Genomic DNA, 72,089 nt, shown 5'->3' on the forward strand with positions numbered 1-72,089 from the left:
GATATGGAGGTAAAGAGTTAAATAGTTGGTCATTAGGAAGGACTGAGTCTTGTAAGTGCAATTATCTCTCATGTATAAGGAGTATCTCATGCGTGAAGAACTGTTTGGTTTACAGATTAGCGTTAGATGGATCCCAATCAACACATCCTGCTCCGGAGCCTTTCATTGTGAGACAAAAAGACTTCATTCTCCTTAATTATAAGCAATAACAACAATGGTTCATAACCGGGTCAGGCAATTCATCTATGTTAGAGCACTGTACATGGCTGGCTTCAAAGAGATGAATGATATAAGCGCCTCTATTATTATCCAAACAAAAGTGTCAATAAATCCCCCTAAAGCAAGTCCTGGATCCATGTGGCCCTGCCCTGGTGACTTTACCCCAGCAGAATTCCTCTCCACAATGCAGATTTCTATACTCCCACAGATTTTCTATACTCCCATACTGTGGGAGTATAGAAATCTGCATTGTGGAGAGGAATTCTGCTGGGGTAAAGTCACCAGGGCAGGGCCACATGGATCCAAGCATAGGCTACTGCAGGAGGTCAAGAGATGATGGATTCTCATATTATTATAGTAACATTGCCCTGGTCACACCAAAGATTTCTGCATACTGTAAGAAGTCTCAATTTCTTCTGAAATTTCTAGGAGGAATAACAGGACACACAGAGATGTGAGAATAGACACTTCAGATTCATCATTTCATGGGGAATAATAATCAATAATACATTTTATTTATATAGTGCAAACATGTTCCTCAGCACTTTATAAATCTTAGGGTTTGTGTATAGACAAAATGAGATATTACAGAGTAATAAAAGAATTCACACAATAGGACTGAGGGGCCTGCTCACAAGAGCTTACAATCTATGAGGTGGAGGGGGTGACATAAGAGGTGCGATACATTTATCTACTAAACAGATGTGGCAAGTGGGCTGACAGATCCTCTTTAAGGGGCTGTGAAGAACCAGCAATGTCTCCTGCACCAAGAGTCCTATGAAACCATGAACCTGGACTCAATGACAGAGCATCTTTGAACCACATTGCTATGGAAAGAGTGTGTAAACTGTGTTAAAGGGGTTGTCCGGGATAAAAACTAATCCCTACACTAATTTAAACATCCCCCTCCCGCCTACTTTCTAAATAACATAATTTATCCAAAATGTCCCCCAGGGATATTTTCTGGTTATCCGGTAATGATCCATTTCCGGAAACAGAACATCACTACTACTTCCCCCTCCCCATCCACTCCATTATACTTACCTCTCTTCCTTCCAGGCTTCTTCCTGCGGGACAGCCCATCCTTCTTTTCTGACCACCGATGCGCACTATAGTCCCAGCGTTGCTCGGAGCTCTGCAGCTGATAATCTATCTCTACTGCGCAGCACCCACACCTGTGCAGCAGTAGTAGATCATAGCTGCAGAGCTCAGAGCAAAGCGGGGACTATAGCGCACATCGGTAGTCAGAAAAGAAGGATGGGCTGTCCCGCAGGAAGAAGCCTGGGAGGAAGAGAGGTAAGTATATAATGAGGTCAAGGGTTGGCTTGAGTAGGTAGGAAAGAGCTAGTGGGTGGAATAGCTAGAGAGACAGGGAGGGAGAGAGGAAGGGGGGGGGAGTGGGGTGAGAGGGGTTAGTGTGGAAGCTACACAGGAAGTTGCACCTGTAAACAATGAAGAAGATGCCAGGAAATCACAGAGACACACACAAATCACTCAAAACACTGCTAAAGGTATATGGGTGAACTTATTAACCCATTACTAGCACTAGCAGACCTTTTTAAAAAAAAAAAACAAAAAAAAACATTCTAACAGAGAGTGTCATTTCCATGGTACACATATTTCTATTGTAACACCTCATTTTTAAACTGACACCACTTAGTACAAGAAAACTTGAATAAGATTGTAGTCAAGCCAAGTGTGCTAATGCTCCACGTCACAGAAATAAAAAAAACAGAATTTCTTGGTGTGACTTCATAATGGCAGAGGATTTGAGTCTATCTACAGTAGTATGCACAAAATAGTGGTTTTGCAGGGTCAATGAATCAAAAATGAATTAGTAGATTAAAGTACAGTGCCAGTCGGGTGACCACTGTTACTAGGAGCAAATTCCTCTTCTTCACCAATGAGGTATAATTGAGATATTGCATATAATAAATAATAATAATAATAATAATAATAATAATAATAATAATAATAATACTTTTATTGCTATAACATCAACATTTTCTATAGCACTTTACAAATCACATGGTTCATGTACAGACATATAAAAGAATCAATTTAATCAAGAGGTGCCTTGCTGCTAAGAGCTTACAATCTATAAAGAAGAAGGGTGACACAAGAGGTAGGAGTGCCTGGTGGTATATTGGCTCAGCCATTTATTATACAGTAATACATATAAACCTGCATGAGACAGTCACCACCTGGTATCTATGTATTATAAGGCATATCTCCAGTTATCAAATTATATTTCATAAATTAATGGTACAGGTGAAACTAAGAAACTTTGTAAGATATCTTATTGCACACTTATAGAGCTGTTCTCCTCCTTATCTTGACCCAAAGTGTTACCCCTTGTTCACATCTGCATTTGTATTCCGTTCGGGGAAGTCCGCTTGGGACCCCCTCCCCGAGCGGAATACCAAACGCAAGTGCAAGCACTGTGCAGTAAAAGCACATGGACCCCATAGACTATAATGGGGTCCGTGTGCTTGCCACGCGCTGCCCGCACGAATCATGTGGACAGGAAAGTAGATTGTGAAGTTCTTTCCTCTCTGCATGTTCTGTGCGGAGATCTGGCAGCAAGAACACGGACCCAATTATAGTCTATGGGGTCTGTGCGCTTTCACTGCACCAACGTTTGCGTTTGGTATTCCATTGGGGGGGGGGGTCCCCTTGCCGATGGAATATAAACGCAGATGTGAACCAACCCTTAGCTGCGAGTGAATCCATACTCTGTACTAATGCAGAAGTCTACAAAGAGAGGAGGGGGAGGAGGAGGCTATAAATTGATTTTGGGCTAGTTCAGATGGAGTTTTTTGCAGGCAGATTATGACGCTGGATCTTTGAGACCCCTTCTGTAAAGAAAGCCAACAAATCCAACCAAGAGAAGAAAGATAAAGAAAGCGAAAGGTGTCTAACACGTCTGCAACATGCACCAAATCTGGCACACACCGTACAGCTCTGTGAAACTTTTTGATGCTTCTACTTGTCTGGTTTATTTCTAAGTTGGTTAAATGTGAGACAGTAATAGTATATCACCCTTAATGGATCGGAACGCATGGCCGGCTTTCAAAAAGACTGAAAAGAATTACAAAAGAAAAGAGACAAAAAAGAATTTGTCATCAAAACTGAATATCTGAGAAGTGGAATAAAGTTTTATAGGTTGAGGAGTCTGAACTATGGAAGTAACTGAAGAAAGTACTCATGTAAGGCCTGGTTCACATCTGTGTTCGGTATTCCGTTCGGGGAATCCGCTTGGGGACCCCCTGAAAGGAATACTGAACGCATTGACAAGCGGTGAGCTTATGAAAGCACACGGACCCCATAGACTATAATGAGGTTGGTGTGTTTTCTGCGCAGTGTCGGCACGGAACACGCGGAGAGAAAAGTACTTCATGAACTATTTTCCTCTCCACAAGACTCGTGCGGACAATGCGTGGAAAACACACGGACCCCATTAAGGTCTATGGGGTCCGTATGCTTTCATAAGCTCACCATTTGCCAATGCATTCGGTATTCCATTTGTGCGTCCCCAAGCGGACTCCCCAAACGGAATACCAAACGCAGATGTGATCCAGGCTTAACCGAGGGAAGGGAAGACTCTGAGAAATATCAACCATAAGTCAGGCATGGTAGAGGATGGTGTTGGGAGACTATAGTAATTTTCATTGAATTCATCACGACATCCCCTTTAATCTGAGAGCTATCATGGCTAGTGAGCTGATTTTGACTCCAGTACATTTCTCCAAACCCCACTGCTTGCCACTGGTTACCTGCCCTTACTCATACAGTGGGTCCTAAGTGGAGACCCCACTCCCCTTTGGCATTCCTTAAAAACAACTGCACTTTCCTGACTATTGTATAAACTTAATCAAGTTTCTTTTTTTAAGTAAGAGGCAACTTTTTTTTTTTTTTTTTAATTTTTCCAATAAAGTCAAAGAAGAAAAATTGCAGAAAACAACAAACCTAAAATGATATGTGTAATGCCCTAAGTAGAAAGTCATATTCTTGCTTCTACTCACTACCAACATCTGGCTACCTAAGTTTGTTCCCGAGAACAAGCAATGAACAAATGCTGTCAGAATGGGCCCACCACCTCTTTGATGCCCTAAGAATAATCTATGCAGTGTAGAGCCATTATTCTAGTGAGTAGATCTGTGCACTGTGGCGACTCTGCTGATTTATTTTTTTGTCTTCGCAGTCAGTAAAAGCACAGTGTTCAAAAGCAGGATTTTGGTGGCATCTATTGAAAGACTACATGGGACCTTTCAAACCCATACATTATTTTTGAAGCAGTCCAGCTGTGAACAAAAAGTCTAATCCTCAGTGCATGCAGAGAAGGTGCTGAAAAGCTCAATGGGACTTGACAATAGCCTGCCGCACCATGTGAACAGTTTTTTTTTTCAAGTGCTGCCAAAGGTGCTGGGGTGGCGCGGCCAATGATTTAAGGACACATTTTGACAGACAGAGAAAAACGTGTCCTTAAATGACTGGCACTGAGTCTAAATGCAGGAGAGCATGAACCAATTAACAAAGTGAGGGCCGTCCTTTCAGTGTCCATTTTCTATAGCTTGTGGTGTGAAGCACGTAATTATATGCATGCCATTTTTCTTCAGACTGTAAGAACATACAGTGCGGGGTCTACAGGTCCACTGCATTATCTCATCTTCAATGTATTCGCCCATTGACAAAGCTACCATCTGCGTTCAACATCCTACACAGCCCTCGCTGAAGAATTGTTAATAGAGAAATGTATAGAATTGATGTGATCTGGCTGTAAATATTATATACACAATCTAATAAATGAGACTAGTAATTCTACTAATATTAATTTTATATCACACAAAAAAAAGATGAAAGAAGTACTGCAGAAATACAACTTTCCATCTCTGCACACCCACGTGACTGTATATTGCACTTTGCACTACTTTATGTATACTAAGGGCCATTTTAACCATACTTAAACTTGCACCGGTTCCTAAGGCAGCGGGGGCCCCCTTTGGACTGCAGAACAGGCCTGCATTTTCTCTCCCACTGTCTAGGGCAGTGGGTGTGAGTTGTCCCAATTTATCGGCATCCGGAGGACGCCAGGGAGTTGCAGACAGTAATGAAGTAGAGGGCCCTCTGCTCCCTACTTCAGCACCCAGCCGGTGCCTTTGCTCAGGGTGTCCTGTGAGCAGGAGGAGTGATGTAGTGGCGTCACTTACATCGCACCTGTTTCTCCTTGAAGACTTGAACAAGGGAGCCGGGAAAGGTGAGTAATAAGGTTTGTTTTTTTTTCTTTGATTATATACAGTGGGAGATATGAAATTGTGGAAGCAATCGGGGGGGGGGGGGGGGTGGAGGGACATGCATTGAGGGCAACCTGGGGGGGGGGGGCAAACTATGGGGACATGATACTGTGGGCGCAACCTGAGAGGGACATGATACTGTGGAGGACATACGGTGGGGGCAACCTGGAAGGTGGGGGTGGAGACATGATATCCGATGCATACATGACAGTTTGAGGGCAACATGAAGTTGGGGGACACATGACACTGTGGGGGCAACCAGGGGGGTGGGGGATACGAATCTGTGGGGGCAACCTAAGGTGGACATGAGAATGTGGGGGCAACCTGTAAGAGGGAATTATTGGGAAACTAGGGAGCAATTAGCCAATAAGAGCATTATACTATGTGGGGGCCAGCATGGGGGCATTAAAATGTGTAGCTCAGGTATTTCTAGGTGGTAGTGATGGGGAGGGGGGGGGCACTTATGAAACCCTTGCAAAGTGCCTACCAATGTATTACAATGGCCCTGTGCATGCTGTACTTACATCTGCAGTGCCGCCACTTCACTGCTTTTGCTCAGACACCAACCTGAATTTAAGATTTTACCTGTTTTATCTTCCTTTGCTATCAATCCCAGTACAGCTTTACATAGGCAGGGAGAGACATTACCATTTCTGCCTGCTGGGAGGGCAGTATTATTATATATACAGTCAGGGGGTTAAACTGTATGGGGGAGAATAGCTAACTGGCAGCAGGTAAGGACGGAAACCGGCCCTCCATTGTAACATGTTATACATACCTCCCAACCGTCCCGATTTCCGCGGGACAGTCCCGATTTGGGTGACAGGTCCCGCGGTCCCGGTTGGAAGGAGGTATGTCCCGATTTCAACTCAGATCTGCGTCCAGAGGACGCAGATCTGAGTTGAACACATATGCGGCTGAAGCAAGGAGCTGACACAGGTCAGCTCCTCGCTTCCCGCTGCCCGCCTCTCTCCCTGACACACGCGGCTGAAGCTGCTCGTGTGCTCGCTTCGCCGCTGCGTCTCTCTCTCTCGCTGACACATGCGGCTGAAGCGAGGAGCTGACCTGTGTCAGCTCCTCGCTTCGCTGCTGCCGCCGGCTCCTGGCTTGTAGACGCGATGTACAGAGACGCAGCGGCGAAGAGAGACGCAGCGGCGAAGCGAGCACGCGAGCAGCTTCAGCCGCGTGTGTCAGGGAGAGAGGCGGGCAGCGGGAAGCGAGGAGCTGACCTGTGTCAGCTCCTTCCTTCAGCCGCATGTGTCAGCGAGAGAGGCGGGCAGAGAGCGGCGAGGGAGCGGAGGAGAAGGTAAGTTTAATGTGGAGGTGGAACGTGAATTCTGGGGGCAGATGAAGGAGAGGATGGCATGACACTGGGGGCAGAAATGGAGAGGACATGAATCTGGGGGCAGAGATGGGGGACATGAATCTGGGGGCAGAGATGGGGGACATGAATCTGGGGGCAGAGATGGAGGGACAGGAATCTGGGGGCAGATATGGAGGGGCATTAATCTGGGGGCAGAGATGGAGTGGACATGAAACTGGGGGCAGAGATGGAGAGGACATGAATCTGGGGGAAGAGATGGGGGGGACATGAAACTGGGAGCAGATGAAGGGTGTATATGAAACTGGGGGAGAGATAGAGGGGGGACATATAATTTATGGGTGACTGTAGGAGGATTATACTGTGTGCGGGCACATGAAAAATTAACAAGTGGGCGGGGTCAACACAAAAGTGGGAGGGGCTAAATTTGCCACGGCGCGCTATGCGCGCCACACGTTTTGTCCCTCTTTCGGTTCTTCAAAAGTTGGGAGGTATGTGTTATAGAGGTGCACTTGGAGAATATGTCCTGATTGATACACAATATGAATTGATTACACAGCAATCTCAAAGGCCATGATGAACATTTTACTATCCTACTTAGCTATACCACTCTATTTCTGCCCGGATATGTTTTACATAAATAAAGGGGGTTAATAATAAGAGTTTAGAGTAATGTGGAATTTCTTCACATAGTCGTTGGTATAGTAACTGTAATAGAAGGTCTGTCTGTAGGAAGACTGTCTGCTATGGGCCTCTCATACAGGGAGTTCTGGTGCCTGGAGGAGTTACACATAGATTCCCATAGACTGAAACATAGAAAGTGTGTCACCAAAGCCAAATTCACACTGTTATTATACAACTGTCCCAGTGTGACACTGAGATAGTAGCAGCAACTATGAACAACTCAGAGACTGACACAAGGGATTGCTTAATACTACACATCAGAACCTTTCATTTTATTGTTTGTTTGCATTGCGAACTAGGTGTGTTTGGGAGGATAATCTCCTTTTTCCTTCAGATTCTGTCTTTGCATTTCTTCTGGCACCAGGTTTATTTCGTACAAGTCTTATCATTGCTTCTAGTCTTTACACTTGGCCAGAGCGATCTGAGTTGAGTCAGGGCTCGTTCACATCTGCGCCCGGTCTCCATTCTGCAGGTTTCCGTTTCCTGCACAAAACAGGGGCAGGAGACGGAAACCTGCCGGGCTTGAAAAGTCTCCGGCCGTGTGCACCGGTGAGCGTTTTATGCGCTCCACGGCAAAACCGTTTTTTTTTCAAACCGGCGCAGAGTCAGACATGCATGCAGAAGACAGAAACCTGAAAACGGAGTTCAGGCGCTGGTGTGAACCCAGCGTAAGCTGCATAGTATGCCTCTGTCATATCAGTCTTGGTGGCTACAGCGCAGTACCGCCTTCATTGGGCCACTGAATATCTTTGAGGGTACTATTACTCTGTAACATTACTAAAAGCAACCTGAGAGCGACAGATTTTTCATTTGGCCAACATTTCTGTGTTAAATAATCTTTTTACAGTTGGTCTTATATAATATTCTAATTTTCTGAGATAATGACTTTTGGGGTTTCCTTGGCTGTAAGCCATTAGTCATCAACATTAACAGAAAGACACTTGAAAAAGTTCATTCTGAGTTTCACATTTTCAATTGAATTATTAAAAAACAAAACAAAAAAAAAACCTTTGTGATGATATTCTAATTTATTGAGATAAGTACTTCACTTTCTAAGGCTGACAAATCTGATTAAATTTGAAATGTCAACCATTGCCTATATAAAATGCTCAGGTAAAACTAGCACCATGGCGTCCTACTGATACTAGCCGCTGCAGATGTTATATTCTTTAAGCAAAAGGACTTGTTAAATCCCTGTTCAGTTTTGCATTGTACGTCTGGCCTGTGTAAATGTGTTTCTGAAAAGGCAACCAAATGCTCATTGTCAGGTAATTGTGTCTTTTATATGGCATAATAATGCTCGATTGCTGGCAGCACGATGCACAGTGTAAAACCACCTTTAGCCCACCGTTAAAAAGAAGCTGCACAAGTTAGATCTATATGGGAGGTGATTTTTATTGGTGTCTTAGAACTTTACATAGTATGTTTGAAAAAATGATATATGTCCATCAATTGGCATGACATTCTTTGCATTTCCATAATTATCAATGCAATTTTTCTCTAAAAAAAAAAATAGCACTGATAATATGAAATAGGGGTCTACAGAGGAGTCAGGTGGTCACATGGGTTACGTAGCGTAATGATGCATAGCGTCATTACACCACAGGACATACAGTCCTATGAAAAAGTTTGGGCACCCCTATTAATCTTAATCATTTTTTGTTCTAAATATTTTGGTGTTTATAACAGCCATTTCAGTTTGATATATCTAATAACTGATGGACACAGTAATATTTCAGGATTGAAATGAGGTTTATTGTACTAACAGAAAATGCGCAATATGCATTAAACAAAAATTTGACCGGTGCAAAAATATGGGCACCTCAACAGAAAAGTGACATTAATATTTAGTAGATCCTCCTTTTGCAAAGATAACAGCCTCTAGTCGCCTCCTGTAGCTTTTAATCAGTTCCTGGATCCTGGATGAAGGGATTTTGGACCATTCCTCTTTACAAAACAATTCAAGTTCAATTAAGTTTGATGGTGGCCGAGCATGGACAGCCCGCTTCAGATCATCCCACAGATGTTCAATGATATTCAGGTCTGGGGACTGGGATGGCCATTCCAGAACATTGTAATTGTTCCTCTGCATGAATTCCTGAGTCGATTTGGAGCCGTGTTTTGGATCATTGTCTTGCTGAAATATCCATCCCCGGCGTAACTTCAACTTCGTCACTGATTCTTGAACATTATTCTCAAGAATCTGCTGATACTGAGTGGAATCCATGCGACCCTCAACTTTAACAAGATTCCCGATGCCGGCATTGGCCACACAGCCCCAAAGCATGATGGAACCTCCACCAAATTTTACAGTGGGTAGCATGTGTTTTTCTTGTAATGCTGTTTTTTTTGGACGCCATGCATAACGCCTTTTTGTATGACCAAACAACTCAATCTTTGTTTCATCAGTCCACAGGAACTTCTTCCAAAATGAAGCTGGCTTGTCCAAATGTGCTTTTGCATACCTCAGGCAACTCTATTTGTGGCGTACGTGCAGAAACGGCTTCTTTCTCATCACTCTCCCATACAGCTTCTCCTTGTGCAAAGTGCGCTGTATTGCTGACTGATGCACAGTGACACCATCTGCAGCAAGATGATGCTGCAGCTCTTTGGAGGTGGTCTGTGGATTGTCCTTGACTGTTCTCACCATTCTTCTTCTCTGCCTTTCTGATATTTTTCTTGGCCTGCCATTTCTGGGCTTAACAAGAACTGTCCCTGTGGTCTTCCATCTCCTTACTATGTTCCTCACAGTGGAAACTGACAAGTTAAATCTCTGAGACAACTTTTTGTATCCTTCCCCTGAACAACTATGTTGGACAATCTTTGTTTTCAGATCATTTGAGAGTTGTTTTGAGTAGCCCATGATGCCACTCTTCAGAGGAGATTCAAATAGGAGAACAACTTGCAATTGGCCACCTTAAATACCTTTTCTCATGATTGGATACACCTGGCTATGAAATTCAAAGCTCAGTGAGGTTACAAAACCAATTTTGTGCTTCAGTAAGTCAGTAAAAAGTAGTTAGGGGAATTCAAATCAATAAAATGATAAGGGTGCCCATACTTTTGCACCAGTCAAATTTTGGTTTAATGCATATTGCACATTTTCTGTTAGTACAATAAACCTCATTTCAATCCTGAAATATTACTGTGTCCATCAGTTATTAGATATATCAAACTGAAATGGCTGTTGCAAACACCAAAATATTTAGAACTAAAAATGATTAATATTAATAGGGGTGCCCAAACTTTTTCATAGGACTGTATGTGGTCCATGATATCATCTCCGGAGGAGCTTTGGGAACAGTGCCAGAGCCCTGTTCAGAACGAGCGCGTAAAAACCAGATCCCATTGACTTGAATGGGTGCCGGCATACAAGCACTACCTATTGAAATCAATGGGAGGCTTTCTATTGCTTTCAATGTGATACGGGGGGGGGGGGTGAGTCGGTGTGACACATACCCAGGGGATAGTTGGACATACCCCCAGGGGTATGCGTGCCACACTTTGAGAAACATTGCTCTAGATAACCACCTAAGTGCCACCCAGCTCTGACACCCACTGCTTGAGTGCGGGTTTTCTGCTTTGTATGCATTATCACCACTTAAATCCCTCTTCACCTAATTAGCATACAAATAAAACACTGATTTTTATGAAAATGGAGCTGCAATGCAGAATCAGAAAGACATTTCTGGAAAATGTAGAAGCAATTTACTACATACTGTCATTCATTTGATCCCGATTTTCCTGCTGACAGACTCCCTTTAAATAGCAACAGACCCAGAACTGACCCCAGAAGTACACCACTGATAACACAGGACTAGTCGGAGCTGCAGTCATTGACCACAAAGCCTCCGAATATGAATCTTCAACCAGTTTTCAATCCAATGACAAGCTAAAGCTATATGTTCCAATCCAATGGACCTGATTTCACCCATTAAACGTCTATGAGGCACAGTGTCAAACACCTTGGTACAGTCCAGGAGCACTATATCCATAGCCTCCCCCGTCCAGACTTCTGCTCACCTCATCAGGTTAGTCAGACAACTTCTGTCCTTTGTAAGTGACAGACAGCATGGGTTTATTATGTTATATATAGTCACATACTCCTGTATATAGTCACTTAAGAGCCCCTTATACAGTTTCTCCACAATAGATGTTAAACGCACTGATCTGTACTTACCTGGAGAAGACCTAGAGCCCTTTCTAAAAATAGGTCCCACATTAGCCTTGCGCAGTCCTTTGGCACTGTACCAGTCACTAGAGAATCTTTAAACATTAGAGGGGTTGTCCAGGCAAAATTGGACAACCACTTTAACTTTTAAATCAGTCGGGGACAGTGAAAATTTTTTTAAAAATGCATACTCACCTGTCCCCGATGCTCCGGTGTTCTCCTGGCTCCTCCTGGTTCTTCTGCACCGATGGCTTCTCCCGGGTCTCTTCTGGAGTTCCGTTGAGGCCACTGATTGGCTTCAGTGGTCATGTGACTGCTGAAGCCAATCAGTGGCCTCAGGAAGAGACCCATGATCTCACAAGTAGTGACACAGCAGGCCCTTTGCTGATTTGCCTCAGTGGTCATGTGACAACTGCAGCCAATCAGCGGCCTCAAGAAGAGGACTCATAATGGCACAGGTCTGGACTGTTGTGTTTATCTGTTATTCCTCCTGGAAATGTGACCGAAGGAGCAAGTGTTTTGTCTACTCTGATTGTGTAATTCACATGGTTTACATACTCCAGGGATTGTCCAATTTCACTTTGGTCACAATTTTATAAGTGTCTAAAACACATGGACTGCAATAAAAAAATCATAAACGATACAGTATAGGGACAAAAACCCCGGTTCAGCATTTTATTTTATTGAGGATGAAAAACAAAGCTTATACAAGAAGGTTTAGTCTTGAAGTAGCAATGGAAGCCTTAACTTGTAACTTCTAGTGCACAGAAATGCTGGTCATGTGTCAGACATACACGTGAGCGGCTTGTTACAGTAAAGGATGTGTGCAAGTCGTGTGTCTACCACATGATCTTACACATGTCCATCCCCCCACAGTACACAATGGTAGTTCCTATGAAATGACACAGATCTTAACAACTGTCATGAATAAAAACAGGAAGTATATTATAAAAATGTAAAAAAAAAATTTAATCACAAAAAAATATATATATTTTCTTTTTTGCTAAAACCTTAGTATCCCATTGAAACCCAACTCTCTAAGGGAAAAGTCATTTACAACATTCACATACACTTACGTCAGCGGAACACTAAACCTAGAAAAGAATGATGAAAAGAATGATGAAAGTGAAGAATATAGTTGGTCTCACTATTTGTCAGTCTCTATACCGGTAATTTTATGCATGACCCTGCAGAGAACACGGAGTTAACATTAGCGCCGTGCCCTCTACAGCCCGACAGCTAAAACCGCCGGACACTGGAGGAACCGAATGACTATAGGAAGTTCTGGGATACTTATTTGTGCATTTTCTGTGTTTAGTGTTCCTTTAACAAAACTTTAGCTATTAAGCATTGTATCAGCACTTGGGATACAGGACATATTGTACGATATCTTTATCTGGTCTGGATAGTAACTACTTCCCTTTTCACCCACATAAAAGGTTTGCAGTAAAGACAGAATACGACATGTATAAAGGACATGACGCTGCATTTGGCAATTGCAAAGTGCATTTGGTTTTATCTTATAGGTAAACAATACATTAAACAGTATTATTGTACATAAAGTGTGTTGTGTGCAGGATATTGATGTTTGTCCATCCACAGTTAAGGTAAATGCACGCTTTTCCCTGTAGACACTCTATATTTTAGGTTTAGTAGTTCTTAAAGAGGACCTTTCACCACCTCCACCAAGTCCAGTTCTTAGCATCTGTTAATAGGCGCCGCTCTGCAGATTCCCGTACAGTCTTGGTGCCTTCTAGGATAGTTAGGTGGGTGGTGTCAGACAGGATCGCGTAAGAATGGGAGTTTCAGAGCTCCAATCATAGACAGCCAGTGTCAGAGCTCAGAATTACATTCCTTGTCTGCTCCTGCCTGACACTCCCTACTGACAATACAGAGACTAAATAGCATATCAGGCACCAAAACTAACAGCACTTCTTGCTCAGGAACAGTGAGGACTAGATACAAATTACAGGAATCAGTGGAGCAGTGACTATTAAATGATGCAAAGAACTGAACTTGTCGTAGAAAATTTAAAATCTATTTAATCTCCGTCTTCTGATTTCTTCCAGGGACGGCCCTCGTGGCACACCGTGGCCTGTAATGCACAAAAAACAAATATGAGTATGCAAAAATAATCCTGTCACTCACCTGTGTGTAATAATACCAAATATGTGCAATTTATTTAATCTACAACATCACTGTCCGACCGCTGAGACCACTGATCACAATAACAGGGATCCCCTGTATCCCCGAATGAAGCAATGTTCACAAAGCCATGCTGCCACTCCATTCATTTTTATGGGACAGCCGGAAATGGTCAAATTAATCCCTTTACAGTAAGTGGAGATATATATATATATACACACACACATCCTAGCTACATGGTACATTGAATACTGATATGAAGGTGAGGAATTACACAGAGAAAGAAGTGCCACAATACACGCAAACACATAATAATAAGGCTATACATGTGATACAAAATACCGCCAGCCTATCCATATCCCATGTCCTTATTTAGCAGGACTGAGGAATGGTTAGAAAGACTATCTCCAGGACTGGAGGAACTTTCCTGTCCTACATTCATTACAGACGCCAATTGAATTGAATGAGCACAGTGTAATGCTTAATTTCCCCTATGGTGGTGCTGCAGGAAAACAACACTTAGTGCCAGGTTTCCCCACAGCTGTTTACTGGGGATCCCAGCATGAGAACACTTCCATAAAGTAGAAATCAATCATTATATACAGTTTATATCTCAAACAAAAACATAATAAACCCCCCATGCCAAAAAATAAACAGTCTACCAATGATGAGCTTGCCCGACACACCTGAAGAAGAGACTCCCTGTAGTCACGCTGTACTCCCATTGCCTAGTTTCCATACAAGCAGAAAAGGAAAACCTTACACTTTCCCTTTTTAGTAACCTATCTCAGCTTGGAAATGAACAATACCTCTAAACTGCACTGTGTGAACCTGACCTGAAATTATCCCCCATATTGAAGACAGTATTTAGTACCAGCTAGGTCACAAGTTGTCAACCCCTGCACTTCTGTAGCTTGGCCCATCTGTCTGATGAGAGATCTCACATACCCTTTGCACTAGGTCTACTACTGCTTAAATGACGGACGGGTGGACAGACATCTGCAGGCTAATGCCACCGAGTCAGCAGCTTTCAGGCCGTTTATCTAGAAACTCCTGCTAAGTACTTGGATTTGGCCTAATGCAGGTCAGCCAGAGGAAGCACTTTATTAATGAGCCACTTAGACTAAAGTAGCAGAACAGCTTTAAGTAAACTGTAATTAAGCTTGTCTTACAGGCCCGAGTCCAGGAGGTGGCGCCAGAGCTGTTTACTGTAAGATGGGCACCAGAACTAGGACAAATGCCAGTCAGCAAAGCTTTCCACGTAGTAAGCAGAATTAGGCTTATTCTGAAACAGATGGGCTCTACAGAAGCGGCTGCTCTCAATGTTATGGAGTTGTTTATTGTCTGGCTGGTTTCAGTACCAGGGATTACTCTGCAACATCCAGCAGTTTCTGTGTCACATCAGGGTTCAGGCTCAGCCAGTGAAAGCTCTCAGTGCACCCACACACCCATTTTTATTTTAATTAACCCTTTGTGGTTTCAATTTATATTCATATACATCTTAGGGCTCGTTCACATCTGCGCCCGGTCTCCGTTCATACAGGTTATCGTTTCCTGCACAAAACAGAGCAGGAGATGGAAAGCTGCAGGACTCTTTCATACCCATTCATTTGAATGGGTTTGAAAGATGTCCGGCCGTGAGCGGCAGTGAGCGTTTTATGCTCTCCACCGCAAAACTGTTTCTTTTAAACCGGACACAGAGTCGGACATGCAGTACTCTGTGTCCAGTTTAAAAAAAAAAACGGTTTCGCGGCGGAGAGCATAAAACGCTCACCGGCGCTCACGGCCGGACCCGGTCTGACAGCTTTCCGTCTTCTGCATGCAGAAGATGGAAACCACAGAACGGACTGCCGAACGCTAGTGAGAACCCAGCGTTATGCAAAGAAAAATCCTATATCAGATAACACACACCTCATCTTGCTCATGTATGTTACAATATCCTGCTGTGCTTAAGTAGTAGATTTTTTATGTTTTATGGTAACAATTCATTCTATTGAATTTTTTCCCTATTTATCAGTTTGCAAATACTATAGCCAGCACCTGTCCATTTTTAGGCCAGAGCCCCATGTAGTGAATATGTTGTGTTTTACAAGTACCTGAAAAGTGGACAGGATTCGGGTTAATCCCATCCACACATTGCAGAAAAAAAATCTGCAATGCAAAAGCTGCATGTCAATGATATCTACAGAAATGCTAGCTTTTTCTCTATAGTTATGATAGGGGCAGAAAGTTTGCAGAGAAAAAACAATGGGTTTCTGCTCAGTTTTTTCCTTGAAGATATTGCTCCTGGTGATATTCGAACCAAGGACTCCAGGCTGCAAGGGTGCAGTGCTAACTACTGAGCCACCATGTTGTCCCAGAACCAAGACGTTCTATGAGGGACAACGGTAAAATCAATGCAGCAAAATCTTAAAAACCTTCTGCAGTCTATAAGTGTACCCCAACTTGTGAGCAAGCTCATTTTCAAGCAAGTCAATGACCGTAAAAAGTCAATGTCTTGTTTCAACTGGCACCTGTACCTCTACTGAATACCAGAACTGTGAAGTAATAATAATAAACTTTATTTATATAGCGCCAACATATTCCGCAGCGCTGTACAATTTGTAGGGTACAAATACAGACAGAAAGATACATTACAAAAAAAGTAATTTCACACACTGGGACTGAGAGCCCTGCTCGCAAGAGCTTACAATCTATGAGGTAGCGGGGGTGACACAAGAGCTAGAAGGGGCGGCATTGCCAATACAGTGGTCAGACAATTTTGTAATAGAGGTGACTGTCATTATACAAATATAACTGTATGAGCCGTCACTAGTGGTGTCCTGTAACATGTGGATGGAGCTTGGACATATAGAGTTACCCTGAAATGGCATCATATCATGTGGGGTAATGTGGGAGCTGAAACAGAAGAGGGTTAGATTTTGGGGATTCTAATTACTGTACAGAAGGGTTTACATTAAGAATTGTGATAGGCCTGTCTGAAAAGATGTGTCTTTAATTTGCGCTTGAAGATGTAGAAATTAGCAGTTAATCTGATTGTCCAGGGTAGAGCATTCCAGAGAAGTGGTGCAGCTCGGGAGAAGTCTTGTATACGAGCGTGAGAGGTTCTGATAATAGAGGATGTAAGTGTTAGGTCATTGAGTGAACGGAGAGCACGGGTTGGGCGGTAGACAGAGATGAGAGAGGAAATGTATGGAGGTGCGGCATTATGGAGATCCTTGTGGATGAGAGTGATAACTTTATATTTTATTCTATAATGAATAGGCAGCCAATGTAGCGACTGGCACAGACCGGAGGCATCGCCGTAGCGTCTAGACTGATAGATGAGCCTGGCCGCTGCATTCAGAATAGATTGTAGAGGGGAGAGTTTAGTGAGGGGAAGACCGATTAGTAAGGAGTTACAGTAGTCAAGGCGAGAATGAGTCAGAGAGACAATAAGTGTCTTTGGTGTATCTCTAGTAAGGAAAGGGCGTATTCTGGAGATGTTTTTGAGGTGGAGATGACATGAACGTGCAAGTGATTCAATATGGGGAGTCAAACATGCATCAAACATGACCCCGAGGCAGCGGGCATGCTGACTAGGAGTTATAGTAAGGCCTGAGACTACAATGGATATATCAGGGACAGATCTATCAGATGGTGGAAACAGTAGTAGTTCAGTCTTGGAGAGATTTAGTTTCAGATAGAGCGAGGACATGATATTAGAGACAGCAGAGAGACAGTCACTGGTGTTCTGTATGAGTGCAGGGGTGATGTCACGGGAAGATGTGTATAATTGGGTGTCATCAGCATAAAGATGGTACAGAAAGCCAAATCTGGTGATGGTTTGTCCAATGGGGTCTGTGTAGAGAGAGAAGAGCAGGGGGCCTAGGACCGAGCCCTGAGGAACCCCAACAGCAAAGGAAAGAGGGGTCTGAGAGATAAGAGGAGAACCAGGAGAGCGCAGCATAGTGAAGAGGAGTTGATGGTCAACAGTGTCGAAAGCTGCAGAGAGGTCCAGAAGAATAAGAAGAGAGAAGTCACCATTGGATTTAGCCATTAGGAGATTATTGGAGTCTTTTGTGAGAGCCGTTTCAGTAGAGTGCAGAGCGTGGAAACCAGATTGTAAGGGGTCAAGCAGAGAGATAGCAGATTAAACGAGAATAGACCAGGCGTTCCAAGAGTTTAGAGATGAAGGGGAGGTTAGAGACGGGTCGATAGTTAGCAGCATAAGATGGGTCCAGGGAGGGTCTTTTCAATAGCGGGGTTATAACAGCATGCTTGAAGGAGGATGGGAAGAGTCCAGAAGAGAGAGAGGTTAAATATTTTAGTAAGGTAAGTCGTGACAGCAGGCGACAGTGAAGTGAAAGCCTGTGGCATTACTTCCGGTATTACACAGCCGAAACCCAGGACTAGCCCGGTGTCTTTCCATCCATTTTGCCTTGGCTGGACATATGCAGATATACAGTCCTATGAAAAAGTTTGGGCACCCCTATTAATCTTAATCATTTTTAGTTCTAAATATTTTGGTATTTGCAACAGCCATTTCAGTTTGATATATCTAATAACTGATGGACACAGTAATATTTCAGGATTGAAATGAAGTTTATTGTACTAACAGAAAATGTGCAATATGCATTAAACCAAAATTTGACCGGTGCAAAAGTATGGGCACCTCAACAGAAAAGTGACATTAATATTTAGTAGATCCTCCTTTTGCAAAGATAACAGCCTCTAGTCGCTTCCTGTAGCTTTTAATCAGTTCCTGGATCCTGGATAAAGGTATTTTGGACAAACAATTCAAGTTCAGTTAAGTTAGATGGTCGCCGAGCATGGACAGCCCGCTTCAAATCATCCCACAGATGTTCAATGATATTCAGGTCTGGGGACTGGGATGGCCATTCCAGAACATTGTAATTGTTCCTCTGCATGAATGCCTGAGTTGATTTGGAGCAGTGTTTTGGATCATTGTCTTGCTGAAATATCCATCCCCGGCGTAACTTCAACTTCGTCACTGATTCTTGAACATTATTCTCAAGAATCTGCTGATACTGAGTGGAATCCATGTGACCCTCAACTTTAACAAGATTCCCGGTGCCGGCATTGGCCACACAGCCCCAAAGCATGATGGAACCTCCACCAAATTTTACAGTGGGTAGCAAGTGTTTTTCTTGGAATGCTGTTTCTTTTTGGACGCCATGCATAACGCCTTTTTTTATAACCAAACAACTCAATCTTTGTTTCCAAAATGAAGTTGGCTTCTCCAAATGTGCTTTTGCATACCTCAGGCAACTCTATTTGTGGCGTACGTGCAGAAACGGCTTCTTTCTCATCACTGTCCCATACAGCTTCTATTTGTGCAAAGTGCGCTGTATTGCTGACTGATGCACAGTGACACCATCTGCAGCAAGATGATGCTGCAGCTCTTTGGAGGTGGTCTGTGGATTGTGCTTGACTGTTCTCACTATTCTTCTTCTCTGCCTTTCTGATATTTTTCTTGGCCTGCCACTTCTGGGCTTAACAAGAACTGTCCCTCTGGTCTTCCATTTCCTTACTATGTTCCTCACAGTGGAAACTGACTGGTTAAATCTCTGAGACAACGTTTTTTATCCTTCCCCTGAACAACTATGTTGAACAATCTTTGTTTTCAGATCATTTGAGAGCGGGCTGTCCATGTTCGGCGACCATCAAACTTAACTGAACTTGAATTGTTTTGTAGAAAGAAATGGTCCAAAATACCTTCATCCAGGATCCAGGAACTGATTAAAAGCTACAGGAAGCGACTAGAGGCTGTTATCTTTGCAAAAGGAGGATGTACTAAATATTAATGTCACTTTTCTGTTGAGGTTCCCATATTTTTGCACCGGTCAAATTTTGGTTTAATGCATATTGCGCATTTTCTGTTAGTACAATAAACCTCATTTCAATCCTGAAATATTACTGTGTCCATCAGTTATTAGATATATCAAACTGAAATGGCTGTTGCAAACACCAAAATATTTAGAACTAAAAATGATTAAGATTAATAGGGGTGCCCAAACTTTTTCATAGGACTGTATGTATCACAAGATGACCAGCTTTTCAATACTATGTGATTTTGTATAAGCCTGCCACAGAATATTATGCAAGATGTGTCTGTGCATGATCACTTTTTTTGTTGTGAATTCCAAGGGTCTTCCTAACATGTTGTGAAATGGTACAAAATTGGTTTATTAAGAAATTGGATTTCTTAAGCAAATCCATGCTAAGTTGAGAGCAGACACCTTTGTATGTCCTATTATAGGATGTTTAGCCAGATTCACAACCCAAACACTGTGAAAGCAAGTGCCACAATTAAGATATCTTTACAACTTTCACCAGTAGAAGACAAGGCCAATGATATACATAGCTCTTGTGTACTAGCAGGGTGAACCCATTATTGGAAATAGGGTTATTTGTTTAATCTGTATTGTCCCTGCAGCGTGAGCAATCCACTAATACTCATATAAAGCTGCAGGCAATCTGAAATTTCTTACCATTGCCCTTTCAGCAGAATACTGGCTGCTTATGCCAGACTGTACTATGTTATTGTACTCACGTTACAGTCTGCTAACAAAAGCCTCGAATACTAGTAGTAAGTTTTCTGAAGTCCTCTGTATATATTATCATAAAACGGCACCACTTAAAGTCATTCCAATGCCAACACCAGGAAGAATGCACTCCAAAGAGTACTATTGGTCCACATTCAATTTTATTGGGTATTTAAGGAGTTATCCAGGATTAGAAAACATGGCTGTATAGGGCATGACACCCATTAGAAATGACTTCATGCCCATTGGTCACATGGCCATGCTGAAGCTCAGTCCTATTTATTTGAAGGAGACTGAGATGTAACATTGCCATGTGACCAATGTCACTTACTGAAAATAAGGCAGCCATGTTTTCTAGTCCTGCAAAACTCCTTAAATGCATACGTCTGAGTGTACAGGTCGATGCTCCATTCCCATGATTATAGAACAGGTCCTATCCTGCCCTGTGGCATCAGAATAGGGGACGGATGGAACTTGGAGGACACTCAAATGTCATCTCAATGCTTTTTGCTATGAATTTAGTCTGTCCCTTGGCGTGCACATTCAGTTGTGTGCATGTAGCCTGTAGAACTTGATGTGGACCGAGACTAATATCCCTTGTGACACAGCCATGGACTTCTTTCTCTGACAATGTTCAACATTTTTATGAGGAAAAAAAAAAAGCTAGTGTTTCCTACAACGAAGTGCCAAGAAAGTTTGGCAAAGGCCTTGCTGATCTGCGAGAAGTGTGCAGATGTGCTACAATTAGTGTTTAGGGGTCAATATTCTGCAGACGTGTAAGCCCGCTTTATCTGCATTTACCATGTGTCTCCCAGCATTTCTATAGAATATGTTTATTTTACTTACAAGAGAATGTCTTGTTTGTGTCTTGGCACACAATACATAAATTATGTTCATACATTACAAGCTGTGCCTCTTGACACACTGATAAAGCTATCCATCTGGGATGTTGGCAGATCACCCGGGCGGATTTACTTTTATATCAAGTAACCGATAGCAGTCTGCTCAGCAGAGGAACACAGTGGACAGCACTCCTAAACTACACGGGATGTAAGGGTACATTGCTTAGATATTGTCCTCTTGTGTTTATTACATCATTTTTGGGCAATATTTTTCTTATACTCTTCATGGACAAAAATCCAGTACATGGATCGGGGCAACTACCTCCTACTACTAGGCCTGTGGTCTTAGGAAGCTGGGGCTGCATTGAGACTGTGCACAGTAATGATGGAGAAGTCAGTTTCCCAATACAAGAAGTCTGGTAACACCGCTGTATCCCAATGTCTGATAGACCAGAAGATAAGAAATCCTAAGTTGTCACAGAAACTGAGTTAGGTAGATGTAAGTTATTTTTTTCTTTTCAGGGGTACAAAGCAGTCTCTCTAAATGAGGAGCAAGGTCACACAAAAGAGACACTATTTCTGTACGGAGCACTACTATTGAGTACTAGATGGGGGCATTACTGGCGACACAAAATGGGGAATTGTTACTAAGTGGTGGCGTGAAAGGGGGTGTAACTAGTAGGTGCCTAAAATAACAATTCTAGAGCATTTCATTTTAAAACTCTGAATTGTGTTATACATCTGTTTTTTCCTCCTGGAAGTAAAGGAATAAGATAATTCACCATTCTATTCTCCTTGTCTATTAGGTGTTAAACACTGTAAGGCTAAGGGCTCATTCACACGGGCATAGAGCTGGCAGATTATGGCACGGAATCCACCCCCTCACAATCGTGGTCTATGGAGACCGCTAACGTTAGTTTTTCCGTTAGCTTCTTTTTTCTGCTAGCGGCAAAAAAAATGCGACATGACCTTTCTTGAGGCGGATTCCGTCTCAGGAAGTCAATAGAAGTGAATGGAAGGCGGAAACCGCGTCACGTTTGTTTGCGTGGTTTTTGGCGAAAACCGCAACCAAAAACCACGACGCAGTTTTTTAAGGTCCATTCACTGTTCGGGAGGGGAAAAGCGCCTGGCTCAAGGTCCAAAAACTGCTTCCGAATTAGGAAGCATTTTTTTCCGGACCAAATTATGCCACACATTATTCACGTGTGAACTAAGCCTAAGGCCGCAGCAAAAAAGCAAATTTCCTCTTTGGACTTTCTGCATCAATCACACCTGTATTGAAACCGGCGGTGTTTCCATAGATATAATTGACATGCTGTTATTTCCAAAAATCCAACAGTTTTGGAAATGGCAGCATTTACCTTGTGTGTAATTTTCTGAAATGTGTGGATGGAATTCGCTAGAATCCCATCCACTTTGCAGGTACTCTATAACGCTGCGGGCGGCTGCACTACGTGGGTTCCCGGCCTAAATCTGGCGACACACTAGAAGTGTCTGTTAGCTGCCGCATACTCACCGGTGGCTAAACCATTGTGATGCAGTAGCTAAAACCAGGTCATGTTACGCTGCAGGTTTTAAACCCACAGCATGTCAGTATTATTCCAGGTTTTACCAGCAACATTCATGCTTTGCAACATAACATTTGTAGGCTGAGACCTGCAGGGATTCCTTAAGGTGAGCCGTAGCAAGAAACGCTCATTCTTGGAGTAGCTTTTGACACCGTGGCTTTCAGGAAAACAAGCTGCTGAATTTCCTTTATGGAAGTTAGCAGTGTGTTTGCCCAGCGTGTCTGAAGCCTAAAACTGTCCAAACAGTGCTGACAGTGTCAAACATTGTAGGGACACGCCATATTGACAAAGGGAAAGGTAATACTAAGTGGAGTAGCGATCTAACCCAACATACTCGAAAATGTTTATTTATGGGAAATATAAGTATTACTAAAAAAAAAAAAAAAAAAAACATGTCAGGAGCGCTAAAAGGTCTTTTTTTTTAATCACCAGCAGAAATGGTGTGTTTAGTAGAGTAATTAGCCAGTAATAGATCTTTCCTGGCTTCTCCCATCTGAATATGGGGGCTTCTTATAGCCTACGTGTTCGGAGTGGATAATGACCCTGCTTTTCCCTGAAATCTCTCTGCACTCATTACAAACCCCACTCTAATTCGGAGTTCTGCTCCCAATAAAAAGCAGATTCATGTTAATACCATAAAATCCGTTAAATGGGAGACTGCACTTTTACCAAAACAAGAGAAGGACAGCAACACAGTTATGAAAACACCGCACTAATAAATGGCATGTTTGATATTTCCAGGAATTAAAATATTTCTCCTGGGTGTTAATGAAGGTAAAAAGAGATTCATTTAATGCGGCCCCCAAACATTTCACGACTTGGATGTGGAGAAATGTTGTTATTGGAATTAAGACAAAACATGCATTCATAGAACGGCCTTTATTTTCTTAAGTTGCAAGAGTTGCCAAAATTCAGGGCAGAGAAAAAAAAAATCCCATATTAGTCAGTGTGGCATGGTCAGCGGCTGTGAAAATGCGTGCTATCATTTGGGAGAACATTAAATCATGATGGAGCCCCGGCCAATAACAACAATGTCTCAGCACAGCGCAATTCTGACTTTGTCTTAATATAATTTACTAAGGGTTTACATTATATCAGTGGTTGTGAGAAACCGCAGTGTGTGATACTTACTGACGTACTATAGAAATGGCTTGTGTATACCATTGTTCACAGTTGTTGATTTTAGGTCAAACAATGTCTAGTCTATAAATGAGCAAATAGCTGTATACAGATAATAAAATAGTAGCCAACTGTATAACTCAGAATGAAATAATACTCCCACTCTCTGTGGGCTACGGAAAGTAGTGACATATACGCTGATTTCTGTGATTTGTAATTTATGTGCATTTGTGCAGCACTTTCCAATGACAATGACATTCATGATCTGCATGCAATCCCAACCCTAAAGCTGCCGACTGACAGATTTCTCCCCATTACTGTGCATGGGGAGTAATCTGTCAATCAGCAGTGGAAGTGTGAAGAGAGAGTGCATAATATGAATTTCATCAGAAAGTGCACTGCAGAGGCTCAAAAATGGCTTCACAGATCAATCAATCTACCTGTAATTGTTTAAGGACCTACCCATAGGAACATCACCAATAAGTGCACTGTTTCTATAGTCCCTCCCTGCATACTGCCTACAGTGGGCTCAGATGCAGTACTAGACAACATCTTTGGATGGTGCTGTGTTGGTTTTAGCAGCAAATGCCACCACTCTTTCATTATGCTGAATGGTGAGGTCTCAGGGGTGGGATATACCATCAAAGTAAAAATCCTGAATAACTTTTAGGCTGAGGCCCCACGTTGCGGAAATGCAGCCTTCTTTGCCGTGTTTTTTTGAACCAATGCCAGGAGTGAATTGAGCAGAAGGGAGTATTAGAAGCTTCCTTTTAATTTCCTATTCCTTTTGTAGCCTTTCTTGGCTTTGGCTCAAAAAACCTCCAGTTCCTTTTTAATGATGACCTATTCGCTTGAGGTCATCAATAGAAGATTAGAAAGTGTCCAATACCGGGGAGACCCGCTGATCAGCTGTTTGAAGGAGTGCGGTGACCCCTTCACTGTTTATAGTGTGTGCCATTTATTTCATAGCGCCATGCAATGCAATTACAGCTTTGTCCTATTCACTTCTTTGGGACAAGGCTATAAAACTACAGTTGTGTGATGTAAACAGTGAAGAAGTCACCGCACTACTGCAAGTGCTGCAGCCCCTTCAAAACAGCTGATCAACAAGGGAACTGGAATAGCCCTTTAAAAAGGCATCTTATATTTACAACGACAAATTCTGCTAACCTATGTATGGCATGTAAAGTATAGAAATAAGTGCTTCAAATAACAAAAGTCACCTTAAACTTCCATGACTTTCATTTTCAAAGATGCATAATACACAGATTATCAAAATGGATATTATGGATAGATCTGAGAAGCATTTACATTGTAACTACACACAACATTAGCATTTCCCTGGATGCGGTCAGGTACATAGTTATCCTTTGGCTTCTGATACTTGCCAAGTACTTTCAATTACACATTCATGCCTTCTAATCTGGAAACACATTTACTATTTAACATGGATTTCCCCAACTAATTTAAATCAGCCAAGTCATAAAATCCATACCTGGGTCATTAAGACTCTCCCTTATGGCTTGTTGCAGCTGTTCTTCTTCATTAAGCCCTCCAGTGTACATATCATAGGCCCCCCGAGTACTGTTTCCCTGGAACTGGTACTCTGGATACCTGGCAGAGCCTATTTGAACAATGTTCACTGTTTAGCGTTAATGCTTCTACATTACTTTTAAAGTGTTTGTACATGGGACAGCAATTCACAGAGCACTTAGAGCCTTGTATGCAAAATGACTTCAAGCCTACAACAATAGTATGCACAATCTCCAGTTATAAGGATTTAATACACAGAACAAGCCAGATAGAAACAAACAAGGTTATTTGAGCATTTAGAACATTTACAGATAACCTGAATCCAGGATCAAAGAAGATGACCAAACACGGTTGTGTATGGCTATGGGAAAAGGTGGCCCAACAAAGTTTTAAAAGGAATGTAAGATTTATTGTTTCAAGATAATCCCTTTAAGGGTGGGTTCACACCTGTGCTCAGTCTTTGCTTTCGGGTTTCCGTCTTCTGCCAAGAGAAACTGGACAGGAGATGGAGCGTCTTCTGCCTCTCTGCAGCGAAACAGTTATTTTTCTTAAGCCAGACACAAAGTCCTGCATGTCCGACTTTGTGTCTGGTTAAAAAAAAAAAAACGGTTTCCCCACGGACAGGCACAAGACACTCACGGGCGGTCACTTTGCAAACCCATTCAAGTGAACGAGTTTGAAAAATGACCGCTGGATTTCCGCCTCCTGTCCAGTTCCTCTAGGCAGAAGATGGAAACCCGAAAGCGGAGACTGGGCGCAGGTGTGAGCGCGCCCTAAATCTGCTCAGAAATATTAAAATGCAAAATAACTTTATGTAATGTAAAAAAAACTTCCTACCAGAATAGTTGTATCTTTCTTGTCTTGCTGGACGGTCATTGGCGAAAATAGACACTAAATTGAAATAAAAATTGTGTTATAAAAGCTGCTGACTGGCAGAAGGTTGATATGTTCAGATGGATGACATCTTGACTTCATCCTCCAGCTTTCAACAACTGCTGTTCTTCTTCATGTAAACTACTCCCATACTGATCTCATTTGTAAACTACTCACCTGTTTCCATCGTAAAATATCTTTCAGACAAACCAATCTCATCTGAGCTGTACAGATTCCTCATACAGTTCTATAAGGTTACATGCAAACTAACATGTACAGGTCGTGATAAACAGCCTGGATGGCACATGGATTGCATCGATTTGCTTTATGAGCCCTCTGGGAATAAGACCAATCCTGAGTGTTGCAACTGGGCTCATGGATCCCCACAAGGAAATGCAAATATTACATGGTCATGTGTATGGGGCCATAGAAAAGAATGTTTGTATATCCCACATGTTACTCAATAGACTCAATATCCGCTTCATCTTCCCAACTTCACACATGTTCAGGAGATACTGTATGTAGTAATGCCTCCAGCCTAAAGCCATCATACCTAGCATAGAAGATATAAAGAATGTTCTTCACATTTGTACAAGGGGACTTCTATATAAGACTAGCTTGTGGAACAGCAAAGTAGGGATCTGCTCCCAAGAAATATCACACGGTTACATGAATGGAAACTACATAAAAGATACCTCTACTTAAATGGTTGAAGCAGGACGTTATTCTGGTTCTGTGTTTATATCTAGTGGGCAACCTGTTGGCTTGTTTGGCCGATAGAGTTCTCGGTGCTGCCCCACCTGACCTGTTTATGAGTCGCTGACGGTCACAGTCTTATTCACTGAACCAGAACTCAGACTTTCAATGCATTTCCATGGAACTTAGAACGAGGTTCCCCTTCAAATGCATTGAGAGTCTGAATTCTGGTTCAGTTACCACAAACCGGTCATAAGGGGAGGACCAGGAACTATATTTTCCATATGAGACAACCCTCACATCACCCCACTGAGATATCTATGTAGGAATGAGGGAGACTGCTGCTTTATGTTTCATTGTGGCACTTGGGAGTCTGATCCCTCCGATCCCCATGATCTACACGGATGTGTGTCTATTTTCAACCTTACCGACAATGTAACTATGTGACTAATATAGCCAAAGGTTTGTCTCCACATCAGCAAAATGTTACTACAGTGCACGTGTCTTCTCCTCCTTGACTTCTCGCCTATAAAGTGTGTTTAATATTTCAAAACAAAATAACAGAGAATGGCGGCCATATGTCTCTCATCACTGCTGTATTCATTGTAGACGCTGTCATTTATTTCCACTTAAGCCATTATGTTCTCTAAGCTGTGTTCAGCTTTATTGTCCTTTATATTATTGATTCATAATGCCATCACTACATGTAATGTAAACTCTATTCATAACCCGGGAAGTAAAAGATTCATTTTATCTACAAATGGCTTGTGATGAATGACATCTACATCTTAAGACTCACAGGTGTGCTTTACAAGACTACTACCATCTCTAAGTGGGTCTTCCACAGAAATGGGAACAAAGTGCCATTACCTGCATTTCTCAGAATCGTCTCCAAGGGTCCATGTGTGTACAAGAAGCCAACCAGGATCCCAGACAAATGTCCGATGAAGGATGTCCTGATAGAAAAAAAATATATACCAAGGTAAAGCAAGTGTAACCTACACATTCAGGTGGAACGGCAGTAAATCCTAATACTGCCCCCTGTTATGTTCACGGAGGTTTTGGAAAATAGGATGCAAGAAATATTTGATGAAAAGCATTGACTTCAGTTCCCAATTAGTTAGGTAAAAATATTAAAATATAGTTGTTTTTTTTAACAGAGCAACTCTCAGCCCGGGAAGACCATTACAAGTACGTACCTGCCTTCTTACTTCTTCCCAAACAGTTCTCCATTACTTATTATATCATTGGGCATACTAGAGTTAACACCAACCACAACACAAATATTGGGCACTTTCTCCAGTTTTTATGATTTATTGGTTGATATCAGTTAGCATTTTGCCAAGCGTAAACTTCATTGAAGAGGCCAACGTTTACTCTACCAGAAGTACACAAAAAAATTCTTCTTGAACGAATAAGAAAAACGCACTCTAGCACCATCTTTTGGAAGTTCACCCAGCCAAACCAGTACCTTGCATAGCACTGACGAGGGTCAATAACCCCAAAACAGCTTTCTGTGGGTAGCTCTGGTTTGATTTTATTCCTGAAAAGGTCTCTAGGTTTCATAGAAAAGCACGTGTAAAAATGAGTTGTTGCGGGGAGTACAACATAGTTAGTAAGGACCACTTACATGTGCTAATATTGGGGCCAATCAAAGTGATCGTAGGAAGGTCTGGGAGGAGTGTAGTATCCACACAGTGATTGAGAAGGATCCATAAACCCTACACAATACAGATGCTCTCACCTTCTACCTATATGTCCATGTAAAGGCACTAAGCTGTGATGCAGATAGGAAAGGTCTCATGAGACTTAGCTTGGCAGTCAAGTACTGAAGCCTCAATCATAGTGTCAGCTTGTTGACATCGGCACTTGCAGTGGCCTTTCTGCTATCTATGGAAAAGAACAGGCAGGTCCAACATAACAGAAAAATGTGAAGGCAGAAGGCATGGGCACCTGCTCAAATAGTTTTCATTGTGCTCTCTTAATTCTAACCAGAGATCAAATTGGTCTTATAAAGTAGGTGAAAAAAATTAGTGTTCACTCAGTTATCACATGTTGTGTTGGGAAAATTAAAGGGGTTGTCCAAGAATCTACAAAAAGGTTAAATAATGTCAAAAACAACATATATACAATATTACAACTAATCTCTAACACTTTTTGTTATTTTGTTTCCTTCTTTGTGGTCCTGATGTGTACTGTAGGTTTACATTGATCACTTCATGTCCAATGTATCCCACATTCCCTCTACGCCTTGATTGTAACTCATTCAGAAAAAGGCACAATGGGTAAATGACATTAAGCCTGTGGGCACGAAGCCTGTGGGCGCATACTCAGTACGAAAAGTTGTTTGAGACATTTGAGATGATGCCCTTGTCAAATACAATACAAAGGATATTGAATTTTCTAAAAAGACGTCAGTAGAAGTAAGGAATCTTAGCCAACAACATAAAATATATAGTGGAATGACAAATCTGTTCCATTTTGGCAGCATAAGGGCCCGGTCACATATCAGTATATCAGATTGTTGAGGGTTCAACACGCAGAACCCTCCATGAGCCCACTTTTCCCAGCAGCTGATACACAGAGAGTGGAGCAGGAAGCAGACAGTGCTGTTCTCTGTATAGTGGCCAAAACAGGGTATTGCCGATCAGTGCACATTCAATACGCACTGATCAATACTGTTAGCCCATAAAGCCTTTAATAAATTATAGTACTGGTAAGCACAATATCTGTAGTCACCAGTAGTGGTAGTCACAGTATATCCGATACACTCACATGTGAGTCACAAGGGTGCTGTATACTTATCATTTGTCACGGGCAGCAGGAAGAGTCAGCCCTAGCCTAACAGAGGGCACCAGATGAGCTCTGCTATAGTCAAGTGAGCAAAGCTTTGAAGTGTAACTACATAACTAGATTTTTAGATTCTGCCTGAGGTGAAACTGTAAGCAGAATAGTAAAACTTGATGTTTTTGACTGTTGCACAAATTCTACTACTGTTGTTTTGAGAGCCAAACAAATTACAATCCAGATGTTAATTGTTTGAATAATGAGCTAAGCGCTGTGTACCTCCATGTTACAGACCTATGATACAGTGATCATTACACATTCACCCTCTGTACTTGCCCTGGCCATTTGGTTTCAATCATTATTCGATCTGTGCAGTGTTTATTAATGTGTTACTTCACATGGGAAATACAATATAAGCCATTTCATTTGTTCTGTCATTAATTAAAATAAACGCGCTCCAGGCTTTCACCTTAAATGTAATGGAACACTTATATAAATCAGGGAACAATAAAGGCACAAGGGTCTGGTTAGAGGGTACACGTTTCAGGGATAATGACCCGGACTGTAATTTAAAAAACCCGAAGAAATGAAGTAGCGCACACATGAAGATACCACATACCAAGTGATAGAACTAAATCCGCACAGTGTCCTGTATACAAGCTGTGAAGTCTTTCCTTCTAAGCTCTTAATCTTATTTATGGTATTGTCTGCCACATAACAGATACAGTATAATTGTAGTACAATCACCCCGACAACACGATTACACTAAACAACAACAACAAAAAAAAAACTTTCCGCGGATATCTTAGTATACAATAATCGATCTTAGTCAGTTTGAACATGCTGATTTTGAATATGCAAAATGTTTTTCTGAATCACCCTCCATTCTTGAAATATCCATGATCTTAAAATTTATATTTCAATTAATTACTTCAAAACATAAGAAATGTAATTTTTGCACAAAAACTTGTATTTTAAAAGTTATTGCTACATGAATTGTAAACCTAAACATGAACATGGCTATAGCTACTGAAATTATATAGAACATACATAATTATATGATAAATAAAAATTCAGTTTGAAGTCTAATATCTGTAAAATATGTGCAAAAATTTGTTAAACATGTTCATGGTTTAAATTTCTTGGCGGTAGACTTCCGCTTATACTGATGAGTTGACAAATCACGCTGAAGCGTCCAACAGTAGTCTGCAAAGATGGCTGCACTCCACCGACCCTGATAGCGTGACTCCATCACCGAAATGTCCTGCTGGTGGAAGTGCTCGCCATATTCATCGCTGAATAAAAATGGACTTATTCAAACACTACCGAGGCAATTTACATACAGAAGGCATGTATGGATTAGGCTTTCTAAAGGCTATGCAAGGATGTGATTAGTTAAAAATGACTTTTGCCAATGATAGAGCCCCTGTAATAAATAATAATAGTGCGATATTCTCTCTCTCTCTCTCTATATATATATATATATATATATATATATATATATATATATATATATACACACATATACACACACACACACAGTATATATATATATATATATATATATATATATATACACACACACACACACACACACTAGCTGGTTCCCACGACTTCGTCTGCGGTGATTGTAGAAGTGGGTATATACAGGTGCGGGTGTGTATAAGGTATGGGATATGAAATGTAACTTTGTATCTTGTTTTTTCTGTAATTCTGAGAATACATGAGACTTTTGTGATGAATGTAATTTGTAGTTCAGCTGCTATACGGTGTTCTGAGAAACTGTACATAGTGTCTTTGGGACAGCGGTATTTCAGGTTAATATACTTGGATATACGACATTGTATGCTTTGTTATTTTCCGCCAGTACATGTAAGTTTTGGGCACAGGATACTCTTGAGCAAGCAACATAAAGTCTGGCCCTGTGCATGAGAGTTCAGTAACTCCATTTGTCTCTTATTAATAGCAATTAACCCCATAATGTCCCTCACATTAACCCCTGTGTAAGAGTTACTGATAGAGATGAGCAAGTACTGTTGGGATCAGCCGATCCGAACAGCACGCTCGCATAGAAATGAATGGACGTAGCCGGCACGCGGGGGGTTAAGCGCGCCGGCTACGTCCAAGTGGAAGTACCAGGTGCATCCATTCATTTCTATGGAGCGTGCTGTTCGGATCGGCTGATCCGAACAGTACTCGCTCATCTCTAGTTACTGGTATGTGAGAGACTTGGAGGTAATAATTAAGTATCTTCATTATTGAGGTCTTTTATTAGTACCTCCATATGTCTCACATATTAGTAACCTTTAAAAGGTGGCACACGGGTTAATATGAGGGACATGATGGGGGTTATTCCTATTAATGTGAGGCACATGGAGTTACTAACACTAAACTAATAACCCCAAATGCCTGACATTAATGAGAATAGGAACTAAAGGAAGGGACCTGTGTGTTTCTTACTTTCAGTTTGCTAGCAGCTTCCTGTCCTCCTCGGGGAAGGTTTGCAGGGTGCAGATGGCAGGAGCTATCACTATAGCAGGCAGGCAGAGATTTGAGCGATTAAGTTCCACCCCCTGGGTTTCCTGCACCCCTCTCAAAGGGGAGTGTCCTTATGCCTCAGCTCTAGCAGAGCACGGACTTAATAATAATAATAATAATAATAAATTTTATTTATATAGCGCCAACATATTCCACAGCGCTGTACAATTTGTAGGGTTCAGATACAGACAGATACAAAACAAAGAACGTCATTTCACACAATGGGACTGAGGGCCCTGCTCACAAGAGCTTACAATCTATGAGGTAGAGAGGATGACACAAGAGGTAGCAGGGGCGGCATTGCTTATACAGTGTTCAGACAATTTTGTAATAGAGGTTGCAGCCATTACACAAACAAAGCTTTATGGGCCGTCACTAGTAGTGTCCTTTAACATGTGGATGGAGCATGGACAAATATGTTTGGCTGAAAAGGCATCAAGAAGGGTTTGCATTAGGAATTGTGCTAGGCCTGTCTGAAAAAATGCGTCTTTAGTTTGCGTTTGAAACTGTAGAAATTGGGAGTTAATCTGATTGTCCGAGGTAGAGCATTCCAGAGAAGTGGTGCAACTCGGGAGAAGTCTTGTATACGAGCGTGGGAGGTTCTGATAATAGAGGATGTAAGTGTTAGGTCATTGAGTGAGCAGAGAACACGGGTTGGGCGGTAGACAGAGATGAAGGAGGAAATGTATGGGGGTGCGGCATTATGGAGAGCCTTGTGGATGAGTGTGATAACTTTATATTTTATTCTATATTGAATAGGCAGCCAATGTAGCGACTGGCACAGACCAGAGGCATTGCTGTAGCGTCTAGCCTGGTAGATGAGCCTGGCCACTGCATTCAGAATAGATTGTAGAGGGGAGAGTTTAGTGAGGGGAAGACCGATTAGTAAGGAGTAGTCAAGGCGAGAATGAATCAGAGAGACAATAAGTGTCTTTAGTGTATCGCTGCTAAGGAAAGGGCGTATTCTGGAGATGTTTTTGAGGTGGAGGTGACATGAACGTGCGAGTGATTCAATATGAGGGGTGAAGGAAAGGTCTGCGTCAAACATGACCCCGAGGCAGCGGGCCTGCTGCCTAGGAGTTATAGTAAGGCCTGAGACTGCAATGGATATATCAGGGACAGATCTATTAGATGGTGGAAACAGTAGTAGTTCAGTCTTAGAGAGATTTAGTTTCAGATAGAGCGAGGACATGATATTAGAGACAGCAGAAAGACAGTCACTGGTGTTCTATATGAGTACAGGGGTGATGTCACGGGAAGATGTGTATAATTGGGTGTCGTCAGCATAAAGATGGTACCTGAAGCCAAATCTGGCGATGGTTTGTCCAATGGAGGCTGTGTAGAGAGAAAAGAGCAGGGGGCCTAGGACCGAGCCCTGAGGAACCCCAACAGCAAGGGAAAGAGGGGACTTCATTTAACTCTTGCAGGTCCTGTGCTGCTGGTGTGCCAGTGAAATATGGCAGAAGTGCCACTCTTGGCACGTGTGCCAGGGGTTGCTGACCTCTGCTGTAGAGGGTAATATGAATTTTGTGGCTTGCTAGTTTGGATTTTGTGGGGGTCCTGGGAAAAACATATGTGCGCTATTGTGACGAAAAGTAGCCTATTGCGCAATCGAGTGTAGTGACTATGTTTGTGGAAAATTTCAGCCAAATTGGTGGAGCGTTTTTTGCGTGATTGACCGCCAAACATCCGAACATCCAAAGTCACAAACCCACAAACATTTCACATTTATAATATTAATAGGATATATATCATATCATACTAATTTTATAAATGTGAAAGTTTGTGTGTTTGGTACCTGGGGCACGCCTGGGTATTACTGCACATATACAGAGATGTAGCAGAGCCAAGACACAGGTTCAGGCGGATCATCGCCAGCAACCATTGCAAGTGTATACACATGTCGTTGCCAACAGCAACACGCAGACAAAGTCGGGGGCAGATGCTAATATATATATATATATATATATATATATATATATATATATATATATATATATACACATAGAGAGAGAGAGAGAGAGAGAGAGAGAAAATATATATATATATATATATATATATATATATATATTATATACTTTTGTATACTGTCAGAAGCTTGTAGTCCTATTTAAGCAAAATAAAAACATTTCTTCAACAATATCTTAAGAATTTTACCTGATAGAGCAAAACGGTTTTCAGATTTGAAATCAGCATAAAAAACTGCTTAAGAAACACGTAATGACATTTAAGATATCCACAGCATGTTTTCCAGTGTTATTATTTATATAAAGAGCCCTACTAATTCCATGGGGTTGTACACTTAAGGCTTTACATACAATACACAAAAGTACAATACTAACAGTAATCACCTGATACAGTGGGATAGAGGGCCCTGCCTGCCAAGGCTTACAATGGATGAGCAAAGGCTTAGCTGCCATTAAGAGCGGTGATACACGTGCGATTTGTTTCCGCTGTTTAGCTTTGTGGTCTGCATCTACTTCTCTTCCCCAACACTTGAGTTTATGAATTAGTAAGGAGTTGGGTTTTTTTACTTATCCAGTAATTTTAAGATTTTAGTTATACATCCTGTTTATTTTTTTCATGGCTGATCTGTATGGGATTTTGCACCCAGTAATCAATGTTATCTGATTATTTATTTATTCATGTGTGTATTTATACACATGTATCGGGCTGGCACTTATTTTATCCAGCCACAGAGTACTGACCACCTAAAATTGTTGGTGTAGTTCTGGGCTGTTTTTTTATGTTTTATACATTGAAATAAAGATCCTTTAATTTTAGGGGATGTATGTTTTTTCATGTAGCTTTCGTTTTGTTGCATGACTTACACCACTCCTCCATGAGATAACTGAATAGTGCCCATTAACTGTTGTTGTGTAGTCCAATCACCTGTCAATTTGTCCACAAAACCTGCTTTCTCAAATTACCCATCTGTCCCTCTCACCAGGGATCAACAACCTTCGGGCACTCCAGCTGCTGTGAAACTACAACTCCCAACATGCTCCATGGGAGTTCCAAGAAAAGGGAAGCAAGTATGCATGCTGGGAGTTGTAGTTTTACCACAGCTGGAGTGCTGAAGGTTGCCTACCCCTGCTCTCACATTACCTGCTTTCCCATGCTTCTGTGATCACATGACTTTATTAGCTAACAAGTATCTGATACATACACACAGACAGCATGTCATTTCATAGTTAGGAAAGTTATTTTGAGCTCTGGTTCAGTCTATATCTCAGAAAGGAGAAAGTAAAGGTCTGTAGTAACTCAAGTCTCCTTGTTCAGGCCATTTTAGAATTAATGAAGGTTCTAAAATACTGAAGCTGTTCCTTGCTGTCACCAGGTTCAGAATGTTCACGTGAACAATTGGTCCTTCCATTCAAACCAGAGTTTTCTGAGTTTGTCTGGACCTTTGCGTCTGTGAGACAGATATTATAAAGTAGATAAAACATCCGCTGACGTGACTATTTTTGCATATGTAGCTACATGTACTCAAAGAGTGGTGACCCAAACAGGAAATCGAGCAGTTGATAGATAACCAGCTGTGCCTCAACCTGCAGAATCCACCAAAGGGAAGATTCCAAGACAAATAAGAAATCTGGATTCTGCATGCTTCATCACCTGTTCCACTATAAGGAACCTTTACTAAAAGAAGAGAATTACTGTAAAATGCACCAAATATTCTACTAAGAATAAATTGGTCACATGGGGTATCCTGCGAATATTATAAATGTGAAAGTTTGTGTTTGGACATTTGTTCCTCAATCACAGCCAAACGGCTGAACGGATTGGGTTCAGATTTTGCACATACTGAGATATTTGTCAGGAAGGAAACATAGGCTACTTGGCAAGCCGCGCATTCCGCCAACAGGCCCACTGCGAACGGCGAAACAGAGCCCCTGCTCGCTGCAGGACCTGGATGACGTCATCACAGGTCTGTCAGCGGGGATCAGATTGGTGTGTAGCAGCCTGGGGGTTGGCCGGTGCAGAAGTGGCGCGGCCCGATACGTCCGCGCCAGTCTGTGGGCGGTTCGATGTGCGAGCCAGCCAACATGGTGCACCGCCGCCAAGCCACCTGGCTCTGCAGGGCCCGACGAGGCCATCGGCAGCACAGCGCACGCAGCAAACACGCAGCTAAACTCGTCAGAGTAGATAACAGCACTCGGCTGTGCTGGCTGGGTAAGTACCCCGGCTGCCTCCAGAGTGCAGGTACGGCTTCCCAAACACGTGTCCACGGCCAGGTTGTGCAGGGGGCCAGGGCAGCGCAACTGGTCTCGGCTGTGCCAGCTGGGCAAGTACCCCGCCAGATTGTACGGTGCAGCGGGGCACAGAGGGCAGAGCAGTAGGCTTTCCGCGGGAGCACAGGGGCGTGGATGTAGGGTAGGCCGTGGGAGGAGGGCCCAGAGGAGGGTTCTGGGGCCGCCACGGCATGGGGGGAGGGGGAAAGAGCAATGCAGGGCAAAGGGGGTCCACCTTGGCCCATGGCGCATTTTCTCCGCCAACAATACAGCACCTGTACGCAGTTCCATGCCACCACCAATCCGCAGACGAAGTCGCGGGCAGATGCTAGTAATATATAAGCTACTCTGTTTCTCCTGGAACTCAAATGTTTGTAGGTCTCAGGAAAAGTGTTAGGAGTTTCATCAATGAAGTATAAAAGTGTTGGTGTACCTATACTGATATACTTTACTGCTGGTGGAGGAGGTTTGTCATTACAATGTGCATATATGACAACACAACAGGCTACACACAAAACATGGTTCAAGGGGGTGAGGCATCTTGACAGCATTTTGAGTAGAAGGGAAGAGGAGAAACCCTAGACATCTCCAGCAGTTTAATAATATTTGTGGGAATGGGAAATCAAAATATGAGATCGGCCCACAAACTTTCTGTTTTTGTCTGGATTGTCCCACTGTACTTGTAAGGGACAAAGAAAAGTACAAAGACCGTTCTTCTGTATCAGATATAAGAGAATTACATGGGATATAGGTTTCTCTTAATAAAGCGAAAAAACAGTGCTATTGTATATGAATAATATATCTTCATGTACAAACTGAGCCTGGACCTGGTGCACTGTGAAATGGATACACTTAAAAGAAACTTAGTAATGTTGAATAAATCTTTGTCAGGGAAAGCTAAACAAAGTACAGGACTCCCTTATGCACTGTATACATTGCAATTGTTATCTCTGTGCAGATAAAGTCTCTTATGTTAAACATTATATTTCATAGAACATGTAAAACTAACATTATTGACTGCACGTACTGTCTTGGGTCAAGTTCCACTCAGATCTTTGGTTACACTGAATCAATTGTATGTTTATGGCACCTGCACCTCAAAATGTCTTGAGAATATTTTTTCTTACTACGGAATTGTCCAAAACCCCTATTGTTGCTCCAATTTATTCTTGTATAGATCAATAGAACAGATTTCTAGTCGGTCTTACCCACTTTTCCAATCTATCCTGAATGCAGAGGCCAAGCTTTTCTTCCTGCCCAACCTCTATGCCAAAGCCTCTAGCCTGTGCCAGTCAGTGTCAAGTAACTATCTATAAGCCATAGAGTAGTAATCTCCTTCCTTATATGTTCATCACCATATTCTATGTTGCGCCAATAAACTACAATTAGAGGGATATTCTAACAAAATGATATTGATGACCTATCCTTAGGATTTCTTATCACTACCAGGTCAGCAGGGATTTGGCACTTGGGACTTCCACAGATCAGCTGTCCTCATTAGCTACTATACAGAGAGCAGAACCGCAAGCAGATAGCTCTGTTCTCTTTGTAGTGTCCACGCTGAGTTACTGCAGCTCAGCTCCTATACAAGTGAATTGGAGTGGAGTTGCAGTAACACAGCACAAACACTAAACAGAAAACAGAAGCCATCAATAGCATTTGTCCAGAAACCCCTTTAACTTTATCCACAATTTGATCCTTCCATTCATCTCCAACATTACTCTTATTCTGGATCAATTCTCTGCCACCACAGACATAGCCATGAGATATCTATCTATCTATCTATCTATCTATCTATCTATCTATCTATCTGTCTGTCTGTCTGTCTGTCTGTCTGTCTGTCTGTCTATCTATTTATCTATCTATCTATGGATTATTACCACGCACCACAATCAGATTTTCGTCATTATGATTACTATGCATATAGTGTAGAAAATCCGATATTTATTCTTATTAGAGATGAGCGAGTACTATTCGAAACGGCTGTTTCAAATAGCACGCACCCATAGGAATGAATGGTAGCGGTTGGCACACAGACTTTGCTGGCGGCCGGCAGCTTATTCCTCTGCGTGCAGGCTGCGTTCATTCAATTCATATGAGTGCATGCTATTCGGAATGGGAGTTTCGAATAGTACTCGCTCATCTCTAATTATTATCATTACGATATTTATTGCATAGGAAATCAGATATTTTTTATTATGAATATTATCCGTATAGTATAGGACAAATGATATTCATTATTATGATTACTAAGTGTATAATATAGGCAAACAACAGACTTGTAAGTAAGAATTAGGGTGCATGCACACTACGTAACGCCAGGCGTGTATGAGAGCCGTACACGCCGGCATTACGGCAGACTGCCGAACACTTCCCATTCACTTCAATGGGAGCGCTTGTAACAGCGGTGTTTACGAGCGCTCCCATTGAAGTGAATGGGAAGTGTTCGGCAGTCTGCCGTAATGCCGGCGTGTACGGCTCTCATACACGCCCGGCGTTACGTAGTGTGCATGCACCCTTAGTGTTACATGCATACAATATACATATTACAGCTTGGCACCAAGGTGTCATTTTAGGAAAACCTTGTCTATATTCCTTATTAAACCATATAGAAGTCATAGAAGATCTGTAGCACAGGGTGGCCAAATAGGGTTCTTCATATAATGCTTGTGCCTGCAATGAATGCACTTATCATATAGGAAACAGGCACCTGCCTAGAGACGACTAGAAGTGCTGGCTACATGGCTCTTTCTGTAGAAGCTAGTTGCTATGTGTAGAACATACTAATACTTTAGGTAAGTTATCAATGTGCAGTTGAAGCTTATATAACAATATAGGTTATGGCAAGCAGACAAATATTTTCCTCTCATCTTTGGTGCAGACAAAGTATGACATTCCTGTGGAAAAATGTACATCTTCAATGTTGCCGCCTGTGGCAATGTTTGTTCTCCAACCCTTAACACTGAGTGAGATTGATGGTTTTACTGTATTCACACATGTAATATGAATCACAGGTTTGCTTTTCAGTGAGACAAAAAATGAGTCAGCCCTCCACACAGGAGTGGGAAAAGTGGGCTTGCTAGTTCAGTCTGACCACGCCAATAAGGTATTTTACTTCCTCTAAGCACATTGCTATGCTCGAAGAACTTCTCACTATTTAGTATATGTTACAGCTGAACTAGAATGGCCTTGGCTAACAAATGCATTAGCTCTATTTTCATGTTTTGCAAGGTAATACTAGTTTTTGTAGTCTCTGCTCCCTATGGCTTGCTTTTGTTTTGACACAGAACTTAAAATCCCTTTTATAGGCAAATGTTAAATAACAAAATTAGGTTACCCGAAGCCAGCACTAGGAGGAGCTCAAGAGCTCACTGTATAGTTATTTACATTGATGGGGAACAGTATACACTGAGCTTGCAATTATACAGTCAGAATATGTTAAATATTCATGTCTGAGTGAAGGGAATCAGAGTTTTTTTGCCTTTCCAAACATATCAATCATGGAGAAAAGTAACAAAAATAAATAAAGAAAGAAATAAAAAAAAAAAAAAAAAAATTATATATATTATATATATATATATATATATATATATATATATATATACAGGGCCATGTATCCGACCAAAGACAACATTTGCAAGAAGTTTGTATGTTCTCCGTGTGTTTGCGTGGGCTTCCTCTGGATACTCACCTCTGCCAATCTCTTCGCTGGCTACCCATTGCTCAGGGAATAGAGTTCAAAATGACATACAAAGCCATCCACAACCTGTCCCCTCCATATATCTCTGATATTTCTTTGTTGCAGAAAACCATGCTAAAATTTAAATATTGCAAATTTCTAATGAGGACTTTTCCAAAGATTTCCACTATCACCACGTAATTGTATTATATAGTCAGTTTTCTCCATGATAGACTTGTTTGTGTCACCTCTTTCACTTTTTTTTGATTCCTCGCAATTGTTATCTTATGCCATGTTGTCCTGAGTTTCTGCACAGAAAAATACCCTCATGTAAGAAATTACAACACATTTCTATATCTGTTTGGTTGTGAACATGCGCGCAACAGCAACTCGGCAGTATCAGATACATGATATACCTTATGCAGGGGTATTCAGCCATTATTTATAGGGATTTTCCCATGAACATAACCATACTTAAATATGTAGACAATTTAACGGTAAATATTTTTGCAGATATAAGTCATTAAAAATTTTACAGAATTTTAAAGATTTTTTTTCTGACCATCTTAGGGGTGACAGTCTTTTGTCTTGAATCCCATTGGATTTGTCTCTTTTCCAATGGATATGACCATGAAGGAAGGTACTTTTTAAGGTCTGAGATTTGTCTGCGGAGACCACAGAGACTAATAATAGAACTTTCAGTAACAAACCTCACGAATAATTGGCAACACTACTCTCGTGAGGTTCGCACATCTTTACACACCAGTATTCGTGGCCCTGTTCAACCAAACAGATCTGTTTTGCAATGTCCTCAACGGACAACAGAAAAGTGATGTGAACGACCCCTAAGACTTGATTTGTAGGAAAATAAAACTTAAAACTCTTAAAAGGGTTTTTTTCTATGAACATAACCATTTTTAAAAACCTGTGGGTTTCCTCACACAGAAACAGGCAGGGACAGGACATGCAAAAGATAATCTGGTTACAATAACGAAATTGAAGCTGGGTTTCTGACAAGCCCCAAAATGATGAACATATTGGTAAAACGTGACAAGCCCCATTCTGTGTCAATGAGTCCATCAGGTGCTCACGGTGTCTGTTGCACAATGGATCCAGCATTGTGCTGTGGTTTTTGATATGAAAAGAAACCAGAATGCACATGGTCGCCATGAAGAAGAGGTGTTGGTGGCACAATACTGCTCACCTGCAAAGCCAAATATCAGCTTCTACTGTACAAAGTACAGCCACAAGCTATAGCCGCTACCGTATCCTGCCACTAGAAACCTGTAGAGTTTGAGCAGTTTACCAGGGCACATTTACAGCACATATAGCTTGCAAAGAGAGGAAAAGGATTTGTGCAGCCACTTACCCTGGTGAAAGGACATGGATGGCCACCAGCTCAGCCCAGCAGGCATACTTGTTAGGAACTTGGATGCCAAATACATTGGTTGCCCCTCCAGGGAAATAATGGTTATTAAGAACTTTCAAGGCAAACAGAACCCCTAGAAGGAAACAAATAATAGATAAAAAGTACATATCACATCAGAGTATAAGAATTAGGATTTTATATCAAATGATGGAATATGGCTAGGAAAACCAAACATATAAGGGCAGGTCAAAATAACAGGATTCAGAACAGCAACAAAATCATGTAAATGAGCGAGGCCACACAAAATCTGGTAAAAATCCCCTCACACACCTACAGTACCGTGCAGGGGACCACATGACTGCCATCTGTTTATTTCACAAGTAAAAACTGCAGGGAGAAAAGATCTGTGGATATGGCCAAAGAAACATGATCAGTGCGCTTTTAGGGCTCGTTCACACGGGGGGGGGGGGGGGGGAGTCGGCTCAAATGAATGGGGAGACACCGGAGGTTGCGGCGGCCAGACAGAAGCCGCCTGAACAGAGGGCAGCTCGCTTCTTTTTTTTGCTATCGGCAGTTGCCGATAGCGGAAAAAAGAACGCTAGTGGTCTCCATGGACCACCATTGTAAAGCAGCGGATTATGATGTGGATTCCGCTGTCAAAATCCACCCATTTGGCCCCGTGTGAACTAGCCCTTAGAATACTAAGTTATCATCCCGCATGGGTGTTAAAGGGGTTTTCCAATGAATATAGATATGTAAAGCTATAATGACGGTATACCAGAGAATCCCACAGCACACTGCATCCTGTATGATGGGTCATCCATGGTCTCTGCTAGGATTAGCTCCAGGAGAACATAAACCACTCCGATCAGCTGAGAGAAGACTGCAATAATAAGGGCAAACAGAACACTGCCCAGCCTCCTTTCTAGCTTGGTGCCCTTCCACAACAGAGACACCATATTAAAGTACAGATGCCAGTCATCAGCATGGTGAATGGGTGACAGAAGCAAGCGCTGCCAGTCTCTTCTGTGATAGCCTTCATGTACACTAATGCAAACATAATGCAGATGCTTCAAAGGATTTAAAAAAAGATAGACGTTCAGCCCAAGGGTTGCGAGAGTCACAGGGGGGATGTTGCTGAGCCCAAATTGATAAATTTGGGCAAATAATAATAGCAGTCCAGTGTTAACTCCTCTTTGCCTTCTCTGCATAGTGAAGCTTCATCCAGTTTAAACACAGAAAAATGAACATCACCGGGAAGGGCTGATCTGAAACAAAAAAAGTGATAAAATGGTTTACATTTACAAAAAAATGTTATTAAGCAGCTGAGTGGGCTACAATCTGGTTAAAATAGTTTTTTTCATTCCTAGTCTACAGCATTGAAATATATTATCCCCAATAAAGTAAACACCTCAGTTTTGTCTTGAGATACAGAATTAAAGACAAGCAATTTTGACCTTAAAGGGATTTTCCGGCCCCAAAGCCATTTTTCACATCCATTGTATAGCAGTGGTTACAGGAAAGTATAGCACAGCTCGTATTATTATTCGACTAGGAGACCTGTACGTGCTCCCCATCCACTGCTTTCGGCACTAACGTGCTGACAGTTGACCCGAACAGTTCACCAGACCCCCACAAATCACATACTTGTGTCATCCATGGTTCTCACTGACTCATACATTGAAAATGAATTGACAGAGCCGCAAGTATAGACAGGTATAAAATGTGTCGGTACTCCGTTTTTTTTTCTGCAAAAAGTGTTTATTCCCAATTCATTATACGGTGCAAAGTTAACGTGTCGGGAATTTGTCCCTTCACCAGGCATTGATCCAGAGGTGGATAGGCACGTCATACAATTCTCACCACCCACCATACTACCGTATGACATCACCTGATTAGTCTACCCGTCTATGGACAAAAGGCTAATGAAGGTACAAGTTCCCCGAAACATTAAAGTTGCACCTTACAACAAACTGTGAATAAACACTTTTTGCAGAAAAAAAAAAATTAAGTGCTGTCACTAGCAATGAGCAAGTACTATTCGAAACTCCCGTTTCGAATAGCACACACCCATAGGAATGAATGGACGCAGCTGTCACCCAGGGGGTTAAGCGGCCGTCCGCTTCCATTTATTCCTATGCGTGCGTGCTATTTGAAACGGGAGTTTCGAATAGTACTCGCTCATCTCTAGCTGTCACCTTTTTTTACATGGTTTCCTCTTGGGAGTTGGTCAGTTCCCCAGTGATCGTGCACCTGAATAAATTTTGAGTCTTTCGGAGTTGGGTGTCACATAGCAAATCCAAAAAAGAAAAATTGGCATTTAAAAACTAATCTTTATTGATATTACCATTAAAAATAACTCCCTGGGTACAAAAATTTATTTAAAATAATCTATTTTCATGCACCATTTGTTTCAAAACACCAATGGGTATCAAATAAACGTATGAGAGCCTCTCATACACTCCCTATTCAATGGGTGTTTTAAAAAGAAACTACTACAAAGTATTGCATATAAATAGCATGGCTGTAGTCACAAACTATTGAATGGGTGCTAGTTCCAATCCCCAGTCTATATATTCTGAGGATCAATTAGATACAATTCATCTCAGACTAGTTGACTGCTGAGTTGTAATATATGACTGCTTCTTAGCTCTTGCAAGTTCAGAGAGGCATAAAGTAACTTTGTATCAATATTGCTATTGCCACAAGATTGTCTGTAGCAAATATATATCTAGCTACTATGTCTCTATATTGCATGCCAGCAGCACAGTAAGTTAGCTGATGGCATAATTGGAATTTCAAATCACCAGCAAATATCTAATAAATAGGCGTCTCTACGCGTTTCCCCCCTGTTATCGGGGTTCCTCAGGAGACCTTTAATGTAAATACACCCCACGGTTTTGATGCGATACCGCGTCGGTAATGAACTCCTATCAACTGGGACTATCTGCAACAATATTCACTCCAGCAGATTCTACCATCCCCCAGTTTGCCGAGTCCACTAATCCTGCTCTAATAGCACAGCCTAGATGTTCAGTTATGGCGGTTATAACCACCGTTCTCCGTGCCCTGATGGTAGGCACGGATAATTTCTATCAGTTGGGTGTCGCCCTGTGCCCCATTTTCCACAAGGTATATTACCTGCTCTATATTTTGCAGCTCTTCAACTCAGCCTGGACATACAACCGCAAAAACTACAGCTGTGTGTACAGGTCCATACTTTTATCCGCAAAAGTGCATTCATGTGCATGAGGCCTAAGAATTTTATTTGCATGGCATAGATTGTAAGCTCTTGTGAGCAGGGCCCTCTCCCCTATTGTGTGAACTGATTTACGGTATTAGTTTGTAATGTCTCAATTTGTCCATACATGAATCCTCTGATTTGTAAAGTGCTGCAGAATATGTTGGCGCTATATAAATAATTTTTATTGCTATTATTATATTAGCTTTTATTAAGAGAGAAATGCATATAAAGGTGGTGTATCAACCTCACTGTGGAAACCTGTCATATTAAACCAATCCTTAGAACATAGGGGATTTATTAATAACATATGAAAAGTAAATGTCCTATACAGTTTAGTGGGATAGTCACACTTCATCTGTACCAGAAAGGGAAGTTTATGAACGGTCCGCATATAAGCTACTAGTCTGCTACTATAATAGAGAGGAAACGTCTTTCACTGTTTTATCTGCGGTTTGCAGTAGAATGTTGAAACATCTTGGCATGTGCACCTATAACATGTAAAAATGTCACCTCTTGTATTAACATGTCTAACAAATGCAAAGAGTTCAATGTGGGCAAAGGTGTCTTTAGTTATATACCCTGCCTCTCTGTGGAATTTGGATCTGGCACACTAAGAGGCAGTCATGATCGGTTCAGAGAAGTTTGTGGCGTGCATTTGCTTTGGACAATATCTATAAGTTAGAAGGGTCCTATGACAATAAGCTGATAACAGATCCTACTGGGAACTCCAGCAAACACTTGTAATTTGTGGGGGGAACCTAATGATAAGTGTTCATGTTCCCTGTAGCACCATCACCTCTGTGACCAGAAAACTGTAACATACCAGTCTCAGTCCATTGTAGGGGACATTATGCTGAGTACTATCATATATCTTTAGATTGTCTAATAGACATATCCTCATTTACATACATAGTAACATAGCAGATAAGGTTGGATAAAGACACAAGTCCATCCTTCCCAACTTCAAATATGGCCAGTGGCGTAACTACCGGGGTAGCAGTTGCCACAGGGCCCGGGACATTAAGGGCCCGGTAACAGCCACTACTGCTGCGGGTTTTGTTTTTCTTAATAGGCAGTTACCAGCTGGAGTTACTCCAGCCGGTAACGGGCCCTATATACTTACCGATCCTGGCAGGGGCCAGGATCGGTAAGTGACACCGCGGGCCCCACAAACACTATTATTATACTCAGGGGTCTTTTCAGACCCCGAGTATAATGATCGGAGGCCAGGGAGAGGTAAGGGAATATATAAAACACAGTTACTTACCTCTCCGCGCTCCATACAGGCATCGGGCCTAGTTGTGTGACGTCCATGACCGGGACCTGTGTCCCGGGTCATGTGACATCCTGACATCATTGAAGATGGCCGACACCACCAAGGACTGCACCGGAGCCGGGGATAGGTAAGTGACAGTGTTTTTTTATGTTCTTCGGTCTCCAATTATTATACTCTGGGTTTGGTCAGGGGGCCCCCCCATGTCAAAAGTTTGCCACGGGGCCCCGCCATTCCTAGTTACACCACTGAATATAGCATTCAGAATATATCTCTGGGTCACCATCCAATCCCAAAAATGCAGGTGGCCATAACCTGTGATATTCTTAGATTCAAGAAAGTCATCCAGGTCGCTCTTGGCTTTGTAAAAGCTATCAGACATCACCGCATCCTGTGGCATTACATTCCTATACTCATACAGAATGCCCCCTTGTGGTGGTTACAGGCCTTGGTGTAAGGAGATCACTGGAATATCCATTTATATAAATATGCATTTGATGCGTCTCCAAGGGCTCTTACACCTTCGTTTGCATATTTATTAAAAACAATTGTGTGTTCAAGGAAATGATGCAAGTATTAGACTATAAGAAGGGATGACGGTGTTCCTCATAATGTCCCCTACAATACACTATGGCTGGTTTGCTAGTGATAGACTCACATTAATGGTTGTCTGTGTAATGATGGACAGGACAAGTCCTCCAGAGCAATGGACACTCTTTGTAACTCCTCTCTACTCAAGGTATATAAAAAGGGCTTTTCAAAACTATACCCCCCCCCCCCCTTAAGTACACATTTAATATTGCCTGTAAGGTACTAATGATACAGCCATAATTCCATATGTGGTGGTACTACGCCACAGCAACTGTTATGTGGCCCCTGACATTAGGCCCCATAGCCAATAGTTACTGGATTACTCCAGGAGATAACTGTCAGTATTCACTTCCCATGAATGGTCTTGCCCACACTCTTCTCAGCTTTGTCTTCAGCCTTAAGGGGGTACCACAAATTCTGTCACAACGATGGAACCAAAGCAGAGGAGGCTGTGGCAGGAGCAGTGATGGATAAGTGAATATCAGCTGTTCCCTGTTGGAGTAATCCAGTAGGTAACAGCCTAAAGTTACTTTGTGGAGGCCAGTAAAGGGGGAACTTACTATATGGGGGCCAGTAAACTATACGGGGCCATATGCTGTGTGCAGACCAATAAAAGGGGCATTATTCTGTAGACAGGTCAGTAAAGGAAGTGTTATACCATGAGGTGGCATTATACTGTGTGGTATACAGAAGTGTATGGGCTCCTGCAGTATCTCACACACTTATATAAATCCAACAGAAATAAAGTGATGGCATCAGATGTGTTGTCATGTCATACACTACAGGAAAATTACTGATGTAAAGTGTACCAGTAAACAGGAGCAGTACAATGACGCCCCTACACATCATGGTTTTTGACATCCTAGCACGGTCATGTTTGAGGTAATATCTGTTGTGTGGGAGCCTGTCCTATTTCTTTTAGATTTTATTCAGGAATAAAATAATAATAATAATAAATAATAATAATAAGTAGTTGAATACTTAGTGGTGCCTCTGTAAAAAGCAGTCTATTCCTGCTCTAGGCATCCACTGGCACCCGAGGAGTTGTTGAACTCTTGCCACATTGGAGTTGATGTCTCTGAAGTAGCTGGGAGACTACAAACTAGCCTGTTTTGGCTCGGTGAAAGAGAGATTGGAGCGACATTGCTATATCCTAGTTTCCACTTTTCACAGCAGAAAGACTTTCGTTAACTGCTCAGCCAAGCAGTGCTAAGAGAAGCGGCAATAAAGAGATAGGAGATGTGACTTTGGGGTTATACTACAGAACAGAACATCTGGTATTTGTGCTACATGAGAGCTGCTGACATTGCTTCATTAAAATTCTATGTGTGTCCCTGGTGGGAGCGACAAGGGAGTCTGTGCCATTTAGCGGTACTGTACTACAAGTCAAAGAAAACATTTTTTGTTCTGCTATGTGCAATGCACAGAAACTTACAGTCACATTCTTTCATTCACAAAACAAATGCTACCAGAGAACTGGATATTTGTTTATCTGCCCACTAGAAATGGAACAAATGAGACTTCTGTGAGGTCCTGCGAAGTGTCAATGGCAAGGTTGTCGCCTTCTACAGTGATTTCATGCAGAACAATAAATAGCACTGAACACTAGAATGTTCTATAGATAACACTAATATATGGCTGACACCCCACTAGCCACCTTTCCTGCCCCCCATAAGACAATACACCTAGAAATAGAATTCTCTTATTCAGGTTACGGCCATAACTGCGCCACCATGGTGTCCACTGTGATTTTCACACAGATTATGGCGCATAGTTGTGTTGGCAGGACTAGCTGCACATCAGGTTTCTGGAACACAGTTCATGAATGTGTTTTGGAAAAAAACAAAACAAAATGAGTATTGAAATGGATGGCATCAAAGGGGCATCTGTGAGCAGCCATCTTAGGTCCGGTTCACATCCGCGTTCAGGTTTCAGTTCAGGGAGTGCACTTGGGGTCCCTCCAAATGGAAACCTATCCGTATAATAAAGTGGTTACCTAAGGAAACCCATGGTCATATAGACTTTAATGGAGTGGTTTCCGCATGAAAAATGCGGAGAGTAAAGTGCTGCTTGCAGGACTTTTCTCTCATGCGGTTAGGGGAACGGAATGGCCTGAATGCAGATGTGAACCAGACCTTACATAGACTTCAGTAATTAGAAGAAACATGCGTCTCTGTCTGTTTTTTTTCTAAAGACAGAAAAGCGTGGCATACCACATTTTTATTTACTGCAAAAAGGAAGACAGAGAAGTATACCTTCCCTTAATGGATTAGGAAAGGAAACGGGATGTCACAGGTGACGTATTTGAATGATGTCCTGGTTCCTTTCCTTAGGCCGCCGATTGGCCTTAGTGGTCACATGCAAGGACTTCCACCAGAACAAACCCCTGGGTGCCGCTGGATAAGACAGCAGTGGGGAACACTGGAGTGCCAGGGGCAGGTAAGTATTTTTTTTTTTCCTTCTCCATTCTGTAATTCCTGGACAACCCCTTTAACTATGGTGCAGTTTCTTACCCGAAACAATAAAAAAAAAAAAAAAAAAAAAAAAACAGCCAGCAAGCATTTTTCCGCACTGACACTAGTGCATTGACCCCAAGTGGACTCGAAGAATGGAAACCCAATCCACTTAAAAAGTGGTTACCCACATAACTCATAGATTATAATGGGGTCTGTCGGGTTTTCGCATGAAAAATGTGGAGAGAAAAATCACCAACGCAGATATGTCCGTAGTCTGATTCTGACAAGAAAGACACAGTGAAATAAGCATTATCTGCACTTTTACACAATTATTTTTTTTAAAAAAATTTGAACAGCCCCTTGAAGAGAAAGGGGTGATCATGAGGCCAGGCAATTTGTCTGGAATTCCTGTCAATCATCCCACAAAAGAGCGCTCTTGTCAACCTGTCCCTATCTAGTAGTGAAGCAGGAATAGCAGGCTGTATATTTGGTACCCCTTTCCCTTTAACAATATTTTCCCACTGAAACTATGTCCAGCAGATTGTTTCCCCCCGTCCCGCAGTGGGTACTGTAACTGTAAGACAAGCCGGGCACTTGAATTTTTTGCCTGATTTAGTCACTGAGAACAATACAGTCATTTTGAGCTAAAGAAATCCGCACTTCATATGCAGCACAAGGTTCCATTGAGACACATGAAACATTCTTCTCTAATACTGTACAATGAATTTCACAACTATGCTCCTGCCTCCAAAATGTACAAATTTTAAGGTCAAGCTAAAGTAGCTATTTGTGAATAACCTCAGCTGCCACGCGCCTGCATTTTTTTAAGCCTACTCAAAATAAATGGAAGAGAAAGACTGCTGCTTTATAACAACAAAGTGCTGGACTGGTCGTCCACAACATGGCTCCTACTGCTACGTCCTGTACACACACTTATTCCACTATCAAATGATCTCTGTTTATTGTACAGCTAGGTAGCTGCGAGAACTCGACCACATCTCCCATGATGCTGGCACGGATATGACTGCGGATATTCATGAAAGGCGCACATAATCCACAGAAGAACCATCAGCTTTTACTTTTATAGATGCCTTCTTATCTTCGGCTAGGGATACACGTGACGAGTTAGCTCTGGCAAAATTGTTGCAAGAGCCCCGGTGACCTCTGAGGGAGACCCAGCTTTCTCACACTGGGCCCTACATTATGCTGCAAAATTTGTTGGTAGTCTTCAGACTTCATAATGCCATGCACACGGTCAAGCAGTCCAGTGCCAGAGGCAGCAAAGCAACCCCAAAACATCAGGGAACCTCTGCCATGTTTGACTGTAGGGACCGTGTTCTTTTCTTTAAAGGCCTCTTTTTTTCCCTGTAAACTCTATGTTGATGCTTTTTCCTACTTTTGTCTCCTCTGACCAGAGAACATTCTTCCAAAACGTTTTTGGCTTTCTCAGGTAAGTTTTGGCAAACTCCAGCCTGGCTTTTTTATGTCTCTGGGTAAGAAGTGGGGTCTTCCTGGGTATCCTACCATACAGTCCCTTTTCATTCAGACGTCGACGGATAGTACGGGTTGACACTGTTGTACCCTCGGACTGCAGGGCAGCTTGAACTTGTTTGGATGTTAGGGTGCATTCACACGGAGTAAAATGGAGTGTAATTTGGAGTGTAATTTTTACACGTGTAAAAAATTTACACGTGTAAAAATTACACTCCAAATTACACTCCATTTTACTCCGTGTGAATGAACCCTTAGTCAAGGTTCTTTAACCACCATCCGCACAATCTTGCGTTGAAATCTCTCGTCAATTTTTCTTTTCCGTCCACATCTAGGGAGGTTAGCCACAGTGCCATGGGCTTTAAACTTCTTGATGACACTGCGCACGGTAGACACAGGAACATTCGGGTCTTTGGAGATGGATTTGTAGCCTTGAGATTGCTCATGCTTCCTCACAATTTTGCTTCTCAAGTCCTCAGACAGTTCTTTGGTCTTCTTTCTTTTCTCCATGCTCAATGTGGTACACACAAGGACACAGGACAGAGGTTGAGTCAACTTTAATCCATTTCAACTGGCTGCAAGTGAGATTTAGTTATTGCCACCACCTGTTAGGTGCCTCAGGTAAGTAACAGGTGCTGTTAATTACACAAATTAGAGAAGCATCACATGATTTTTCAGACAGTGTCACAATACTTTTGTCCATCCCCTTTATGTTTGCTGTAGAATTGTATCCAATTTGGCTTTTTGACAATTCTTTTTGTGGTTTTCCATTGAAGACAAATTAAATGAAGATAATAATACCAAAGAATTTGTGATTGCAAACATTTTCTGGAAGAAAATGAGTATCATCTGACAGAATTGCAGGGGTGCCAATACTTTTGGCCAACACTGTAAAACCGCTCTTTCATGAGGATATGAAAGGTTCTCTTTAAAGTGTACCTGTTGTTTCAGGATAAGCTGTTATGAGGTGTGTACATGAGGTGTAACACTATTTATAGTCTTTATATGGCTTATATTCTATAGTTTTTAGCAGTTCCTCCCTTTGCAGGCTGTATCTGTAGTTTGCATTCCTCTTTGAGCGGATGGGTGAAGGCTAGCTGCCATATACTTCACATAGTAAGTCAGAGACAACGGTATAGGGGGGGGGGGGGGTGATCCACATAAAAAAATACTATCGCAAAAACTGGTATGAGTCCACAGCCCGTCTGGTTAAATTGCTAATGGTGCACGGACCAGTCCCCCGGATTGGGACGGCAAGATATACACAAAAGGAAAAAATAGTCCAGCACCAAAACATGTAATACACTAAAACATAGCTTTTAATTAAATAGCAAAGATAAAAACATATAAGAGGCACAGGATACAAAAAAGACACACAATGTCTTCTTAGTTCATCATATATTCATGAAAAAAAATCAATATTTAGAAATGAGCATGATTGTAAAAAAAAATGGATAGAACAAACTACGACTAAGAGACTAGGGTCTCGAAACGCATCAGTTCCTATCATGTAAATGAGGACGTGGTTTATTTTATCAATTTTGTACAATCATGCTCATTTCTAAATATTGATTTTTTTTCATGACTATATGATGAACTAAGAAGACATTGTGTGTTTTTTTGTATCCTGTGCCTCTCATATGTTTTTATCTTTGCTATTTAATTAAAAGCTATGTTTTAGCGCAGGAGTCCTCAAACTGCGGCCCAAGGGCCACATGTGGCTCGCCAAGCACTTCTGTCTGGCCCCGCCGACAACGCCGGCAGGCGTGCATTTATATTGAAGCTCCTGGGGAGCTCGGGCCAGGCCATGGAGCGCACTTCACTTTACCTATTGGAGGGCACCGCTCCCGATGTCTGTGCGACCTACTCTGCCTCCGGCCCACTGTTTAAAAAGTTTGAGGACCCCTGGTTTAGCGTATTACATGTTTTGGTGCTGGACTATTTTTTCCTTTTGTGTATAAAAAAATACTATTCTAAATGGCAACAAGGCAGGTAGGGGCCCTATTATAGACTTTGTATCAGGTGCCCTGGAGTTTCAAGTTACACTTTGCTGCCTCTCTCCTGTTGTTCTCTGGTTATGTCTCAGCAGTGATGATGTGCCATACCAGCAAGTTACTGCTCCAGCCCACCATTGACTTTATACATGAGTCCCCCTGCGAACTTCCGGTTGGCACATGCGCAATGGAAGGGCGGCAAGAAGACTTCCTGTTCCTTAGTGAATTAACCAGGGCTGGGTATGTACTTCAGGGTATGGTCCTCGGGTTACGACGAGCCTGCTGCAGAACCTCATTTTCTGAATGCTATACAGTGTATAGCATTCGGCAAATGAAGGCTGATTGTGTAGCAGGCTCGTCCTTTCTACGAGCAGGTAAGTATGCTGTTACCAGTTGACTTTTTCTCATTGAAATGAATAGACCAGCGTTGATTGGCCAGTTGCCAGTGATTTGGCCAATCAACGCTGGTTCTGCCAGAGGCTCGTCTGAGGAGGCGGAGTCTAACATCGGACTATTCATTCCAATGAGAAAAACTCTTGCCTGCCCGTAGCAAGGACGTGCCTGCTGCAGAATCAGTGTTCATTTGCCGAATGCTATACATATATATAGCATTCGGCAAATGAATATATATACTGTATAGCATTTAGCAAATGAGGTTCTGCAGCAGGCTCGTCGTAACCACGAAACAGTATGCCTATACCCCTGCTAGACATGGCAAACTCTCAAAACCGGAAAGAGATCTTCGACCGGAAATAGGAAGGGCGGGACTTAATCCTTTGTTATTGTTGTCAAAGGGGGACTCATGTATAGTTATGGTAGTGTTGGACTGTAGAGTCATGTCATCTTTGTGGCCACGTAAGCAGAGAGTGGTGGGAAAGCACTGGCTAGTTAGTTATTTTCAAGACTAGGGAGTCGGTAGGCCATCTAATGCGTCTGGAACCTGTGGGCAGCCAGTACAGCCGATCTTTGTGTCCAAGTGTTGGTCCCCCAATATTCAGATACTAATGAGCTATCCTGTGGATCTGTGGATAGGTCACCAGCATGAAAAATGCATCTGGGATTAGGAAACCCCGTTAACTATTTCTGGACCACCTGTTGACTATATACGTATGGGAGGTCCATGCGTAACTCTGCAAGGATATATGTCTAGATAGATAGATAGATAAATAGATATGTCCTAACTTAAGGCGCAGCACGACATTGTGCGGCTGTAGGATGTAGACGCCAGCTATTACTATACCCACACCTCCCATAGGGAAGGCAGGCTCTGTGTATTGCCATGTCCATGTCACAGGTTCCCGCCCCTGGTCATACAGCAATAATTGTCACCTACATAAATATTACCGTAATGGAGGGGGATAGTTTTATTTCCAAAGTTAAAATTAAATCACAATATCCCTCCTTTTTTTGTTTACATTTTCTCATATATTAAAAGAAAGAAAAAACGGTACTATTCCGTTATCGGGCCAGCAGCAGCGCATTTCAGCACCAGCTTTCGGGACAGCAGTTCAGTTCAGCAGCGGGAATTACAATGACATCCGAGGACTGCTGGCCCGATGCTTGTGCCCAGTAGCCAGTACATCAATGACCCCCCCTCCATCTCCTCCTCCTTCCAGTGCTGCCCCCCAGCTCTCCTTACATCTACCCCGTACCCTCTCCCCGCCACATGACTAAGCCGATGCTGGCCCGATGATAGAGGCCGTGCTTGTGTGTAGTAGGCAGTACATCGATCGATGCCCTCATCCTCCTCTTCCTTCCAGTGCTGCCCCCCAGCTCTTCTTACATCTGCCCCGTACCCTCTCCCTGTAATAGGCCTCACCGTAAATCTTGAGCAATGAATGCTACTAGATAGCCGCCGGACGCTGCAGAAAGTTTGTCCCTCCGGCTCGCTGTAGCTCACCGTTCCTATAGTCGGCGTGTTTCTTGTCAGGGCCTGGATTGAGCCCCGGTGTCTTTCCTTTCGGTCTCGGTACTAGCGCTGAGGTGAGGCCTAGTCGTGTGGCGGGGAGAGGGTACGGGGAAGATGTAAGGAGAGCTGGGGGGCAGCACTGGCAGGAGGAGAAGGATGGGGGAGGGGGGTCATCGATGTACTGGTTACTGGGCACAAGCATCGGGCCAGCAGTCCTCGGATGTCATTGTAATTCCCGCTGCTGAACTGCTGTCCCGAAAGCTGCTGCTGAACTGCGCTGCTGCTGGCCCGATAACGGAATAGTACCGAAAAAACATTATATAGCCCTCAAAACCACATGTATGAAAAAAACACCCTGAACCAGGGAAAATAGTCCGACACTGAAATGGTTACAAATAAGAGCAGGTCAGATCGCACATATATTCTTTGGGGGATGTGAACTGATTACTTAGCAAAAAACACATCACCCAAAAACAACAGGTCAGGTCTGGACAGAACATCTAGATCTAGTCATCATCGCCTACTGGGCCTGACCGCTGGGGGCGCTGCTACTGCCGCATACAGGGTGAACCACATCATAATAAAGTGATGGCATCATCCTATAACCCGGTGTCTGAGCCTGGGACCTCCACCAATATGGAGAATGGAAAGCACACAGGACTGACACTGCTGCTGCTTCAGCCTCTATCCAGTGACCGTACAGGTAGTCGGGACGCCTGAGGGCTGATCACTATTAGCAGCCATATGCAGTCAGCGTGTAGTGTCAGTGACTTCCGTGTCAGCAGCAGTCTATGCGGTGTACTAGGCTGTATACAGGCAGGCACCAGGACCCTGCAGCTTTATAGGAGCTGACAATCTACTACAATGCGGAGACACTAAAAGCGACGTCACAACCCGACAACGAGAACTTTACCTCAGTGACCTGGCTCGTGTCTACAACTCACTTGTTCCTGGTAAGTGTGATGTCACGAGAAGGGCGGGGCCTCTCAATGAGGGGCGGGGTCTACAGCTCTGTGATCACAACAGGAAGCGGGAACAGCACGTGTAGCTGGTGAAGTGAGCAGAGAGCAGTGGTGGGAGAGGGTCGCAGGGGGGTGTGTGCATGGAGGGAGCCTTATAGAGTGGAGTGATGTTTACATGAGACTGTATGCTGGAGGTGATAGTCACATAGAGACTGTATGGTAGAGCAGGCAGAGGGGACAGATGTTTACATAGGAAACTAGTGAAAAAGAAGTGATTTTTTGTACATGGGACTATGTGTTGGGAGAGTGGAAGAAGAACATTTTTTTTTCTTTACATGGCACTGTATGTTGGAGGAGGGCAGTGCTTGTATACCTCCCAACTTTTGAAAAACGGAAAGAGGGACAAAATGTGTGGCACCACGGCGAATTTAACTCTGGCCACTTTTAGGTTGACTCCGCCCATTCTCATTCATTTGTCGTGTGCCTCCACACAGTATAATCCTCCTACAGTCACCCATACAGTATACGTCCCTACATTATAATGTTCCCTGCTAACAAAGAATCAAGAATCAAACAAGCTTTATTGGCACGTCCAAATAGATTTTTGGCATTAATAATAATAAATTTTATTTATATATCGCCAACATATTCCGCAGCGCTGTACAATTTGTAGGGTTCAAATACAGACAGAAAGATGCATTACAAAGAATGTCATTTCACACAATGGGACCGAGGGTCCTGCTTGTAAGAGCTCACAATCTATGAGGTAGAGGGGGTGAAACAAGAGGTAGCAGGGGCATTGCAAAAGCTAGTAAAGTGGGGGAGTGGGGTGGGTGATTTGGGGTATTACAGTCCGTGGGGTCTCATCTTCCTCTTAGTTGGTGACAGCTGGACACGTATTGGGCAGCGATCTCCACAGTGGCCTCTTCTTCTCCCAGTAGGATGTAGAGTTTCCTCTTCTCATCTGCAGATATGAAGTCTGGGATGTGGGCAGAGAGTCTTTGGTAGTAGACGGCCCTCACAGCTGAGTATTTGGTGCAGTATAGCAGGAAGTGGGTCTCGTCTTCTAGGGCCCCCTGGTCATAGTGCTGGCACAGTCTGTTCTCCCGTGGCTTGTACGTCTGCCTGTATCGCCCCGTCTCCATCTCCAGGCTGTGGGCGCTCAGTCTGTACTGGCTCAGGGTCTGTCTGTGTTTGGGGTGGCGTATTCTCTCCAGGTAGGTGGCCATGGTGTAGTCCCTTTGCAATGACTGGTACACAGTGAGTTTCTTGGAGTTATTTATTGTGCTTCTCCATTCCTTGATGTACCGCTCTTTGTCTCTCTCAATTACTCCTTTTATTTGAGCCTTGTTCAGGGCATGTTGGGGGTTTTGGCTTGGCAGATGGCTGATGCTTGGTTTGGGGGTGTATGGTTTGCTCAGGGCTCTGTGGCTCAGCCAGGCTTGGTGGTGGTAAGAGCCAAGGCTGCTGCCCTGTATGTGTGTCCAGAATGATCGTGTCCTCTTCTGCATGGTGAGCCATAGGGGCAGTCTGCCCGGCATCCCATGTTGGAGGTGCTGCGATGGACATGGAGGAGGTACTTGCAGAACTCCAGGTGGAAGGTCTCTGTTGGGCTGAAATTCCACTTTTTTATGTAGATTGTGAGCCCCACATAGAGCCCACAATGTACATTTTTCCCTATCACTATGTCTTTTGAATATGGGATGGAAATCCATGCGAACACATGGAGAACATACAAACTCCTTGCAGATGTTTTTTTGCCCTTGGCAGGATTTGAACACCAGGACTCCAGCAGGACTCCAAGGCTGCAGTGCTAACCACTGAGCCACTGTGTGGCCCCTCTGGAATCCCACTTTGACTGGTCTGGGTAGGTGGCTGGGCCCCAAACCTCACTGTCATAGAGAAGGATCGGAGTGGTGACAGCGTCAAATATCTTCAGCCAGACCCTCACCGGTGGTTTGAGGTGGTACAGTTGTCTTCTGACGGCGTAGAAGGTTCTGCAGGCTTTTCCTTTCAGGGTTTCTATTGCTGCTTTGAAGCTTCCTGATTGGTTGAGCTCCAGCCCCATGTAGCTGTAGCTCAGGGATGCTCACACTTTGTCAGCATGTAAGCTACTTCTTTAAATGACTAAGCCCTAAGATCGACGACCCACTTCTTGTAGGTGGGGCCGGGGCGGGCCTGTGGGCAGGCGGGGCGTGTATGTGGTGGGGCATGTGGGCGTGGCGGGCGGATCGTGAGAGGTGGCCGTCCAGGCATCCCCGCTGTCTGCTTCTTCACAGCGCAGGCTGAGAGTTATCTCTGGACACTGGCAGGCTGGGTTTGCGGCAGCCCCGCCTGCCAGTGTCAGTAGATGACTCTCAGCCTGTGCTGTGAAGAAGCAGCACCCTGACCCCCTCCATCCCTAAGAGCGGCCTGCTAGTGCTTCTTCACAGCGCAGGCTGAGAGTCATCTACGGACACTGGCAGGCGGGGCTGCCGCAGTCCCAGCCTGCCAGTGTCCAGAGATAACTCTCAGCCTGCGCTGTGAAGAAGCAGACAGCGGGGATGCCTGGCTGCATCCCGTGATCGACCGGTAGATCGCGATCGACGTATTGGGCACCCCTGCTGTAGCTGTTGGTTTTCTCCAGTGTGGAGCTGTTCAGTGTGAATTGTGGGGTGGGGGCTTTGTTGTGGACTTTCTTCTGAAATACCATGGCTTTGGTCTTCTTGTGGTTGATGGGTAGGGCCCATGTGGTGCTGAATTTTTCCAGCACTGACAGGCTTTCTTGGAGGTCTTTCTCGGTTGGGGACAGGAGTAGGAGGTCATCAGCGTATAGCAGAAACTTCACCTTACGGTCGTTCAGGGTGAGGCCTGGTGTTGGTGAGGCCTCCAAGACTGTAGCCAGTTCATTGATATAGATGTTGAAGAGCATTGGGCTCAGGCGACAGCCCTGTCTGACCCCTCGGGCCTGCTGGAAATATGCTGTCCTTTTCCCATTCAACTTCACACTGCATTGGTTTCCGGTGTAGGAGCTCTTGATGACGTCATACGTTTTTCCTCCTATTCAACTCTCTAGGAGTTTCAGAAGCAGATCCGGGTGCCATGCTGAGTCAATCGCCTAATTAAAGTCTACGAAGCATGCGAATATCTTGCCTCTTCTGGTGCTGTGGACGTGGGTCTTGATGAGGCTGTGCAGGGTGTAGATATGGCCCGGGTGCGGTGGTTTGACATGAACTCTGCTTGGCTCTTGCTGAGGACCCCATGATGTGTGAGGAAGGTGAGCATTCTAACTGCCCCATAGTATTAAATCCCTTTCCTGGTACCCCAGTTTAAACTCGCGGAAACTAGAGGGGACATGAAACTAGGACAACTGGAGGGGGACAATAACAGTGGGGGTAGTTGGAGAGGGCAATAAATTAATGGCAGTTGAATCGGGACATAAAACTGGGGGCAACTACAGGCAAACAGATCCCCCTCCAGCTACTCCCACGGTTTAATATCCTCCTCCAGTGACCCCCATTGTTTAATGTCTCCCTCAAGTTGTCCTCATTTTAATATCCCTGTTAATCCCCCCAGTTTAATTGTCACCTTCATCTGTCCCCAGTTTAATATCCCCAATTCATCTATCCCAGTTTAATATCCCCCCTTTGTCTGCCCTCAGTTTAATATCCCCCTTTGTCTGCCCCCAGTTTCATGTCTCCTCTCCATCTCTGCCCCCAGTATAATGTCCTCTCTCCATCTCTACCCCCAGTAAAATGTTTCTCTTCTATCTTTGCCCCCAGTATAATGTCTCCCTTCTATCTCTGCCCCCAGTATAACATTCCCCTTCCATCTCTGCCCCTAGGTTACCGTTCATAACATAAAAACACTGATACTCACCTTTCTCCTCGACCCCTAGCCGTTCTGTCTTCAGTCTGTTCTACTTCAGCACTGAGCTCCAGGCTCGATGTGATGGCGTCATCACATCGCACCAGGAGCGGAGCTCAGCGTTGAGCTACTGCATCCTTCAATACTCCTCTGGACACAGTTGAAACCGGAACATACAATGTCTGTTTTTTAAACATAGGACCATTCTAGATGCAACCTTGTGACTAGTAAATCAGTACAAAGACCATATGACCCAAGGGGCCACACGGTGGCTCAGTGGTTAGCACTGCAGCCTTGCAGCGCTGGAGTCCTGGTGTTCAAATCCCGCCAAGGGCATAAAACCATCTGCAAGGAGTTTGTGTGTTCTCCCCGTGTCTGCATGGATTTCCATCCCATATTTAAAAAAAAAACATACTGATAGGGAAAAATGTACATTGTGAGCTCTATGTGGGGCTCACAATCTACATAAAAAAAAAAAAAAGACCATATGACCCATCATGGTAGAATTCTAGAATGTATTGGATAAAATCAGGGCTGACTGGTATGCTGTAGATCCAGTAGGGGGCACTGCCTCCTGTGACCGTTAGTATGTGTTACCGTTGTGTTCAGTATTCCATTCAGGCGGGTCCTCATGCGGACTCCCCCAAACGAAATACCAACACAGATGTAAACAAGGCCTTAGCTGTGATGGGCTAGAAGGTGGAGCTTCCCTGACTGAACACAACTTACAGTGCCAGAGCAGCCATTATTCTTTGTGTTCACATGTTCAAACAATCTTTATTTTTAACAATTTTATTACAATCTTGGATGCTGTGTGTTGTGGAATTTACAATATATTACAATATATATGAAACACCAGTATTACTTTGTTTTTCATAAACCTTTTCTACATAAAAAGAAGACATTTATTTATGTTTGGATGGGGGACTGGGGCGCATGATGATCAGGTACAACTTACTTAAAGGGGTTGTCCCATCTGAAGGATCCTATCTATACTGGTAACTTATGGAAATTGAAGACTTTTCCTAAATATATTGCTTTAAATTCTGCATTGTTCTCCTGCTATGTGACCTTATTCCTTCCATTGTTTATGGGTGCATTGCTATAACCATGGACCTGGGAGATAGGACAAGTGCTGCTGGACAATCTGTTCAGTTTGCTGATAAAGCCTGGTCTGTTATCTTTATATGTAAACACACAGATAACACTCTGTTCTGTACAAGAATGTGGAGATTATCTCATCTGTATAAGGGTTAGTTCACACTTAAATAACGTGTGGCTTATTTTGGCACCTGAAAGAAAAGCTTCCTAATTAGGAAGCTTTCTTTGGACCTTGCCAAGCTTTTTTTGGAGCTTTTTTTTTTTAGTAAAAGCAGTTTTAAAAAAAAAAGCCAGGCTATTTTCCCCTCCTGTAAAGTGAATGGGCTGAAAAAGCTGCATCGTGTTTTTTTCCCGCACGTTTTTTTGCAAAAAAAAGCATTGCTTATGTAGTGTTGAGAGACTACACCACCTAGTTTAACAAGGGAGTAGAAATACAGGAAGTGAGAACAGACACTGCGTGCAGCCTAGAGAAAGACTGAGCTTGGAGAACCCCTTTAAGGGTCTGTTCACACTGAGTTTTTTGGCAGCAGGTTTTGACGTGGAATCCACCTCAAAATCTTCTGCCAAAAACAGCTCACATTGACTTCAATGGAAGCCGCTCGCTTCTTTTTTACACTAGCTAATAGCAGAAAATAGAAGTCAGATGACTCTTCTTGCCACGGATTCCGCGGCACGAGACTCCCTCCCGATTAGGCCCATTCATTTGGGCCTAATCAGGAGCGGAATGCCACGACGAATGTTCACATGTGGAATGCGTGTGAACATACCCTAAGTGTAACAGTTATTTTAACTGCATGAAAAAAAGGAGACCAGTAGGTTTTTGTTTTGTTTTTTTTTAAATTGCCTAAGCATATGTTCACATGGAGGAAAAGTTCGCGGAAACCTTTTCTGCCGTGTGAACATTCCGCTGGGCTTGCCGCGACAGAATGCCGATGCAGCATCGGCATTCTGTCGTGGCATCCCACTCCTGCGTAGGTCCGAATGAATGGGCCTACACTGGAGAGTGTCTCATGCTGCGGACGCCGCGGCTGAGTCAACCACAGAATTCACGGCAAGAAGGGTCATCTTGTTTCTTTTTTCTGCTACTAACTAGTAGAAAAAAAAGGAAGTGGCTCCCATTGAAGTCAATGGGAGCGGCTTTTGGCAGCGGATTTTGAGACTGATTCCGCGTCAAAATCCGCTGCCAAAAAACTCTGTGTGTACGAGCCCCAAGGCTAAACTTTGACAACTTCTGGAAGTAAAACATTGGTCGTTTATCATTTTTTGTGTTCATTTTGTTTTATTTAAGTCTCGCCATTCTGTGTTAATAATTTTGAAACTTGTAAAATCGCAGTGCAAGGGAGCCTTCACACAGAGTTATGTAAAACTCGTTCAGAATGAGCGCGTAAAAACCAGATTCCATTGATTTCTATGGGTGCCAGCATGGGTGCGCGTATCACATTGAAACCAGTAGGTAAAAAAGTCTCCGTAGCACACATATGCCGGCACCCATAGAAATCAATGAGATCTGATTTTTACGCGCTCATTCTGAACGAGTTTTACGTTCAGAATGAGCGGAGGGTAACTCCGTGTGAAGGCTCCCTAGAGGGTGAAAACAGCCAGTAAAATTTGCAGCAATTCGTGCAGGTGAGCCATAGCAAAAAAAAAAAAAAGACACATCTGCGATTTGGGAGTCGTCTTGGGGACCCCCAAACAGAACCCTATACACATAAAAAAAAAAAAAGAGGTTACCTGGGAAACCTGCAGACTCCATAGACTATAATGGGGCCCTCCGGATGCAGATCTGAGTTGAAATCGGGACATACCTCCCGCCAACTGGGACCACTGGACAGGACCCCAAAATCGTGACTGTCCTGCGGAAATCGGGACGGTTGGGAGGTATGCCAATCCCATAGACAGAGGTGAACGTAACAGTAGGATTTCACAGAAAGGACTCTAAATGTGTTAATATATTACAACAAATATTAAATCAATAACCAAAATGAAAGCCATATTTTGAGGATCAAGAAGATTCTGAAATTGGGCACAACATTTCTATTCTTATCCTATTTTTTATAGATCACATGACACTAGCCTACAGCCTTTGAATCAGAAACAGAATGAATGCAGACCCCAGTCCAGACCCCCCTCATCTCCACTGACCACATACCAGACCTACCCATTGATGCAGTTCTCAGGCTATGTGTACATTTACGTGAACCACAACTCTCATAAAGCCCTGTTCAGACAGATGCAGACTATAGGTGTTATTATTAGTTAAACAATAATTAAACATCAGACAAACTTCTGCGTGACATACCTGTTATACCTAGAGCTTATGTGCTGGGTGTAGCTAGAATATGTCTTAGTGTTCCCACTCTAGGACAGCCTAATGATGTTTGGTGTCAGGGCAGAAGGCAGGTTTCTGCAGTGTTAGTATCCACAAAGTGTTCCCTTTTTACCTGTAGCCTCTAATATATGCTGGAAAAATTGGTAAGTGGGATGCAGATGGATCTGCTGCAATTTGTTTGCAAGATTACCTTGCATATTTTTAACTCTATGTGGTCTATCTGCAGACTGTTCATTTATTTGCATTAGTTGTCTATTATATACACTGCTCAAAAAATAAAGGGAACACTCAAATAACACTCCTAGATCTGAATGAATGAAATATTCTCATTGAATACTTTGTTCTGTACAAAGTTGAATGTGATGACAACAAAATCACATTAAAAGCATCAATGGAAATCAAATTTATTAACCAATGGAGGCCTGGATTTGTAGTCACCCCCAAAATTAAAGTGGAAAAACACACTACAGGCTGATCCAACTTTGATGTAATGTCCTTAAAACATGTCAAAATGAGGCTCAGTAGTGTGTGTGGCCTCCACGTGCCTATATGACCTCCCTACAACACCTGGGCATGCTCCTGAGGTTGCGGATGGTCTCCTGAGGGATCTCCTCCCAGACCTGAATTAAAGCATCTGCCAACTCCTGGACAGTCTGCGGTGCAATGTGATGTTGGATGTCCCAGATGTGCTCAATCGGATTCAGGTCTGGGGAATGGGCGGGGCAGTCCATAGCTTCAATGCCCTCATCTTGCAGGAACTGCTGACACACTCCAGCCACATGAGATTTGGCATTGTTTTGCATTAGCAAGAACTCAGGGCCAACCGCACCAGGATATGGTCTCACAAGGGATCTGACGATCTCATATCGGTAGCTAATGGCAGTCAGGCTACCTCTGGCGAGCTCAAGGAGGGCTGTGCCGCCCTCAAAAGAAGTGCCACTGCACACCATTACTGACCCACTGCCAAACCGGTCATGCTGAAGGATGTTTCAGGCAGCAGATCGCTCTCCATGGCATCTCCAGACTCTGTCACATGTGCTCAGTGTGAACCTGCTTTCATCTGTGAAGAACACAGGGCGCCAGTGGCAAAGTTGCCAATTCTTGTGTTCTGTGGCAAATGCCAAGCGTCCTGCACGGTATTGGGCTATGAGCACAACCCCCATCTGTGGACTTCGGGCCCTCATACCATCCTCATGGAGTCTTTCTAACTGTTTGTGCAGAAACATGCACATTTGTGGCCTGCTGGAGGTTGTTTTGCAGGGCTTTGACACGTTTCCTGGTGTACTGGCCTGTCTCCTGGTAGCACCTCTGGAGACTACACTGACAGACACAGCAAACCTTCTTGCCACAGCTCGCATTGATGTGCCATCCCTCAGGAGACCATCCGCAACCTCATCAGGAGCATGCCCAGGCATTGTAGGGAGGTCATACATACACGTGGAGGCCACACACACTACTGAGCCTCATTTTGACACGTTTAAGGACATTACATCAAAGTTGGATCAGCCTGTAGTGTGTTTTTCCACTTTAATTTTTTTTTTTTTTTTTTTTTTTTGGGGGGGGGGGTACTCCAAATCCAGGCCTCCATTGGTTAATAAATTTGATTTCCATTGATGATTTTTGTGTGATTTTGTTGTCATCACATTCACATTTGTACAGAATATTTCATTCATTCAGATCTAGGATGTGTTATTTGATGTTCCCTTTATTGTTATGAGCAGCGTATAAATGATACATTTACTGATCATCACAGATTTATAGGGTGTACTAATGTTCACTAATAGCTATGCGTGCACTGACTCGTAGTGCCTGGGTGTGTATTCAGGGAGGTTGTTGTGCTGTTTGTTGGCAAAGTGACCAGCTCACAATCCGCCACGTCTCGCAACGTTCCAGCATCACTATAATAGGGGGTGAATGGTTCTAGTACTCAATTGAATATTATGATGAAGAACAGGAATGCATTGTTCCATCTAATCCTTGCAGGTATACACCTGAAATAGTTCATGGTGGATGGTGGTAAAACCATTCGTAGGTGAGCTGCCAAATCTGGAAGACATCCTAATAATGAATCACCATCTATCTTAAGTTAAGAGGTTGTGAGTGCAAGATTTTCCTATAGAGGAAAGTTTGGGAACTCTCTATTCTCCATGGAATGTAATCCAGAACATAATGACTTGTCTTGTGTTGTAGGGAGTGTGGGAAATTCAATCAATTCAAGGAATTTGTTCATAAGGGTGGATTGGGTGGCCTTATCTGATGGTGACTCAGACTTTTGAAGATCATCTTAAAATTAGATCAGCGTCCATAGCCCATAATTTAACTTTTTTCTCGGTATGACCGTAGCTAAAAATTATTTATGGCTTCCAAAATTCTCAGATATCTGAATGGCAAATGTAATGTTAAAAGTAGCATCTGAAATATAGAAAATCAAGTAAAGGTTTTCTAAAAGAAGGTATTCTAGCTTTTATATGATCACATGCTACATCATGCCTCTGAAGTTATAAGGTTCAATGATTTTTTTTTTTTTAAATGCTAGCATGTTGACATGTTGTGCCACTGAAAATTCCAAAGTTATCTGTTAGGACGGGCCGGGGCCTCCTCTGTGCTGCGTGGTGGCGCCCGACCCGGTCCCTGTCCAGCACCGGAGTGTCGGCCTGTTCCGGCGCTGGGGTAGGCCGGAAGCCTCCGCTTGAGTGTGTGGAGGTTATGGTTTCCCCCTAGCGCCGGGACCAGCACTTCCAGGGTCAGGGGGTTCAGCATCAGCTCTGAGGCTATTTCGGCCTCATTTCGGTTTCGGCCCATCGCTCGTTATTCATTTTCCACGCGGTATCAGCTCCCTAGCGACGAGCCTCTCCCGCTTCCCTGTCACCTGTTTCCTGCCTCCTGTCCCTGCTCTTGGATTCCTGGATTGTTTGACCTGGCTTGCTTGACAGACCTCTCCTCCGTGATCCTGATTTGGCACCTTCCTGACCTCCTGTGTATGACCACAGGTCATCCAGGTGCTGGAAGCTTCTACAGTGGATAGGGCGTGGAAGCAGCTCTGTTCCTATTCAAGTGCTATTTTTATTTTCTGGCCCATTAGATAGGTACAATGCAAATTGTAGTGAAGGTAATCTACTTACTGGTGGCTGTATCCTCTCTGGTCCTTCACTGTATCATGTGACCAGCAATAAAACTTTCAAGGGGTTGATGACCTATCCTTAAAATTTGACATTAATATCTGATCAGTGGAGACTGATACCCGAAAAACCACAATAAATTAGCTGATAAAAGGATCAGAGGCGCTTGGGTGACCACTGCTTTCTCCTCACAGACTAGTAATTTCATGTTCATTCATCACATGGCCTGCTTGCAGCTTTGTCCCATTCAAGTGAATGGGGATGAGCTTTAATATCAAGTATATTCCCTGTGTATAGTGTATAGTGCTATGCTTGGTATTCAGTGGAACTCAAACACTGCAGTATTTTCAAGAAACTGATATTGATGACCTATCATAAGGTTGAGTCCATATTTGATTCCCAGAAAACCTCTTTAGGCCAGGGCCCCATGTGGTGGAAACGCTGCTGGATAAATCGCCGCATTTTACAGTCAGGGCAAAGTGGATGGGATTCTAGTGAATCCCATGCTCCCTTTGCATAAAAAAAAACAAAAAAACGTGCTGCGGACACTCTGCACTTTCCAAAACTGGCACGGTTTCGGATATCGCAGCATGTCAATTATACCTACGGAAATGCCGGTGGTTTCCCCATAGGTATAATTGAAACAGAAAGTCCGCAGCGGAAATCTGTGAACTTTCTGTCTAGAGTACTGTGGAAGAACTGTGATACGTTGAGGCTGCAGGTTTTTCCTACAGCGCTTATTTGCTGTGGGACATCACACGGGGCCTTAGCCTTAGGCCGGAAACTGCCGCTGTGCAGTTAAGCACACTGACCCCATAGACTATAATGGGATCTGTGTGTTTGCCACACACTGCCCGCATGAGATTCTTGCGGGCAGTGCGCGGCAAGCACATAGACCCTATTATAGTCTATAGGGTCCGTGTGCTTAACTGCACAGTGCTTGCATTTGCATTGGTATTCCGTCCGGGAAGGGGGGGGGGTCCTTATGCGGACGGAAGCCAAACGCTAATGTGAATCAGCCCTAAAACTGAGCAATATGGAACCTGGACAAGTGCCAGCTCAAAGATGTGCAGAGTGTTACAATGTTAAGCGTGTAGGAATAACAATGTACTCTTCAGGCCACATTTTACTTATAGAATTGTGTTACGTGACCACACTCTTCATAGGCATGACTATATTTAGATAGAGAGCCTTGACAATTTTCCTATGATGCTCTGGCTTAAATAAGTGCTAAGACATTTTATATATTTATAAGAGCGGCAAGTCTGGAAGAAGCTAGCCATCTAGAAGGTTTCCAAAAAGGGATTTCCTGAAGAACTTTTTTTATTGCCTCTGTTAGGTAATTTAATGGACTTGGTAGTGCATTGCATGCGTAATATTCTGTCTATTAGCTACTTAAACACTACACATGGGAGCCTGGAAAGTATCATGTTTTTATTACAGTAACTGCGGCAATTAAAGAATTTATATTATTTCTAAGCCGCATAAAATAGCATTGAAAAAGTAGTTAAATACATATACATTTAATATTATACTGGCGATTTGTCAGAAAGAAATTAACAAGAAAAACAAATGTATTCTTATAGCATCACGTTTATTATATTACTTTTTATTACAGTTAATTAAATTTCTTTTACATTAGCATATTAATAATATAATCTTTTGCCAAAAATAAGATGACAACAAGATAGCGTTGTCTGGCTCCAGCTATAAAATTATACTCGATATAGTACTAAAGACCAACTACAGCTTAGGTGAGCAGCCTGTGGAGACAAGAACGTAAAGATAGACATTGTAAAATTAGACTAGACAATCTTAAAATACACCAGATTGATCATAATGTCTGATCCTGGATGATATATCTATCACATTAGTAGACTGTACAGTCTAAAGTTACACCTCTATTAGGTGGCTTTATGTCAGGAGAATGCACCAAAACCTTAGCACAGTGTCACAATGGCCGCACTCACTTTCTCTTAAAGAGGACCTTTCACCAGTTGGGGCACATGCGGTTTTGTATAACGCTAGAAAGCCGACAATGCGCTGAATTCAGCTTTCATGTTCTTTGCCCCCATTGAAGAGCTATTAGTGCCGGTACCGTAGCTCTTCACTGTCAGAAAGGCGTTTCTGACAGTCAGTCAAGAACGCCCTTCCTCACAGCAGCGCCTATAGCGCTGTAATGGGGAGCAGTGAGGAACTTCCCCCCCCCCCCGATAGTAGTCGTCCATAGACAAGTATTGGGGGGGGGGTGTTCCTCCCCGCTCTCACAGTACAGCACTATAGGCGCTGCTGTGAGGAAGGGCGTTCCTGACTGACTGTCAGAAACGCTTTTCTGACAGTGAAGAGCTATGGTACCGGCACCGATAGCTATTCACTGGGGGCACAGAACGTGAAAGCCAACAGTGTGCTGAATTCAGTGCACTGTTGGCTTTCTAGTGGTATATAAAACCGCATGTACCCCAAGTGGTGAAAGATCCTCTTTAAGGGTGAAGCTCCATGTTGTGGAAACACAGCTTATTTTGTTGCAGATTTTGTTGTGTTTTTTTGAGCCAAAGCCAAAAATAGCTATAAAAAGAATGGGAAATCTATAGAAAGTACTTATACTTTTCTCTTAGGACCCCTTCACACGGAGTATACGCTCGCTGATTCTGAACGTGAAACACGTTCCGAATCAGCGGCGTTAAAACAGATCCTATTGCTCTCTATGGGAGGCGGCATACGTGCGCTCCCCATAGAAATGAATGGGCTGCTTTTTTCCTATTGCTTTCAATGTGATACGTGTGGAAAAAAGCAGCCCATTCATTTCTATGGGGAGCACACGTATGCCAGCTCCCATAGAAAGCAATGGGATCTGTTTTAACGCCGCTGATTCAGAACGTGTTTCACGTTCAGAATCAGCGAGCGTATACTCCGTGTGAAGGGGCCCTTATGCTCAATCTACCACTGACTTTGGCTGAATCCCATCCATTGGGATACATTGCAGAAAAATACCTGCAGAGGAAATGCTGCGATATCCAAATTTGTTGCGTTTTTGCATGTTAATTATAGCTACAAAAACGCCGTCTGTTTCCCTTTAGCTATAATTGAAGCAGAAAGTCTGCTTTCTGTGCAAAGCTCTGCAGGAAAAACCTCAATATGTTTCTGCTGCATTTTTTCCTGCAACGCTTCTTCATTGCTGCCTCTAATGGGGGCTTAGCCTAAAGGGGTTTTGCAATGAGCAATTTTTAAATTAGTAGACAATTAAAAGTTAAACATTTTTTCAAATATAAGTAATTATAAAACTGCTAAGTTTTAAAGATTTTCTCAGATTTCAGTGACAGTCTTGTCATGACTGGTTGACAATGGATATGACCATGAATGCAGGGTTGGGTTACCTTTTGTGGGCAAGTTAGCTCGGTAGAAGCAGTGGTGCGGACCCAAACAGTCAAGACAGGGACACAAAACGTTCAGCAAACTGGTTTATTTAGAAAAATAGTAAAATGAATAAACCTTGACTTCAGGCATAAAATGAGCAAAATAAAATACAGCCTTAACTTCAGGCAAAGACAAAAACCTGCTTGTCTGAGCAACTAACTAAACAGAACTGATAAGCTAACTATACGTGTGGCTTACTTCCAGCTACATGAGCAAAACATGTGCAATATTGTCTCACCAGACTCAGGGTTACAGGTCAGAACCGCACACCTCCTTTCATTCCATGGGACTGCACTGGAATGCAGGATCTGCAGCCTTCTTCTGACCCAGTAATGAGCCAAGGAAATACACCTGGGCTGAGGCCTACTCTAGATCTGCCCTGGACCACACATATGTCAGAAACCTGGGGCTGATATATCTGGACTCCAGCACTCTCCCTTCACCTTCTCACATTTCTCATACATGTAGTGTACCTACCTGGCTGACCAAATTCAGACAAGTTCCAGACCACAGAATGGACCTGTATTCATGGTCATACAGTCCTATGAAAAAGTTTGGGCACCCCTATTAATCTTAATCATTTTTAGTTCTAAATATTTTGGTGTTTATAACAGCCATTTCAGTTTGATATATCTAATAACTGATGGACACAGTAATATTTCAGGATTGAAATGAGGTTTATTGTACTAACAGAAAATGTGCAATATGCATTAAACCAAAATTTGACCGGTGCAAAAGTATGGGCACCTCAACAGAAAAGTGACATTAATATTTAGTAGATCCTCCTTTTGCAAAGATAACAGCCTCTAGTCGCTTCCTGTAGCTTTTAATCAGTTCCTGGATCCTGGATAAAGGTATTTTGGACAAACAATTCAAGTTCAGTTAAGTTAGATGGTCGCCGAGCATGGACAGCCTGCTTCAAATCATCCCACAGATGTTCAATGATATTCAGGTCTGGGGACTGGGATGGCCATTCCAGAACATTGTAATTGTTCCTCTGCATGAATGCCTGAGTATTTGGAGCGGTGTTTTGGATCATTGTCTTGCTGAAATATCCATCCCCGGCATAACTTCAACTTCGTCACTGATTCTTGAACATTATTCTCAAGAATCTGCTGATACTGAGTGGAATCCATGCGACTCTCAACTTTAACAAGATTCCCGATGCCGGCATTGGCCACACAGCCCCAAAGCATGATGGAACCTCCACCAAATTTTACAGTGGGTAGCATGTGTTTTTCTTGGAATGCTGTTTCTTTTTGGACGCCATGCATAACGCCTTTTTTTATAACCAAACAACTCAATTTTTGTTTCCAAAATGAAGCTGCCTTGTCCAAATGTGCTTTTTCATACCTCAGGCAACTCTATTTGTGGCGTACGTGCAGAAACGGCTTCTTTCTCACCACTCTCCCATACAGCTTCTATTTGTGCAAAGTGCGCTGTATAGTTGACCGATGCACAGTGACACCATCTGCAGCAAAATGATGCTGCAGCTCTTTGGAGGTGGTCTGTGGATTGTCCTTGACTGTTCTCACCATTCTTCTTCTCTGCCTTTCTGATATTTTTCTTGGCCTGCCACTTCTGGGCTTAACAAGAACTGTCCCTGTGGTCTTCCATTTCCTTACTATGTTCCTCACAGTGGAAACTGACAGGTTAAATCTCTGAGACAACTTTTTGTATCCTTCCCCTGAACAACTATGTTGAACAATCTTTGTTTTCAGATCATTTGAGAGTTGTTTTGAGTAGCCCATGATGCCACTCTTCAGAGGAGATTCAAATAGGAGATCAACTTGCAATTGGCCACCTTAAATACCTTTTCTTATGATTGGATACACCTGGCTATGAAGTTCAAAGCTCACTGAGGTTACAAAACCAATTTTGTGCTTCAGTAAGTCAGTAAAAAGTAGTTAGGGGAATTCAAATCAATAAAATGATAAGGGTGCCCATACTTTTGCACCGGTCAAATTTTGGTTTAATGCATATTGCACATTTTCTGTTAGTACAATAAACCTCATTTCAATCCTGAAATATTACTGTGTCCATCAGTTATTAGATATATCAAACTGAAATGGCTGTTGCAAACACCAAAATATTTAGAACAAAAAATGATTAAGATTAATAGGGGTGCCCAAACTTTTTCATAGGACTGTATCTGTCATATCAAGCCAATAGATATTCTCTAATAATCTCAGAGGTGACAATACTTTAGGTCGGGGCCCCCGTAGCATAAATGCAGCAACAAAAACCACTGCGTTTTACAGTACCTGCAAAGTGAATGGGATTCTGGCTAATTCCATCCACAAAGTGCAGAATTATATCTGCATGGGAAATGCTGTGATTTCAAAAACCATTCCGTTTTTATAAATCGCAACATGTTAATTATACCTACTAAAATGCTGGAGTTTTCCGTAAAGGTATAATAGGGACAGAAAGTATAATAGGGGCATCTCAATTTGCATCCTGCACATACACGGTTTTTATTATAGAATATTTATGAATACAACATCCATATGATAAAATCTAAGCAACTATCTCTTTCATACCCAGATATAAACTTTAATATGCCCTGCAATAACATTTCCTTACTCAGAAGTCATGAAGTGGCAGCACTTTTTAGTTGTTCTTGCTGGGGTGTGTTTTCTATGAAGATCATACAGTACAAGGTGAAACTCTGAGTCATGAATAGAAGCTGTGCTTTCTGCTTAGCACATTAAAGGTGTTAATGATAACATGCAGAGC

At 42.8% G+C, this 72,089-nt stretch overlaps 1 protein-coding gene across 1 annotated transcript; it reads right to left on the reverse strand.

Moving 5' to 3' along the window:
- Positions 1–13,185: 13,185 nt before the first annotated feature.
- Positions 13,186–55,568, reverse strand: RHBDD1 (rhomboid domain containing 1). The gene is made up of 7 exons (XM_075268823.1): positions 55,493–55,568; positions 42,400–42,889; positions 41,622–41,754; positions 27,884–27,969; positions 26,282–26,335; positions 25,407–25,535; positions 13,186–13,784 (listed from the first exon to the last, which is right to left on the reverse strand). Exons 2-7 carry the CDS (start codon positions 42,830–42,832, stop codon positions 13,720–13,722), a joined length of 900 nt encoding a protein of 299 aa, XP_075124924.1. The 5' UTR covers positions 42,833–42,889; positions 55,493–55,568; the 3' UTR covers positions 13,186–13,719.
- Positions 55,569–72,089: the final 16,521 nt, after the last annotated feature.

The sequence above is a fragment of the Leptodactylus fuscus genome, chromosome 3 (assembly GCF_031893055.1).
Source record: "Leptodactylus fuscus isolate aLepFus1 chromosome 3, aLepFus1.hap2, whole genome shotgun sequence".
Lineage (NCBI taxonomy): Eukaryota > Metazoa > Chordata > Amphibia > Anura > Leptodactylidae > Leptodactylus > Leptodactylus fuscus.

What these genes read in the sequence shown, in the direction of transcription:
- RHBDD1 (XM_075268823.1), bottom strand. Translation starts at nt 42,832, where the DNA reads ATGCAGAGAAGGCAAAGAGGAGTTAACACTGGACTGCTATTATTATTT. An exon ending in ATCCATGTCCTTTCACCAGG is followed by an intron (nt 27,970 to 41,621) that starts GTAAGTGGCTGC and finishes TTTTTCTATCAG; the next exon opens with GACATCCTTCATCGGACATT. An exon ending in GGAGAGTCTTAATGACCCAG is followed by an intron (nt 13,785 to 25,406) that starts GTATGGATTTTA and finishes TGTGCATTACAG; the next exon opens with GCCACGGTGTGCCACGAGGG.